The sequence below is a fragment of the Magnolia sinica genome, chromosome 5 (genome assembly GCF_029962835.1).
Source record: "Magnolia sinica isolate HGM2019 chromosome 5, MsV1, whole genome shotgun sequence".
In the NCBI taxonomy this organism is placed as follows: Eukaryota; Viridiplantae; Streptophyta; class Magnoliopsida; order Magnoliales; family Magnoliaceae; genus Magnolia; species Magnolia sinica.
Genome location: NC_080577.1, coordinates 89,272,574 through 89,344,282, shown reverse-complemented (window position 1 = coordinate 89,344,282; position 71,709 = coordinate 89,272,574). Strand labels below are relative to the sequence as shown.

At 38.2% G+C, this 71,709-nt stretch overlaps 2 protein-coding genes across 4 annotated transcripts; both read right to left on the bottom strand.

Annotated features, from left to right (window-relative positions):
* Window positions 1–17,092: 17,092 nt before the first annotated feature.
* On the bottom strand, window positions 17,093–33,389 carry LOC131246266 (lysine histidine transporter 1-like). 3 transcript variants are annotated; one of them, XM_058246202.1, is made up of 7 exons: window positions 33,062–33,389; window positions 19,471–19,854; window positions 18,605–18,998; window positions 18,086–18,191; window positions 17,871–17,962; window positions 17,569–17,637; window positions 17,093–17,466 (listed from the first exon to the last, which is right to left on the bottom strand). In XM_058246202.1, exons 1-7 carry the CDS (start codon window positions 33,241–33,243, stop codon window positions 17,368–17,370), a joined length of 1,326 nt encoding a protein of 441 aa, XP_058102185.1. In that variant the 5' UTR covers window positions 33,244–33,389; the 3' UTR covers window positions 17,093–17,367. The 3 variants fall into 3 exon arrangements, 2 of the variants coding, with proteins under 2 accessions (XP_058102185.1, XP_058102186.1); XM_058246203.1 differs by having other exon boundaries at window positions 17,871–17,923; window positions 18,087–18,191; XR_009171270.1 differs by lacking the exon at window positions 17,093–17,466 and having other exon boundaries at window positions 18,090–18,191.
* A 9,578-nt stretch (window positions 33,390–42,967) lies between these two features.
* On the bottom strand, window positions 42,968–51,179 carry LOC131246265 (uncharacterized). Its single transcript, XM_058246201.1, has 3 exons — window positions 50,891–51,179; window positions 49,652–50,690; window positions 42,968–44,982 (listed from the first exon to the last, which is right to left on the bottom strand). The coding sequence occupies exons 2-3, from the start codon at window positions 50,357–50,359 to the stop codon at window positions 43,666–43,668; spliced, it is 2,025 nt and encodes a 674-aa protein (XP_058102184.1). The 5' UTR covers window positions 50,360–50,690; window positions 50,891–51,179; the 3' UTR covers window positions 42,968–43,665.
* Between the last annotated feature and the right edge of the window lie 20,530 nt (window positions 51,180–71,709).

Below are 71,709 nucleotides of genomic sequence, written 5' to 3'. Positions count from 1 at the left end.
GATCCCTGGCATGTAAATTCTTCAGTCTTGGTTTTATGGAGTACGTCCCTTGCTTTGGTGACTTTGGAGTATCAAATCCATGCTTTTAGTGCTATTTTTCAGTCCACGCTTCTGATTACATCCTGCAATAAAAACACAATTAAAATATGACGTTAAGCATTATCATGTACGTAAAATCAGGCAATAACTGGGGTCTAATATGTAATATTTGACCCTCAACAGGTCCCACCCGAGCTAGAGAAACCCGAGGAGTTGCAATATGAAGGGGATGAACTAAGAGAAATCACATTTGATACTAATTCAGAGCCCAATCTAAGAATTATCACGATGTTTGGGGACAACGATGGAGGCCCACTTACTAATCCCTCTAGCTCTACTTCCTGAGGGGAGGGAGTACAAGGCAGTAGTAGGTTTGTAGTTCCCATGATGACAATAAAAAGCCAAGGTAAATGATGGTTAATTCCTCGAGCTGAATCAGGCAACACCTGCTTCGCAACGTTATCTTGCTCGGGATCCCTTACAATCAATAACTCCAAAATAAAATAAGATAAATCCAAAAAAACTCAAAAATACCAAATATTTCAAAAAAAAAAATCAGATATCTCGAAATTTCAAAAAATGCAAATATTTCAAGATTCCCAAAAATCTAGATATTTTCAAAATTAAAAAACCAAAAAAAAAAAATTCAAAGAAAAAAAAGTCCAAAATTGCTTTTAAAAAATCCAAACAATAAAGTGTTAAGTTTATTTGTCAAAGCACTTGAGTATGAAGTCAACTTATATAATTTCAATTTGGAGTTGGACTTTGAACTCAAGGGTTTGGATGAAGCCAATGCCATGGAAGATGATGAGCCGACTTTCGAACTAGAAGATCTTCTCAAAAAGTTTAAGGCCAAAAGCTGATGCCATCCTGAAAATTTTTAAAATTGTAAACCTGGGGGATCCCGAAACCCTCAGGGAAGTGTGCATTGAGAATCTTTATCCCCACAAAATAAGCAAAGAATGATTGGACTCTTGATGCTATGACTGCTCAATCTTGCATCCCATAAAGACTTGTCCGAATTTGATAAAAAATTGTCAACCAAGCCTGAAATTAAGCCCGTCAAGTAGAAGCTGCCAAGACCATGCCTACATTCCATGCTAAAGTGTATGGCCTACACATGAATGAATATGATGGCGGAAGTGATCTTACTGCTCAGTTATTATCAGCCAACGATGAATACAGATTACTGCCAACATATCAGAAAGTACTTCAAGTATCAGGGGCACGCACATCGGATCCATGTGTGTGCTTCAAAACTCCACCACTAGACGAGGCCTTGACCATTCTTTATGTGAGGTATCAACATCAGTGGGAAAGTTAGCCTAACGACATCTAAAGATCATGAGTACCTGCTCATGATAATTGACTACTTTGCAAAGTGGATGGAGGAAGCATCCTAGCCTCACGTGATGATGTTTATAAAGAATAATATCATCAACAGCTATAGGATCCCACACACTCCTCGTGAATCAAAAAATGGGTAAATTCTTTAAGAAAACTTAAAATAAACAAACATTCTACTGCTTTTATAAGCACAACCACAAGCAAAACTCTTTATAAGCTAATTGGTGAAATGGAAGCTGCCTAACAACTTCAAGTCAAAATTTCATCAATGCGAGTATTGATGAAGAGTGAAGCTGAGGAAAAGAAATCCAGATTGAGTTCGCAATAAGCATTGCCGCATCTATTAGACTTAAAGGGCAAATTCAAAGCCCACATGAGATGGCCCAATGATCAGAAAAGTTCTTTTGGGAGGCGCCCTTCGACTCACCAACCTGAGGGGCAAGGATTTTTTAGAGCTAATCAACGCTGATAACATGAAGATATTTCATAGACAAGCTTATCTAACCTTGTCAATATTTACAATAGCAAAGCTAAAATCAACTGACCCCGAGAATCACTCTCTCCTGTCTCCAAATAATTGATTCGTTAAGGAGGGTCAAAGAACCAAAAGAAGAAGAAGAAGAAGAAGAAGAAGAAGAAGAAATAAGGACAAATTAAGAGCACAAGTCCAAGATATTTGAAAAAAGAAAATAAAAAGGAGAAAAAGGAAAAGAAAAAATAAAAGAAAGAAAAATCGACCTCAAAAGAAGCACAATACCCATCTTAGTCTCCCTCCCCCTCAGGATGATCTTAACTTGAGTCAATAGCTTTCCTATCGTAATTCGAGACAATGTTGGAGTGTCTGCCCATCGGTTGGTAATTATAGAAACCCAACTTCCTTACTACGATATAAAAAAAAAAAATCAAAAGTAGAAAAGCGTGCCTAAGTAAAATAGGCAGAGTGAAAACTTGAAAGGGCGCTCTAAGTAAAAACAACAAACAAGCATCAGACTTGGTGAAAACCCAAAAGGGCGCCAATGGTAAAAACAACACAAATGCTAAGGGGCAGACAAGATTGAACACAAGGCACGTGGTGAAAATTCAAAATGGTGCCACGGGAAAAAGATGACGAGCAAGTCGAACACAACGAATACCTGAAAGAGTGTTGTGGGTAAAAATGGCAAGAGAAGAAAAAAGAAAAAGAAAACAGGTACATGGGAAGTCCAAACAATACGAAGATTCAATAGACGCAAAAATGGCAGCCATGAATCAAGAATTCTTTTAAGCTCTCCCTAAATCCTAAGGGAAGGACACCATTGCACTTTACCTTAAGGAGATTAGGACCGTTGGTTTAAAAAACCATTCATGACATCTGACTAAGTCAAGCATTCTGAATCCTATAGGCACAATAGGTCCAAACCAAGCTCAGATGGACCAACACTTGGCTTAAGTTTTCGTTTCCCTCAATCTCATCTAATGCATGATTTGCGAACATAAATTTTCAAAAGTTAATTTTTTTTTTCTCTCATCTATACGCATATAAAGAAAAAAAAATCATACAAGGCTTCTTCCTCTAATCCTTCAAAGCAACTTGAGGAGGCTTCCCACAAGCGCCCTTCTCCTGATCGTCCTCTCCAAGAGGTAAGTTTCTCTCATCTTGCTCCAATACTTCAATCCTCCCACTAAAAGTGATCTCAGTCTCTTTATAGGTATCAGAGCCTCTTCACATCATCCCAGCCATCCATAGTAGTGATCCATCTGTTAGCACCGTCCATTGCCAAAGGGATATGATCTCCACCATCAATCATCGAATCAAGAACAACTAGATGTATAGATCTCTCATCCAAGCCATTAAGAGGCCGATCAAGCCCATCCAAGGTGACATCTTTGCCATCACAAACATCCAACAAGAAGGCCAACCCTTCCACCTCGACCATGGCATCATCTCTACCATCAAAGACTACATCCACACCTGATGAATCCATGCCTTCATTGATGGCCCTCCTTTCAATCTCATCTTTACAATCCAAACTGACATCAATGACCATACCATCACCATTAAAAATTCTAGCAATCCCACCATTAATGGGGCATTCATTGTTGCCCTAATAACCATCTCCAAGCTGAACTAACATAAGACTGTAAGTGCACCTGAGCACAGATTTTCTCCATGTGATCGCTCTAATGTGGATTGTGACATCAAAATTTTCTTTTATAGTCTCTCATTGGTTGTGGATTTCACTCTTGAATCACTTAACCCATCAACATAATAACTTATCAAACAATCCCATCATAGAATCTGAGTAGGTTACTCTCATTGTCATCTTTATTAAGAGGAATGGTGGAAGGAAGAAGGGCATAGACTTCATCATGCTCCATGATGTATGCGAGATCCCCCATTTCTAGTCTGGCTTTGCCAACACAACATTAGGGTCATCCCCTTTATTTTATGCTGACCTTAGCTCGAGCTAGGGAGTGACTAATACTTTGTTAAAGAAGCACAAGTGGAACGGGTGAGGGAAGTCAATGGCATAGTCCCTCTAACGCTGTCATGACCCATACATTATTCTAGATGAGTTGTTGTGGAGTTTATGACATGCATAGATCGAGTTGTGTTTGCCTTTACCATGAACAGAGCAACGACCTAGGAGTGGATTCCCCACCGGCAAGGGGACAAGACATGGTTATCTCGATCCACACTCTATAGTAGTGTGGACGTTGGATCCTAGGCGAATCGTGCTCATGCGGGCGTATTGACATTTTAGGTGTGGTTTTAAAGAGGTTATCTTTGACTAGAGTTGCTACTAGCCAATTGATCTGATTTCATAGTTGACTAAACCCTATAGAAACGTTAAATAGAGGATTCGAGAATTTTGTGCCCTAAAATGACTGCTTGATCTACGGTTGCAAATTCTTGGTAAGGAACCGCGGTTACAGGGAGGGAAGGTGTTAGGCACCCACTCTGCACATAGAAAATGTATGGTCTGTACTTCACGAGATCTCATGAACTATTAACAATTAGGATTAGTTCTTACACACGAATGATGCAAGGTGTGTCCAATGCCATGGTAAATGCAACTCCTATGATAAGTTGTAGCCTAGGCTGGTTAAATCTACCCTGACATTCCCATTTGTCATGTGATAAACCAACCAATCTAAGATTTTGATGGGCAAGATCCGATTAACTTGGCAAGTCACAAAGCATACATTTGAACAGATCATGTGTTGAGTGTTATGTATGTGATTTTCTGTGTGGTGCAGTATTGAATACAATGCCTATGACAATTTACAGTTCTGGCTGAATAAATCCTCATTGACTCTTCCACTTGCCAATGCATAAACTAATCGACCAAAATTTCTAATGGGCATGATCGATTATATCGGAAAGTCGCAGATCATATGTTTTTAGTCGATTAGGTGCACAATGTTCACTCCCCAATATAGGGTTGTGATGTAGTAATAAACTCGGTGAGACCGAGGTCGAATCCCAAGGGACTGAAACCTGTACGTAATCTAAAACTAAATAAAACTAGAACTAGACTAAGATGTAATCTAAATCAAGCAAATATGAGGGAATAATTGTGAATAGATTAATTAAAAACTAATAAAAATAAAGGTGGGAACTAGGGTGCTAAGGATCCACTTGTAGCAATTGGGAAGTTACCTTGTATTGATTCAAGGACACAACTGGAATCAGAGTCCCATCCTATCCAGTTGGTAAGAAGAGATTTGTCAGATCTCTGGATGTCTCATGGATCTAATCATCAACAGATACGATTGGTGTAAATTTGGAAGTGATCCCATCACCTAACCATGCCTAGGAGACTATGGCAAACAATAGCAATTTACCAAACCCACAGCCAATCACAAGAGAATTGTGAAAGTTAGGAAGGGGTTCCGTAACCCAACCATGCCAAGGAGACAATGATGAACAACAGGGCCTCCTAAGTTGACAATCTCATAATGAAAAGAATATACTCAAAGCTATTGCAGATCTACTGTAATTTGAGTCACAATAAACCATTAAAAACTAAAAGTATTCCTTAATACTCAAACTAAAATCCATAAGAGTTCACTAACCATGAGTCAAAGCAAAGCTAACAACCCAATCACACTACAAGCTTCACCTCTTAACCCTAGCTAAGAGGTTTAGCCTAGCAACATGATTAGGCTAAGTCCCTTAAACAAAAATAAAATAAACAAAAGAAAAATTAAAAGAAAAAAAAAACAACTCTACTCTCTCTCCAACCCTTCTGTGCCTCATGTCCAAGCCGAGCTTGAATGATTTCTCTCTCTCACATCTCGTTCTCTTATAGTTGCTGGAGGTCGGCTGGAGGTGGAAGAATCAACCCTGTTTGCTGGAGTGCGAAAGCAAAGGCGGTGGAGAAGGCTTGCCCAGCACCCTCCTTTCATAGCCAAAATCGGATCCTCTAAACTACCCTGTTCCTGTGATTCTTTCCAAAAGAATACTGTCCCTTGGGACGTTTTTGAGTGGCCTACACGATGGATGGTCTGGATTACCCATCTGATCGAAGACAGTGGGCCACAACCACGCGGATTTCCCGGTCAGGTCTCGGACATGCGTAACAGGGCGAGCACTGATGGTTGGTGGGGCCCATAATCAGCATCTATTCGGAAATCTACTCCGTCCATTACCTTCGTGACGAAATTCCTGGGGGAGATAGATGGTTTGGAGTGCTTTTGACATGGCCCAACTTCTGGATCTTACGGCCGTCTAACTGCTTTTGAACGGTTGGGGACTAATCCTCGCTTGTATTTTGAAATTCTATCACCTAGATCTTGGTGATATGGGCCGTATAATTTTGATGGACGGTCCAGATCAGATCGTTGCGGCAAGGTGGTGAGCCACAAGAATCACCCGGAACCCTCTGTTCGAAGAAGCAAAACACGACAGTTGCCGTTTTTGAATAGGATCAGTCAAACGCAGTTTCACTGCGTTATTGGTTCGGTGCAATGTGAGTGGATGTGCACTGTGTGCATGCTAATCACATAATGTGGGTCCTACCTTGATGTTTTTATAAAATCCACACCGACCATCTACTTATACATCTCATTTTAAGTGTTGAAACCAAACTTGAAGCATGTCCATACAACAGGTGGGCCCCACGTCAGGATTTAAGGTGCTGATCTGTCCGTTGGGCCATTTCTAGAGGGATCCACTGATTGAAATACAAATCGTACTGTTAATTTAGAGTCCTCAGGCCCTGTTTAAAGTTTTGAGCCAATCAGATGGTGGGAACCCTGTGATCTTAAACTCTGGACGTCTTTCAGGCCTGTTTAAGGTGAGTGGCTGGAATTTCTCTAATCTCTGACGTGTAAATCCTCGATCTTGATCTCATGGAGTCCCATCCAATGCCTTGGTGATGCCTGAGCGTTAAATCCATACTTTTAGCATCCTTTCCAGTCCACGCTGCTAGATTCACCTTGCATCACAAACACGATTAAAATAAACCATTAAGTAGTGTCATGTTCATAAATCCATGTAGTAACTGGGGTCTAATATGCAATATTTGACCCTCAACACACAATGTTATGTGATGCAATGCTATGGGTTGATAAGCAGGGGATGGAGAAGGAAATAAATGTTGTAAAATGCTTATGTAAAAATGGATGAAGTTGATTGAAAGTTGTATGGTAAGATAGACGGTATTATCGCAAGGATTACATCGAGTGGTTTAGATTAAGACTTTAGTTGCCCATGTGGCTAAGATTTTAGGCTAGACTAGGCTGGTCTAGGCTGAACTCTCTCTTATAGCTCTTTCCTCTCCTTGGTAGAGGGATGGAATGACTAAGATAACTAAGGGGAGTGAGAGGCTTATGGGTTTTAGTGAGTGAAGAGGTGTGTTGAAATGGGAAGGGCAGTGGACTATTTATAACCCTTTAGCCTGATTTAGGGCAAGTGTATGGGTCAAAGTGGCTTAGAGAGTTTGGATTTGAGATAGCCACATGGCATGATCTCGATGGTTAGATTAAATGGCATAAATGGCAATTTTAGGTGCTAAGGAGGGGTATTAGAGTCAATTCGCCTTGCCACATGCTTGGACCTTAGAAAAGGAGAATCTCACCTATGTTGCACCTCCCTGCTAAGGTAGTGTAACACCTCGAACTTTTCAATACCCAAATATTCAAAGTTCTTGAGTACTGTTACCATGAAATTTAACTTAATATGTACATGTGTACGATATCAATCTAGTTATCCTAACCTTACATCTAATCTCCAACATGAATCTAACCGTTAAGAATGATCTTCATTCTTAGATCAAGCTATCTGACCATTGATTTGAAGACAAGATCATCATATGTCTAAGTGTTCTTACTTGTCCACCATAACCAACCATTCAGCTAACTATCCACCGATAGGTAAAGATATCTGACTGTCCACATTGAGTTTCGACCACTCTATCATAGTAAACTAACTACTTGATATTTGCATCCACTCGTACACATATTAAATTGAAATTCTGATCCGTTAATCTTCTTCACCACCTATGAATATGCTTAACCCACTATCAAAACTACAATCTGAGAAACTTACAAATGTGAACAAGTCACTTGAATCTAACTGTATACATATTTTGCCTTTTGATCACTCTAAAAATTCACTTGTGATCATCCGTTTACAAAACTGACCTTACTCCCATTTACATACATAATTAGAGTACTAACCATTAAGTTTTTCTATTTTTAACATGTCATCTGACCATCCATTATATTGGTTGATATATGTACATTTTCTTAATTAATTTGGTGAATAATTCTTTATTCATAATGATTTAGATATAAATTCTTTTGTAAGAATTACTTAGAAATGTGCTTATAACTATGTATAACTATTAGATTTTCCAAAACTCTCATATCAGCAATAATTATGAAAATTCTATTAACCTAGATCCTTGAATTCTAGATTACATGGTTCTCACGATTCATTTGATGTGAAATTTTATACAATGCCTTTGTATTATAAATTAACCATACATGTCAAAATTTAACCCTTAGATTATTGTAAAAGTGACCAAATTGACAAATCAACCCCTTAACTATTGATTTTGGTGTCCATCAAGTGAAGAAACCTTGTGGGCAGTTATAGTAGGATATTTCTCTTAATATGAATGACTTGGATTGCACATAATATGTACCAAGTGTGAAATATGAAGACCCCACTTCAGTAGCTTTTCGTAGGCCCGAAGTTATCCTTTCAAGGCTTACCAACTCCTTATAAATTTGGATCTTCTGATTTAACAATTTTTTTATCATCCATCGCAACTCAAATTTGGACCACACTTTGGTTTCATATGAATATGAGGTTATACAAAATTTAGACCCCAATTTATGATCCTACACCGTTGAATGTTGAAGTCAGTTCCTTCATTTTGGTGCAAAAAGTGAAATTTCAAATTTAGCCTTTTTCCATCATTGATCAACAACTAACTTTTGTTCAACCGTTTATTTATCTTGATTATACGTTTCTTTCGAAATTGGGCCCTGATCATTAAGTGTGGACCATTAATTGAGATCAAGTTCATTTTCACACCCATTAAGAGAATTTTCAAGATAGGCTAATCTAAATTTCGGATTACCAAGAAAATCATATACCCCAACATTATTCAATAACCCCGACACATTGGACAAATTAGATTTAAAGAAAGATCGCTAGAAAAAGTTAAATTGAAGAAACTCAATCCAAGTGGGATGTGAAACACATCCATCTTACATGCCCACTCCTTTATAAAAAGAGGAGTGCATACCCTTCTCTTCTCACATGCCCATGATCCCACATCCAAGAAATAGAAAGATAAAGAGAAAGAGAAATATAAAGAGAGAAAGAGAGAGAGAAAAAGAGAAAGAGAAAGCCTAGTCGCCCATCATCCTCTTCCTCTACACGTGTGGTATCTCCCTCTTATTCAAGTGATGTTATGATTTATGTAGAAACTTTTTTACATTGAGATCTGCCTAGGGTTTAGATATAAAGCTAAGGTGAGGGATTCCTTTAACCTAACATTAATTTGGGTTAATATGATTTATCTTATTTTTGCATACTTTCATATTACTATATTTTCCATACAATTGATTGATTTACCACTGTCAATTATTTATCATTTTGAGAATTATGGTTAAGGTATGATTTTAATTATGTATGATTTTTTAATTCATGTGGGGTGATAGATACAAGCCTTGCCATTTGTCAATTTTGAGAGCGACACGTGCTTCCATTATTTATTGAGTTGACATTTTGCTCCTCTCCCCTTATTTTTGTTGAGTTAACCTATTTACTACTCTTCTCTTTTATTGAGTTAGCTTATTGCCACTCTTCTCATTTATTAGGTCAGTGTTGTGCTACCTCCCTTTATGGCATGGGCATGTGTCTTGGAATTCCAAAACTTCCATGATTTAATTTATTTTTCCTTGGTGCAAGTGATATATTGAGGTCTCACATCTAGTAATTCATATATTTTATCATGGACAGAATGCGCTCTAGGTAGTGACCCTCTTAGTCGATGCGTAATTCCATGAATTTTGGGTAGTCGTGCACAAATCAATGTAAGTAATCCATAATGCGTGTTACATCACTTCCGGGATTGGATGTCGCAAATAGTCGCTTCATAAAAAAATTGTGTCACGTAATTCATCCATTCATATATTGTGCCGCCTCGAGGTATTCACGTAAATCCACAGTAGTATTAGACACGTTGGTGAATCTCCGTAGTGTGAGAATGTAGCGTGAGCGAAATTTTCTATAAATTATATTTCACATTATGATGATCACTACGTATGATGGACTCTACACACTTTGCTAGGCATGTATTCATATATATTAGTTGCGCATATTGATACCACTCGTAGTGGTGGAGTACGAGACATATCAGAACACTCACATTATTCTTATAAATCTCTTGAATTATTTTCAATCTTAAAGGATAAACATCCCTATGATTAGGGCATTAACCCTCTCTAACCATACAGATGTTACAGGTGAATTATAGGTTGACGATACAGATGATAATCATTCTGTGGAAGATACCTTTGAATAAACAAAAAAAAATGACATTGAAATTTATTTGTTTATATGTTTTCTGTTATTTACTTTAATATGATGTAATAAGCTCCCATTGAGAGGGCGTTCGAAGCTTACTCTAATAATAAATACGGTTGATTTTACTCTGGTGAATGTTTACCTTCGTGAATGTAACTAGATGTGATATAAATGGAAAAAATAAGATGCGATTTTAAAGCATCTAATTTTTACATTATTAACACCCGAAATTCTTGGGCACGAGTATATATTCAAGCTATGAAAATTCGGGATGTTACAAGTAGGAGAAGTGTCACATGGCTAGCGGCACCCACGGTGCCGCCAAAGTCATATGAAGCTCCTCACTTTGGCAGGTGAGCTCTCATGCACATGTGGAGGCTCCATGCCAAGGCAGGAGAGTTGACACATGGTTGATGGCACCCTGAGTAACATTAAAGCCACATGAAGCTCCCTACTTTAGCAGGTGAGGTCCCATGCATGTGTGGAGGCTCTACTCCCTTCTATGCTTGGTTGTTGGCGGTCCAAATTTTGAATGGGCATTGGGTATGTGGGATTGGTCCTGGGTTGGCTTTGGATTTAATTTGACTGGGCGAGTTGGTTGGGTAGGTTGACTAGGTGAGTTGATCAGGTGAATTGCCTCAGTGGGTTGACTCGATGAGTTGACTAGCTTTAGTTTAGCTAGGTTTTGGATGGGTGTCATGCCCCAATCTTGGAAACCTGAGCAATGAGGCCCAGATCCCAAGATGAGGGTGTGATCATTAAATATAAAGACACGCGTGGGAGCAACACTCTTATGCTTGAGTAGTCAATTTAGGGACTAAACTCATAAGTTGAAATTAGAGTCACATAAACCAACATAGTAATAAACAAAGGTTGAAATAAATAATTAACCAAAGAATGTTAAGGTCATTATCCAAAATGAAATCAAGTCTGAATCTCTCAGATAGGGATAATACAACTACGGCAAACAAAATATACATAACATAAATGAACACATCAAGAAAACTCTTCCACTCTCAGCTCACCTCTTGGCACTTAACTACGCTCCAAGCCTCTCTCCACTCATAAGATCCCATCATATATCAAATGGAAGGTGTCATAGGCCTACATAGTGAAGAAGTACCTTGGAGATTTACATGCGACATAATAGCCAAGAATGAATATGAATAAAGAAGAAATTTATAGTATACAATTCATATGTAACATTTATATATGGAGTACAATGCAACGACATAGCACATGAACCACACAAGGCAAATCGTATCTAGCATGTAGGGTGTAAAAACTTATCTCAGGGTTAAGGGTATGCATCTAGCTGGTATGCAACAACCTCTGACAGCTAACCTGTTAGTAGAATAGGAAAAGGCCTATCTTTACTGACTAGCCACAGGATAAATACACAACAGAAAAGGGACGCCTATAGAAAACTAGCTAGCCAGTAAAATGCACAAAAGTACATCCATATAGGTCAAATGCTTGGTAAAATCCACATGCTAAGGATGCTTATCATTAACCACCAACCACTTAAGAAATAACAAGCCATCCTACTAAATTCTAAGTTGAAGATGTGTGTTTCATCAACATATGATGCCCATAGTGGCTAATTAGCTAGTAAAATATAGAGAAAAGTTTACCTGCCCTAGTCAAACAGCCAATAAAATCTTCATGCCCGAGATGCATTTCTATAATAGATATTAGCCTATGCTACAAACACTTAGTCAACAAGCAACACATCCATAAGAAAACAAATTCAAACAGTCTATCTTGCAATGATCCAACTCACTAATCGTATCAGGTTGGAGATGAGCATCTAGCTTACTTGCGACGTCCATAGTGGCTAACCAACTGGTAAAATATAAAGAAAAGTACGTCCGCACTAATTAGGCACTCGGTAAAATCTTTACACCTTGAATGCCTATCTCTAACCGATGCTAATCCTAATTAAAAACAACCTAGTCTATAACCAATATTAATCCTAACTACAACCATAAATGATGTAAGGAATCCTTCAGACTTACAACTCTTTTAGCACTAAAAGGGGATACCCCCAAAGGTAACTCTGTCGAGGGTCAAATATTGCATATTAGACCCCAATTATTGCTTGGTTTTATATACGTGATAATGCTTAACGTTCTATTTTAATTATGTTTCTGTTGTAAGGTGAATTTAAGAGCTTGGATTGAAAATGGTACTAAAAGCATGGATTTGATGCTTAAGAATTACCAAGGCAAGGGATGGATTTTAGAAGACCGAGATTGAAGAATTCACATGCCAAATATCCGAGGAAACCAAGTGATTGAAGATAAGGAAGCCTAAAAATCGTCTTGAATGCAAGATCACAGGGTCCCCACCATCCATTTGACACGAAACCTCATATCCGGCCTGAGTATCATAAAGTAACCGTACACGTAAAATTTTAGCCCTTGGATCTTTGTGGAATTAATCCAATAGAAAGATCAGCCAAAATCACTAATTTAGGGCCCACCTAATCTCTTGATATGCCTCAATTCTAGACTCAACTCCTTAAAACATATGAAAAAGTGAATGGGCTGTGTAGATTTCTCAAAAATATCATTGTGGGGCCCACACGAGTGCTGCACGTGCACCACAGGGGTGCGCTCGCAGTGCACCATACGCAAGGTCGGGTCGAACACAATTTAACCCGACAGAATCCTAAACCAAGAGAGATTTTCTCTCTCCTCTCTCATAGCGTGCGGAAGATCGTCCGCTGTGATGATGGGTGGCCACAACCATCATCCGAATGGATGATCCGAGCCATCCAGCATGACCAGGAAGGGAAATTGACCAAAATCATGATGGTCATGTGTACCCATGTACACGCACGAGTCTATAGTGACGGGTGAAGGCAACATGCATCGATTAGTAGTGTGGCCCATTAAGAACTTAGATCCAACTCAAATCTTAAAAAATGGCATAAATCAACCCTACGAATCCAATGAGAAATTCCGATCCACTGAAAAATCTCTGTAAGTGGACCTCACCGACCCCAGCAAATGATCTAGATCGGATGCTTTCGCCGCACGTCTTTCTAGAGGCGTTGTGGCCTACTACCTTTGATTGGATGGCAAATCCAAACCATCTAGATGTAACCCAAGTCAAAATTGACCATCCCGAAGACTTCTCGAAGAGACCTACGGTGAGGACCGCTGACCGCTTCACTGCTTTCACACACAAGTCCGTTTTGGTTGCGTAATGTCTCTAGCTACGTAAACAATCTTACGTAGAGGGGTGCAAAAGACTCCAGGCGACCTACATCAGGGCTATAAAAGGAAAGGAGAAGAGAAAAAAAGAGAGAGAAGGTGGACGTAACGAAAAATGTGAGCAAGAGGAGAGGAGAAAGAGAGAGGAGCAATGCGTGATAGGCCTTTTTCAAGAGTTTTCTCTTCCTTTTCCTTCATTGTTTTCTTTATGCTTTTATTTAAGAGATTCTAGTTCAATCATGTCTATGGTTGGTTAAACCTCTTAGCTAGGGCTAAGAGGTGAAGCTTGTAGTGTGATGGGATCTTTTCTATTGCTTTATTCATGTTTAAGATGAACTAACTTTGATTCTAGTTTGATTATAAAGAATATTTGTAGTTTTTAATGGTTTGTTGTGACTTGAATTATAATGAATCAGCGATAGCTTTAAGTATGTCCTTTTCATTATCAAGGTTGTGAATTTAGGAAACCCTATTGTTCACCATTGTCCCCTGGGCATGGTTGGGTGATGGAATCATTCCTAACTCTCACAATCCTCTCAGATTGGTTGTGAATTGGTAAAATTTCGTTGTTTACTTTGTTTCATGGGCATGGTTTAGTGATGGAGTCACTTCTAGTTCTCACACCTCTCATCCATTAAGAACTAGATCAAAGGATGTTCAGAATTGATTTTTAACGAATTATCTTCTAATTGGATGAAGATGGGACTCTGATTCCGGTTGTGTTCGTGAATCAAGCATAGATCTCCCTGATCTCTACAAGTGGATCCTTAGAAACCCTAGTTTTTCACCTTTGAATTTATAAGTTTTAGTTATATAATGTACAATTATTCTCTCACTTATTCCAGATTTAGGTTTTCATCTTCTTCTAGTTCTATTTCTAGTTGCTCTCAGAAAACACACGAGATTAGTCCCTGTGGATTCGACCTCGGTCTTACCGAGATTATTACTACATCGCGACCCTACACTTGGGGTTGTGAACAAACTCAGGCCAAGAAAGTCCCATAAAAGAAAACAATGGGTCTCCTAAGAAAATCCATGAAGGGCAAAGATTAAAACAAGATCTTCCAACCGTAAATTAGGGCTACCAATCCAAGGTTTCCTTCCAACAAATCATAAAGGTAATTTTTAGAGACAATTGAATAACTTTGTAAATACAATAGTCAACCCGCATGTATGATTCATAAAAGTAGCAATCTAGTTGACATATGCATGACTCCTAGAGACAACCATAAGGCATACGATTACTTCTTAAAAGTGGCAAACAACTACACATCTACACACACAGTTTACAATGGAAACGATCAGACCATATAACAATCCATAAAATCAATAGCTAACTAATCTAAATCATTCTTAACAATCATAATTCATTGTACTTAATTAACTTATCAAAGAAGAATAATTCAGAAGACATCACCATCCAAGATCATCAATAAAACCTTCATATACTTAATAAGAAAACACTTAATCAAGTACATATGGAATGAAAATCAGCTAGAACACTGTGGAAAGATTAAAGGGTAATTTTTCACCTTCTCCTGGTCAGGGTTTCTAAGTTCAAGCAGTTCAATCCCATTTCCACTATCGAACGACGGCTCCCACAATTGAGAATTGGATGTTTGGGGGAAAACTAAACCCTAATCTCACATTCTAATGTTAAAATCAAAATTTATCTAGATTAGACCTAAATTTGGAAGCTAATAAGGGATTTCTACTTATCTATTTTCCTAGGTTAAGCTGATTTGACGGAGCGGCTCTGAAATTAGGCCCGGAAGGATGATCCAATGCCAAAGAACCGATAGAGAACTCAAACATGCGGCAGAGTGGCAGATATAGGCCGGTCCAGCTCCACAACCCCCGCATGCATGCGCCAACAAAGGGGTAGGAGCTTACATGCGCGGTGACCCACACTTCCCCCCTCTTAATATTGATCTCCCTTACTCTCTCCTTCTCCATTTCTTACTCAACCTCTCTCTCACTCTCTCAAAAAGAAAGAAAAAAAAGGGTAAAATTGTTGGCCTAAGGTTCTAGGTTCTGACCCTAAGCTTTCACTGGTTGACCTAGGGTGCTTGGGCTAGGTTTAACACGATTTCGAAGGTCATGAGGGTGGAATGAAAAATCAAGCGGTACGAGCAATCAATTCACGGGTTAGGTATTTGGCTCGAAGCATCAGGCGCGGGCTCTATCTAATCGAACATTCGAGGGAAAACGAAGGAGGGATCTAGTCGTTTAAGTCCTGCAAGGCTCAACATGGTGCGATCTAGAGAGTGAGGAATCCATCAAGTTTGGAGTTTCAAGGTCAATGCCCACTAATAGGTTTCTACGTTATTCAGGTTTGTCTATCCATTGAGTCACATCGTACGTGACAAGGGTTTCTAGAATGCAGATTTTCGCTATAAAAAAAATCAAGATTTTAAAGGGGAGGATATGTTTACAAACATATGTGATCACATGACTAATCAAAAACATTTCCTAGTAATGACCAAGGACATCTAATACTCTAAATATTGGAGAGTCGTGGCATTATAATGGGTCCTAAGGTTATGATTTGGTGGATTTGACTCATTCCAACTTAATTAGTTTGTCGGCCTAAGGTGGGGTGTCTACAAGTAGGTGATGAAATCGGTGGCCCCTCAGAAAAGGGCCCTTCTTTTAATAGTTTAAGGGACTCTTGCAATTTATATCATATGGGAAGCATTTCATTATACTTAACAATTAAGAGTTTTGTTGCCACTCCCTGTGGTGGGTGCTTATCTAAATTTGTGGTGATCCGACAATCCTAACCATCCTGGCGCCTGTTAGATGGATACCTAAAAATGAAAGGTAGCCACCCATCAGTGTCATTTTTTAGACTACTCTATCCCAAATCAAGCTAATGATTTTGTTGGTCTTGACTATGGTTGTCCACAATCAAGCTGATGATTTTGTTGGTCTTGACTATGTAATGTTGCCATGTGTATGGTGGATAAGGTTGGTTATGGACAACACCAAGGCATTCCAATAGTGATCTCATGTAAGTATTCATTAGTTTCATGTGTATCTGAGTAGACATTCCCAAGAGCAACTTGGTTTCATAGTCTCGTTATTATTTGTTCATTTGGTAGAGATGAGATGGGAAATGATCAGATGCAACTATTGTATGTGAACTTCCACATCCATTCTTTTTGGGATCAGATACAACTATTTTTCAATTCCCACTTTGATTAAGCTTTGTAATTATAAACAGGCTCATACTTCCCAATTTTCCACTAACTTGTGATAGTAACTAACTACTTTCGTGGGTGCTGGTCAGGTCTAGGACTGGATTGGGTCCTTCTTAGACCCAAACCATTCACTAATTAGGTCCAAACTTTTAAACCCATAATTGTCCTATTTTGAGTTAGGTCCAATGACCCATTGAGCCAACTCGACTACTTATGTCTTATAATCAACCCTTTTGCACAAAATAAGGGAAGATTTGAGCAAACACCACAGGCCCAAATAGTAAAATCCATAGACTTAGGAGACATGCAGAATGCCAAATATAGGAAGATTTTTATCTTTAACATCAAATAAACAAACAAAGAAATTGCAATGGAATGGCTTGTAAGAGGTTCTCCTTCTATTAGTTTCAATGCAGACAGTTTACAGACTCCCATTCTCTCTAATCCTAGCTGTCGGTATTGAGGGCATCTGTTATAATCACCACCATTGCCCATTGTCGAAAACCCCAACTTGGGTTTGGATGGATCAAGAGTAGAACTTGTAGGTCTTAGCGGAATCGATGATAGACTTTAGAGCGCCAATCGATGATACCAACATTAGCATGATCCCCAGTATGATGCATATCTGAAGTGCAAAATTGCAATTCGCATTAGCTCAACCTCTCCAAAGAATGCAAAAATGGGAGAAAAGTAGCATGAAAAATAAATGGATATGAAGCTAACATACCCAATTCGCAATCCACGATGCACTGAATTTTTTGGGCTTATAGATCACAAGCCACATGATGCAAGGGAGCTGTCACAAAAGAGATCAATAGTCAGGCATCCGTGTATAGCCATGTCGCTCATAGGATTAGGCCCCCACCATGTGTGAACCACAACCAATATTTTTACAGCTATATGGTCCACTTTAGGGCTTGATTTTTGGGCCATGTCACTACAAAAGTGAGACCACCTACTTGGTGAACGGTCCAGATTTATCAGAAAAAATGATATAGAAAAAGTTAATGTTAGTTTCCAATGTCTTACAAAGTATGACGTTGGTGCAAAGGCAAATCCTCCAAAGAATCCGAGTAGCCCACCGAAGAAAGGAAAGGTCATAGCAATGAACATTGTGAGTGCTGCACTCAAAGATGAAGTGAGTATTTAGAGAGAGAGAGAGAGAGAGAGAGAGAGAGAGATCTAAGAAAATCATATTGAATACTGAGAATTCAAAACAACTTAGCTTAAAGGAGAGAGATTACCAACATAGGTTGAGCGTGTAACGATGCGCAGTGTAAGACCAGGAGGGAAATGGAGCTTCTTCACAAGAAGAGTTTCTAACATGTCAAACACAGGCATTGCGAAAATCTGCATCCATGACAATAGAACAAAGATTAAAATTATCTGGAAAAGAAAAATACCAGAAACGAAAATTGAGGATATTTGATCAAGCTTTTATTTAAAACCCAACAAACACTAAATGTTGATTCAATCACACATATGAGGGGCACTACTTTGGGTAGGAAACACTAAGGGATACAACTACACTATGCAAAAAACATGAACTTGGGGCGCAAATGTAAGCATAGCATCGTATTATGGTATGGCCCATCACAAGATTGGCCCAAATGATCAACAACTTAGGTCATTAAAAGGTGGGTCCTGCCTATGGCATTCACTAGGTCAGATGGAATTAAAAAAAAAACTACATTACCATCGACCAAGCATAATGGTACAATGCACTTAAAAGCATAAATTAAAATTAGAAGAGTAAATATTACCTGATAACTTCCAATGACATGGATTACAACAAAGAAGTTTGCAGCTGCAATTAGCCAAGCTGGTTTCTCTAGGCTAATAAGAATGTTGTCTTCAACTGAATTCCCAAACGCCCAATAACCAATCAAAGCGACCGGGAAATAGCATAAGGCAACAACAATGTAGGCAACAATCACACCCTTCCACATTGGTTTCTTAGACGGCTTCTCAGGTGTCGATGGGATTGTTGCTTGAATCTCTAGTACCACATTGTGGCCTGCATATGCAAAAGCGATGTCTCCGAATGCACTAAAGAAGGAGAACAAAGTCCCCTTTGTACTTGAAGATGCGTAACTGTATTGCACATTGGATTGCTTTCCTTTGTGAATAGAAGCAGCCCATGCAACAGTGGAGTAGCTGGCCAAAACCAACAACAAGACCATGAAAACATATTAAAAAATGGCTTTGCAATCATACATGCACAATAGTGCCCCTTTTAGAGTTAATAACAACCATCAATGTCGCATTTAAATGTTCAATTGCATAGGATTGTAATAATTCAAGTTAATGAAGTGAAAATTACTAAAGCAGGGATATCATCGCTCTTCATTCATTATGAGGGACTAAGCCTAGATTGCAGTTGCTTTTAGTAATTGGTTTGGTTGTTATTGAGAGTTTAAATGGTGCCACACCCACTTCGGCCATTCAGTCTATCATCAACTAAATAGATTGTAATTCAGTTCAATTGAATATCCAAATGAAGCTTAATGTTATATTCTTTGCTAGGAGAATTAAATTAGATCAAGCTATGTAAAACAAATACATTGTAACACGAATTCTATTTGGAGTGCACTGGAATCCAAAGACAAATGAAATAAAGAAAGGTTACCTAAGAGACATGACTGCTGCGGCGAAAGAGACCCCCACAATGGAGTTGAAGTTGGGAAGCTGAGAAAGAACAAAGTGACAGGAACCAAATATCATAATGAAAAATGTCAGCTTGATTTCTTTGCAGTTGGGGCAGACCGTGTCATGGAATTTCTTAAGTGATTTTCCACCTGTGACCATGTAGACTATGTTCACACCTACTTCAACAATCAGCTGTTGGGGCACAACAATCCAAAGGCCGAGCTTGTCGCCAAATGCCTGCTGACCCAACTCATGATATCTATCGAATCGCTTCCCGGGAACCATCTCATGCATCTCAACCATTTGCCAAAGTGTGTAGAGAGTGATAACCCACGATAAGATAAGAATCGCAACGCCCGGTCCCCTGAATATAGTGGCACCCATTTTAAAATAATTCAAAATCCATTATGAAAAATTGAAAAATCTCTAATCTACCGACAACTAATCTTGAACGGACTTTAAAAGACTAATAAGAATTTCATTCATATCACTACACTATAATTTTGAACAAAGGCTATGTTGATCAGTGTAAATAATGAACACAAGGGAAAAACGCTGTGAAATACCTTTTAAAAGCTACAACAAAAACCAATTAAAAAGATTGAATAAAACAACTTATTTTATAGAAGTTTGAATACCCAATTGAAAATTAATTTCAAAACCAATTTTTGAAACAAGAAACGTTAATTCTCTCTCTGAAAATTAAGACTACAAACTGCCATATAAAACCATATATACAAGATTTACAAAAACACAAGTAATCTAAAGTACCACAAAAATAGAACACCATCTGTATAGTAGTTTCTTGAAATTCCAGAGTGCAAAATAATCTCAATATCATCTCTTGAAAGAAGAAAATGTGGTACGACTAGCATACTTAGAACTTGACATAATCTAGCAAAATGTAATAAATTATAAAACACAACATAATACCAAATTCATTAGTGACATACTCAATATCTTCTATACATTAGAGAAATATCACTTCTCAACCAAAATTTAAGGGGTCATTTGGATGCCTATAAAATCCTTAAGTTGTAAAGGGATTACAAGTAATTGGATTGCAAGGGCTATTTAGATACCCTTCTTTGCCTAGCTTTATATGTTGTAGACACATTGCCATAAAACTTGACAAAAGGCTGTGTTAGATTAGAGGTAAAGTCTTTATAAGTAAACAAAACATTATACATAATATCATACAATGGTTGATATACACTTGTGATGTGTAGGGCCCAACGTAAATGCGTAACATTTACAGTACATCCAATATATTCATCATGTGCTTCCCTTGATGCTCTTTATGCCTCCCAAAAAGAAAAGGGAAAAAAATAGCTTGATCAATTAATTATCAAATGGACCACACGAGACAAAAGGATGGGACCTCCACCATTAAAATTTCTAGATCGCATTTGGGACCCCATTACAATGGGTGGAGGATATCCAATTTGTCTAGTGCATGCATGCTTTGATGCTCTCCTATGGCCAAAAAAATCAAGTCCTTTTAATGTTATTTATCAATTTTGATAGGATTTATTGCCCCAAGGTCTATGAGGTATGAAGACATATTTTATAAATTTTAAACACTTTACATGTTAGTCAAATACATAAACTATTTGTTGTTTTATCGGAAATATAAGAGACGGAACTAAATTCATGATAAACTAATTACTTTAAATAGAACAATAACTAAACAGTAAAATAAATGAAAATGAACTTGGACTCTTTAAGGGTACATCTATGAGTACGTAGACTCTTTAGCCATTCTACATCCTCTCCAGCTTTTACTAGAGCAATGAACTTGGACCCTATGGTAGAGTGAGATATACAAGATTATTTTTTTGATTTTTAAGAAGCTCCAACCCGACCTAAGTTCAAAACATACACACTCATAGACTTGGACTCAGTCAAATCAAATATTCAATTAACATTATTGTATCATTCTAATTACAAATCTTCTTTAAGTACATTAATATTCTAGATATTGCATCTCAGTGATCTTGTCCTAGGTTACGAGTAAATCTACTCAATTTACCAATAGTGTACACTATATCAGGTATAATATAATTTATTAAGTACATAAGATGACTTATTACACTAGAGTATTCAAGTTAGGATATACTATCTCCCATATCCTCAATTAATTTTGAATGAGGATATAAATGAGTAATGGTAGGAGTACCATTCAAACAGTTATACTGTTTTAATATCTTCTCAACATTGTGATATTAGGATAAAGTAACACCATAAGATTTCTAGTAGTTTTGATTTCTAAGATTACATTTGCATCTCATAAGTCTTCCATGTCAAATTGAGATGACAAAAAAAAAAAGACTTGTCTACAAGAATTAATTGCAAAGATTATAATTTTTAAATTTGTACCAAAGATTAATATGTTATCCATATATACAAACATATAATAACAAAATTAGTATTGTCTACAAGTTTGCTATATAAGCAATTATTAGATTCATTAATCATAAAATCAATAGATAGTAAAACTTAATCAAAATTCTCATGCCACTATTTTGGAGACTGTTTAAGACCATACATGGATTAAATTAACTTTCACACTTTCTTCTCCTATCCAAAAATGACAAAACCTTTTAGCTAATCCATGTAATTTTTCTCTTCTAATCCACCATGTATGATTGTGATTTTAATACCTACTTTATAAATTACAAGATTATGAATAGAAGCAATTGCAATTAATTCTTGAATGGTTGTAATTTTTGTTACCGTAAAATATTAATATAAAAAAAGTCATTTCCTTCATTTTGTTATCTATATCCTTTCTCTATTAATCTAGCATTAAATTTCTCAATAGACCCATTGAGTCTAACTTTCTTTTTTAAAATTTATTTGCAACCTATAGTTTTACTATCATGAGGTAGGTCTGCCAATTTCCAAGTATGGTTGTGTATGACAGAATCCTTCTCATTATGGATAACTTCTTTCTAAAAGGAAAAATTTACGGATGTCAAAACTTCTTCAAAGGTAGAAGGATAGACTTCTACTAGGACGTGTAGAAGTCTAGTTTAAACTAGTTTCAGTTCTAGCTTATTTGTTTCCTCTAATTTTAGGTTGTTCTTTTATAGAATTTGCTACTGTTAAAGGTTTCTTAATAGGAATTTCTATATATATATAGTTAAAGTAAAAAAAAACATTTGAAATGAATACTTTTTCAAAAATTTCAGCATTTAAGGATTCAATTATAGTATTAATTTCTATACCGTTATGGGATCTTAATACCGAGAATTTATATATATATATATATATATATATATATTATTATTATTATTATTATTTTATGCATATCTAATAAATATAAAACTAATAGTTTAATTTCCTTAGATTTTTAAAGAAGTGATAAACCAACTTTGGTAAATACCTTACATTTTTAAATATTTCAAATTTAGAGGTTTATTTCTTCATAATTCATACGGAGTCTTATTATAATGCCTATGAGGTACATGGTTCAAAATATAACAGGTATGGCTTCTCCCCACATATTAAAAGGTAAATCAGTACTTATTAACATAAAATTAACTATATCCATTAAAGGTCTATTTTTTTTTTTACTTTCATTTATACCATTTTTTTTGGAGAGTAAGGAATTGTAACTTCGTGTATAATTCCTCTAGACTTACAAAAAGATATGGAAGAATTAGAAATGTATTCTCTACATCGATTTGATCAAATGACTGATCTTTCTATATAACTGGTTTTTTACTTCATATATGTAAGTCTTGAACTTTCTAATAACCTCATCTTTATTTCTAATAAGATAAAACTTAGTCTATCTAGAGAAGTCAATTATTAAAGTAGCGAAATACATTTTTCCTTCTTGAATTTTTATGTTCCTCAAATCACATATATCAGTATGTATTAATTTCAGTAACACAAAATTCATTTATACTCATTTGAAAAGTTTTCTAATGATCTTGAAAGCAGCACAAACTTCACATTTATGTTTATCTACTTTTTCTACTTTAGGAATCAAACAGATGTTCATCATACTATCAAGATAGTAATTATTAATATATCATATTTTAGCATGCCATATATCCAAAGATTCAAGGAGATACAAAAGAAGTAGATACATTATCATTCATAACACTTAGTTTAGAGAGTTCATCACTTACATAACCCTTTCCAACAAAAGCACCACTTTTAAATATTATATATTTTCTAGACTCAGAAACTAGTTTAAAATCATTTTTAAACCATTTTTATTGAGCATCGAACCTGAAACTAAGTTCTTGCAGATAGCTGGAACATATAGCACTTACAACAATGTTAAAAAATTAGATGAAAGTTTTAGGCTTACTTTCCTTTACCCATAACCTAAGTTTTTGTAAAAAATTTTATAAATATTTCTACACTATCTCCTACTTTCTTATAGATTGTCAATAAACTACGATTGGAGCAAAGATGTTTGGTAGCACTTGAAACGATCTGCCAACTATTCATATCAGTAGATATGAAATTCTGTAACAATACCTATGAATTCTTCCATGATGTGTACTTGGGGTTTCTTCTTATTATCTTCGTTCCAATTTCGACATTCCTTGGTAAAATGGCTAAACTTCTCATAGACATAACAGGTAATTTTCTTCCTTTTATTTTTTTTATCATTTTATTCTTGTGAAAGAAATTCTTTTTCTTATTAGATGCACCAAGTTTAAGATTCTCTTGATTTCTTTTCGAATATTTCAATTAAATGTCTTAGAAACATTCTCTAATTTAAAGTTATGTTTATCATAATTTTGTGCTTTCTCTTCTATCCAAATGTGAAGTATAAGATCGTCTCATTTTATTTCTCTTCTCTTATGTTTAAAATAGTTTTACATGATTGAAATATCTCATCGATCATCATATCTTCAAATAGAAGCTCATGCACAATCTTTTGTAAGTCATGCACTTGATCTAAGGTTGGTTTTTAATTAGATATTTTAAAGTCTATATAACAACCAACCATATATTTTTAAAATCTATATCTTTTATTTTATACTTCTTTTCTAAATGATTCCATAATTTCTTCACAAAAGTGTGATGACAACATACATCATAATTGTCATTAGTTATCGCACAAATAATCATTGTTTGCTTATTTGTTTCTTTCAAAAGAGACAGTAGGTTCATGTAAATCAAATTATTGAATTTCATTTTTAAACACATAAATAAGTTCAAGTGTGGTCAAATAAAATTTCATTTTCATTTGTTGTCTCTTAAAGTTTCAACTATTAAACATCTCAATTTTTTAAGATTTTGTCATAGATGTTATAATAGGTTGTTAGTAATAATGGTAGTGAGACAAGTTTGTCTTTAAATTTTTTTTCTATTAAGAATAATAAAAGATAGAACTAAATTTGTGATAAACTAATTACTTTTGAATATAATAATAACTAAACAATACAATAAATGAAAATGAACGAATCACGTAATCTAATAAATATAATACAAGTAGGAGAACTGAGGCATGTTACTCGTTGTCTTAAAAATAGATTCACCAATACCATACAATGCATTGGGTCACAACTCTATTTGGGATACAACAACCCTCCACTTAAAGAATGGATAAGATCATGAGCAGACTCAATCCAAACCCCATGAACATGACTTTGTGTTGCCCAAATAAACAAAAATAAAAATAATAAAAAGAAAATTATATGGCTATGAAAAGAGAAAGATTAAAAAGGTTACTATGCTTCTAGAGAGTATGAATACGGATGCTATAAATCCCCATGATAAAGGTAGGATCAAGGGGAATATTTAAAATTGAAATTCGATTTTGAATTTGAAATAAGACAGCCAACATTTCTAATTGTTAGAAGACTTAATCAATCCTTGCCATGTGGCGCAGGGAGAGAATGTGCATATACGAAAGATAAAATAAGCACAAGCCCACACCCTCACATTACATCCCCAACTCGGCATGGCACGAGTTGTCTTGAGGCACACACGTGCACCTATGTTAAAGAATGCAACCCATGCTCCCACCTATAGTTCCCTCTAGTAGGTTTGCTACACAAATCTAAGGAGCACGGTTCTAATACAAGGCAACTTTTAAGTTCTCATTTACAATGCGGGACTTGGGAATTTCAAAAAAGTAGCAACATGACATACTACATGATAAAAAAAACCAAAAGATATACCTTTCTTTGTATTTAAAAAAATTAAAGTTTACTAATACTATTTACTAGTAAACATATTACCACTTAAAAGTCAAATAAAAAAGCATGTAAAAGGTTACATCTAAAGCCTTTTTTAGGGATAAAGTGTTTTCAACTCAAAACTTTAAAGGCATCCAAATAACCTCGAAGACATACCAAAAATTCATTTAAACTATCTTTAAATAAAAAATTTCAACTCCAAATGTGTTTATAAAAAATGAACAAACAACCATTGAATGGCACATCAAAGCAACACACAATTGAGAGATCTTTTACAATCTCATGCGTCTATCTTTGATTGCAAACATATTATAGTATAATCTGATATGATCTAAAACTTTAAGATATCTGCATTGATCATCCTTTCTATATCAAACAATAAAACGTTAAAAGTTGTACTAGTGTAAAGAAATAAATTGTAACACCCCATACTTTTCAGTACTCAGGTGTTACCATGAAAACCAATCTAGTGTGTGTGTGTGTGTGTGTGTGTGTGTGTGTGTGTGTGTGTGTGTGATACCAATCTAGTATGTGTGTGTGTGTGTGATACCAATCTAGTATGTGTGTGTGTGAGAGAGAGAGAGAAAGAGAGAGAGAGAGAGAGAGAGAGAGAGAGAGTTACCAATCTAGTATATATATGTGTAGGTTATTTTAGCCTAGTTTGACTATACATCTACACTCTGACTTGGATTTAACTGTTGGGGGTGATCTTCATCTATAGATCAAGTCATCTATCTATTTAATTTCAAGTCGGACCACCACATCGTCATGGGACCACATTGAACCTTAGGAAACTTATTCCTAGGAACTCAATTAGGATAAAACATCAGACAACGTTTGATTTGACAAACCACCACTTGATCACACTATTAGGTTATCTGACCACTAATTTTTCCATCAACTTCCACTTAAACAAGCCTTGGGATCCCTTGGTCCGTTAATGTTCTGATTTAGAGTTTATCCGACCGAAGAATCAATAAAAAAATTGCTAAAGAAATCTAAATTTCTCAAGATGCAGCCCACCTGAGCTTCAATTCTGCCCAATTTTGGAATAGGGTCATATTAGGACCAGTAGAGGCCAATGAATAAAATGGATTTATTGCATGCATAACTATGGGCCCCACACTTGTAGTGTGTGTGCACGGAGTGTCTGCACTCCTGTAATGCACCAGAACTATGGGATGATCAAACCGGGTTTGACCCGACCAAACCCAAAGAGGAATGCTCCTCTTCTTCTTTCAATTTTTCTAACCGACCGTCGTTCGAATGAATGACATCCATTCGTGACAATGCAAATCCACCACAATCGACCATCTGAATGATCTGAACCGTCCATCATGTGCAGCCCTCAAATCCAATTAAACATATGAAAGTCTAACACATTGGTGTAATTATGTGTGCGGACAAACTCGTGCACAAGAAGAGTTGCATGGGAGTGAATTCTAGAAACAAAAATTTGTTTCCTTGCTGAGCTGGCAATCCAAACGCGAAATCTTCTTACAATCTCAGCCATCGAAGTCCGAGGAATCTCAGCCATCCGTTTTGACGTCGTTTTAGGGTTTTCTCAAGGTAAGAGGAGTTTTCAAAAAGAATCTATTTCGTTTGAGGGTTGGCACGATTTTAGCCACACCTTCACTTTTAGAAGCTTTGTAAGAGCATCTCAGGCATCTATTCTAGGGCAACCAACAACCCCACTCATGATCACCTCCAGTACTCATGAGACATCTGGGTGACTCGCGCAATATCATCCGCACCCAAGTATCTCGCGCACCACAGAGATATCAAGGATATCTTAAAAAAATATGGGCCCCACAAGCTTTGTGGGACCAATCTAGGTCGACCATAACTTGTGGATTGAAGGATTAACCTTCAAATCAACAGTTATCATGATCAGCCTCATCATCTTCTCCAACTTGCTGGAAAAAAAAAACTCATCTTCTTTGAGTGGGCCCCATTGTTTAAACAGAGATGTTCATTAGGTGGGCTAAGAACTCAAAGGTTCATCCCTGGTGTCTAATGTGGGCCATGCAAACAATTTTGGTCAGATTAGGTCTGAATTAAGGAAAAAGCTCATTTTGTTGTGCTTAGGTTTGACCTCTGTTAGGCGTAACTAATCCCATGGATTATTTGCATTCAAATCCTCTACAAGAGGACTAATATAATCTATAAAATTCTTCCTTTTAGGGTTTTCCTTTCTAGAGATAGAAAATAAAAGAAAGTGAGAGCGCGACATCAGGTCGAGACAAGGCGTGGTTCGAGTTCAAGCGAGTCTGGCTGAGTAAGACCCAGCTATACGAAGCTGAGTGCCTACTCTGGTTCAAATCCAGAGTCGCATCTGCTGACTTTAGAAGCAGAAGGATGGAGAAGTCAAGGAGCAGAGCTACCAGATCGCGCCCTCACACTATTGCTGACTTGACTCAGTTTAAAGTTGAGTTGGGTGCGGGTCTGGTTGAGAGAGAGAGAGAGAGAAAGAGAAGAAGAAGAAGAAGAAAATGAAAGGAGAAAAGAGAATAAGAAAGAAATAAGAGAATGTGTAGTGTGTGTGTGTGTGTGTGTGTGTGTGAGAGAGAGAGAGAGAGAGAGAGAGAGAGTCGAGGGCTACCACACGGGTCGACTCGGTTGAGTCGTGTGTGAGTCGTGTCTAAGTTGCAACACCATGCTGGGTCGACTAGTTTGAGCACTGAGTTGCTATTCAGTTGCCTCTTCCTATTGTTTTTTGTTGTAAGTTCATCCAAACTCTTTCTTGCTATTGTTATTAAGCATCTTTAGATAGTTTCGTGTTAAATTAAGTTAAAAAAACTCAGCTAAAATAGACTTAGCTAGCCATTTTACATTTCATGCATAACTAAATCACTGAGTTGATGACTTGGTGAGTGATCTGATTTAGGTCAGTTGTGGTTCAGTGGTTTAGGAACTTCAGACAATTCGGATGGGGTGCCGAAATCTGGCGTGAACTCGAGTTTGAGTCGAGTTGAGTCTTAGCTGAGTTAAGGAGCTCAATTGGGCTAGGTGAGTCGGTTTAGTTTTACTATGTTGATTTAACTTCAACTACGCTACCCTTGAATTCACACTCTGATGTGAAGTCTAAATCTTGTAGGTGTAGATCCTTAGTTCAAGATTGTTTAAGATCAAGTTGGATGGTTTAGATTCAAGTTGGCTCGAATTTGAGGTAAGCTCGCCCTACTCCTCAATTTGGAATGTAAATTAGAGCTTAGTGATCACTAATCTAGGGTTATTGGAATGCACATGTGACGAGGGCTTGATCTTTCCCTAAAGAGCAACATTCAAGTCTAGCTAGTGGTGTTCAATTAGATCTAGATTGGGAGCACATTTATGTTACTCAAAGTAGTAAAATTAGGTGCTTTGATTCTACAGTAATCTCAAGTTAAGCAAGAAGAAAATCCACACCTAATGTGATGTTTTACTGTTTAAGCTTTCCACTTAAGTTCATTAATTTCATTATAGATGATGTCTTAATTTTTTGTATATAAAACCTCTTGAAGTTACTTGATTTATCTACTTGTATCATTACACGAATATGCTAATCTTTTGCGCAATTGACTCTTGAATTGAATTATTGACATATCTCTTTAATTCTAGTAAGCATGAATGATTTGATTACCACATGTTATCTTATGTTGAAAATTGGTCAATCAATTGGATGTTCTCCACTTGTGATTATTTGATGATATTTTTGGAGGTCCTTGAACTAATGAACATTTCTGTTTAATGAATCAAATGAAATTTATTTTGAACTTACCATCTTGCAGATCAATTTTGTCCTATGTGGTTTTGATTAAATATTTGCCTTATATGGCTTTGATAGAATAATTGCCCTTTTACAGCTTTGATGGGAAACTCGTTGATTTTCGTGTCATTATGCGGAGTTCTACATAATTTCTGAGTGAAGCTGAAGTTCATTTATTGATTTTCTAGTCACCTTGCGGAGTTTTATATGATTTCTGAATGACGTCAAAGTTCACGTGTTGATTTTATATTTATCTTGTGAAGTTTATTTGTATTGTGATTTTCAGGTGAACTTGAAGTTCACTTGTTGATTTTCTAGTCACCTTGTGGAATTTTATATGATTTTTGGGTTAAGCTGAAGTTCATTTATTGATTTTTTTTTTAGTCACCTTGCGGAGTTCCATATGATTTTTCGAGTTAAGCTGAATTTCACTTGTTGATTTTCTAATCATTTTGCGGAGTTCACATATATAACGTGATTTTTGGGTGAAACAAAAGGTCACATGTTAGTTATCTAATTATTTTGATATGTTCATTCGTATTGTGATTTATTCTGCATTCTGTTAATGGTGAAATTATGCTGATTATTTATATTCTATGTATATGATCATGAGTTAGAATTTCATTGTTAAATATATTTTTTTCCATATCTTGCGAACTATACTTGATTATGAATGTTGGGTTTATAATCTTGGAGGGTATTCCTCACTACGATAGCCATTAAGGTTATCAAAACATATCAGTTAATGTAGGTGTAGAGCGAGCCGATGTTGTTCACCTGTTTGCTTAAAAGGATCGGGTATTTAAGGAGATAGACGAAATTCCAATGGTGGATATTGAGCTTAATTATTAGTTGATAGATTTCCATTTTATAGCACTTTTGGTATTTAGATTGTATAAGTCTTGTATGGACACTACATTTGGATTTTGTTATGAATGAAATTTTTTTATTCAATTTATGTTTCACTCCAGTAGTAAATGTTGCTAACTCTGAATATTGACAAGATTGTGTAAATTTAGACTTTAAAATTTAAGGTTAACACACAAGATTTTGAAAAAAAAATAAAAAATGAGTGGTATACTCGGGTTACGAAAACCGGGGCGTTACACAAGTATCACTATCAATCATGGACTTAGATATTGTTTTTCATAAATAGAAAATATCAATTGAGACAAAATAGATAAGCAAGATTAGGTGGTCGTCTTGCAACATGTATTTTAAGGGATTTGAAATTGTAATTCAAATAAATGGCAAAATATTGTGTTTGGCACCCTTAAATTTTAAGGGAATCCTTAATAAACTTGCTTTTCAATTCTTTTCTAGAAGCTAGCTTGGAAGGTCCAAGGTTTGGGATCATCCATCACACCTTTTTATTTTGACATATATATTGAACTAGTTTAGCAAATGCAACTGATGGAATGAAAATCACAAGAATTCCGAATCCTCAATTCTGACTCTCAAGGCATTTTTTATATCATCAAAGATTCAAAATTGCCTCATAGTAAGTTTCCAACATATTGATAACTCAAGTTGTCAAACATATATACTTTTTGAATTCAACATATTGAAATTCCAATTTGTTAAACACAATAGGTAGAATGAAAATCTTTTTTTTTTTTTTTTTTTTTTTTTTTTTTAAATATTTGATTTTGAATCTTAGTTTTTCGATTGTTCGAATCCAATGTATAGAATGAGGATTGAATGGTAACCGGACACCACCGACTCCATGGTGACCTAATGTAGCAGGATTTAATTGAGCCACGTGCCTCTCTAAGAGATGGGGCCATGCAAAGCATGTTTGGAAGGGACTTGGATTGCATGGCTTAGACCACAACAACACTAGGGTTCGTACCATGTATATGTGGCAAAACTTTATGGGGCTCACCATGATGTATGTGTTTTATCCACAGTGTTTATTCATTTTGCTAGATCATTTTAGTGCATGAGCTCAAAAATGAGGTAGATCCAAAGCTCAAGTAGACCAAACCATAGGAAACAATGGGTATTGAAAATAAGGTAGATTTAAAGCTCAAGTGAACCACACCATAGGAAATAGTGGGGATTGACTGCATACCCTCACGTCTGTTTAGATTACCAATTAGAGCCATAATATGCTATAATGTGTGGTAAATGAGTAATTATTATATTACTACAACAGTTGGACTTAATACATGGTAGGGGCAGTATATAATATCCCCGGTGCAGCTCCATTTCAGGCATGCACATGTATTCTCCATGGCTAGATACATGTGTATGTAATTTCAACTGTATATATTATATCCACATCATCAATCCCATTTTGGAATATCATTTGGGACATGTATTAAAAAATGACGAAGATCTAACACTTTTGTAGACCCAAGAAGTTTTCAATGGCAAGCATTCAATCCCCACCACTTTCTGTGGTGTGGTCTATTTCTCCATTTGACTCTAATCCGAGTGAAAATAAAGAGCAGGTGCTTGAGCTTGTTCAAGCTTAGAACAACGGCTAATTAAGAGTTTCAACGGTAGAAGTTCAATCCCTCACTGCTTTTTACAGTGTGGTCCACTTAATGTTTGGATATGTCTCATTTTTCGACTCAAGCTTTAAGACGAGCTCGCCAAATGGGCGGATGACCCACGGAACGGAAACGGATCGGCCACTCCCCTGCCACCAGCTCCGTAGCTGATGGTCGGTACTCTATGGCCCCACCATGATGTATTTGTTTCATCCATTCCGTTCATCCATTTTTAAAGATCATTTTAGATCTTGATCCCAAAAATGAGAGGGATATAAATCTCAGTTGGACCACACCACAGGAAAAAAAAAATAGTGATTGGATATCCACCATTAAATCTTGCTAAGGCCCACTGTACTATTTATTTGACATCCAATCAGTTGATTGGGTCATACAGATCCAGATGAAGGGAAAAAACAAAAATTATTTTGATCCAAAACTTTTATGGCCCCTAAAAAGTTTTTAATGGTCGACAATCATTCAACAATGTTTCCTGTAATGTGGTCCACTTGAGATTGGGATATAAATCATATTTTGTACAATACCATATTTATGATCTAGAAAACTAGATGGACGGCATGGATGAAACACATACATCATGGTGGGGCCCACACATAGTGGCTGGTGGTCGGGGGAGTACCCAATCCGTTTCCGAGTAGCATGGAATGGTCAAAAGAGGTTTTCCATGATATGACAGGTACGGACGTTTGGATATGGAAGAAACATACGGAAATCTTTTGAAGATTTCCTTCAAAGAATAGATAACCAAACCTCCCGTTGGAGGTAGAATCGATTTCTACAAAGTTCCCAGACAACAACCGGTAATATTTTGAATTTCTTTACCAAACGAGCCCTTAAAAATCTAAATACAAAGAGTAAAAGCTTCAGATGGCCAAACCACAAATAGCACTTGAAACATAGGCACATTCATGCATACATATGAATGAAAAATAAGCAACTTCTCTATTCATATTCCTACACGTTGTTCATACTCGAAGTGATCAAAACCATTGATATGATGGGCCGTCAAAACATATACAGCCCCATCACTATAGAAATCGAATATGATAGAATTTTGGGTCCCATCAAATGAATGGTCTTGATAATGTAGTACCATTTTCATATCTACCTGCTTGTATATATAATACCTACCATCCGAGTTCTGACATGGCGTAAGGAAGACTAAGAACTCCAGCACCAACCATGGCAGTCACATTGTGAAAAGCTGAATAATACCACTTGGCATTCCTTGACGACGCGATTGGAAGCCAGTCATTGATCGACTTCTCTTTCTCCAACCTCTCTATTTCCCTGGCTTGTATTGAAGAATCCATTCACGTCAAAACCAAAATCCAATCAGCCAAACAGCTAACAAAATAACAATTTCTCAAGAAACTCCCACACTAGTCTCAGATACAACCACTGTTGAGAAATCCCAACAAACAATGCAACCGACTATTTCTTTTTTTCTTTTTTCTGTTTTTTTCTTTTTCCTTTAAGTAGAAAGATAAGGGAATTCTAGTAAGGAGAGGAGATATATTAGTAGAATCATAAACTTACTAGGAATCTATTGATTAAATGGTCCACTAGTGCGTCCTTGATTCTATTGATTTTGCATGTGGGTCCCATGGTTCAATGATCCAGAATGTTGGTCTGATGGACACTGATATGGATGGGCCATGATCCTAATCTTTTTTTCAATGGGTCAATTTTGACGGTCCAAACGGTGCCTTGCAAATGGACGGTTGAAGAAAGAAGAGGAGACCAAAGTTGGAGAACAAAGTTGGACGGATATGATCTACCAATGTAGGGTAATTTTGGGGCAGGATATGGGTATAGTGGAGCTTATCAGATCAATGGTGTAGATCATTGGATGATGGCTCCACTGGTACTGAAAGAGGGTCCTGTGTTGATGCCTGAGGATCCTATGATTCGTCCCTTAATTTCGGAGAAGCGGATTGGCTGGTGTGTTGACGTCAACAAGTTCTCTGGGTCCCATCACGAGGTATGTGTTATATCCAAACCGTCCGTCCATTTAACGAGCTCCTCTTAATGCTTGAGCCGAAAAATAAGAGAGATCTAGAGATCAAGTGGACCATACTGCAAAAACAAGTGGGGATTGATATGATATTTGTTTTTCATCTTCATCCCCATATGTCTTGTGTCTTTGTGACCTCATGAATAGATTAGACGTAAAATAAATGTTATGCCGGCCCTGCGAATGTTTTAACGGTGAGAACCATTGTCCCATTGGTATTTGTGGTGTTGTCCACTTGAGATTTGGATATGATTAATTTTTTTATTAAATCTTCTAAAATTATCTCTAAAACTGGATGAACGGTGTGGATATAATAAATACATCATTGTGGGTCCCATGTAACTTTGATCTCCTTTGAACTGTTGGTACGACTCGGAGCGGGAGAAGCGTCGGCGCTCATCTTCGCACGACACGTGTGAATGGATGGAAGGAAAACGGATTAGGTGCGGCCCCACCTTATCCAACACGTTGTGGCCCTGACAGTGGGGCCCACTCTGATGTGTGTATTGTATATCCACGCCGTCCATCCGTTTTTTCAAGATCATTTTATGGAATGATGCCAAAAATGGAGAATATACAAATCAAAGGAAACAGTGGTGACTGAAACTTCTCGTGGGCCAAAAATAAAGTTTTGGATTAAGTTAGTTTTTATTTTTTTGCCTTCATCCAGGTCTGTGTAACCTTATCAACGGTTTGGATGGGAATTAAACATTACAGTAGGCTCTAGGAGGTTTTTAATGGTAGGCATTCAATCACCACTGTTTCTTGTGGTGTGGTCCACTTAATATTTGGATCTATTCCATTTTTTGGATCATAATATAAAATGAGCCAGAAAATCAGATGGACGGCGTGCATGCATAATACATATAATAAGGTGGGTCCCACGGTCAGGGACGCACTCTGTTCGGTGAGGCTAGGCCGCACCTAATCCGCTCCCCGGTAACGGACGTGAATTGCCTGCGCCCCGTCAAGACATGATGTTACTGTAAGAGGAAGCTACGTGGGGCCACTCGATTTCCGTGAGAAATCCACTCCGTCCATCATTTTTAAAAGCTCACAATAGGCTAATAACCTAAATTTGAGTTAGATCCAACACTTAAGTGGTCCACAAAACAGGAAACAGCGAGAACGGAAACTCTCACCTCGAAATCTGACCGCAGTTCGGCATGATGTCTATATCCCATCCAAACCGTTGATAAGGTTACTCCCACAGGGATGAACGGATACAAATATAATACCGATCCAAAACTTCTCTGGCCGCCACGAAGTTTCTAGTAGTGGCCGTTCAATCTCCACTGTTTCATGTTGCGTTGACCACATAAGTTTTAGATCTGGTTCATTTTCATCCACCTGTCCTATTGTGATCTTTAAAAGCTGATGGACGGATTGGATTTCTCATACACATCGTTCCGGGCCCAACATAGCTTTCGCTAATAAGAACCGGAATGGAGTAGAGCCATCATTCTACGGTACACATGGCATGCCGATGGAAAATCGGTCCGGTGTACCCTAGTTTTTATAGTTTATTTCTCCAAAACTCACCCCTATTAAGCAATTTTATCCACTGATCTATGGCCATTAAAGCGAGGGTGGAAAAACGAAAATTTTTAACGGTGAACTTATCTGTAGGATAAAATCTGGAAAAAAAAAAAAAAAAGAAGTGATGGATAGAATTATCTCATGGGTTTTATTTTTTAAAAGTAAACCATCCCATATGTTGCGAGTTGATGACCCGACCAGAGCCATGCTCACCTGTGCACCTATGCACGCACCTTTTTTTTTTTTTTTTTTTAACACACGCACACGCACCCCCACACACTCACGCTAGTGGAATTTCACCACCTATGGGTTTTCGAACCCTTGACCGGGAGTTGAAACTCCTGAGAGTCTACCACCCGGGCAAGAGTAAGGACCCATGCACGCGCACCTTTGATCATGGTCGTCTAATCCGAACGGTCCATGTGTTGTGGAATCCTATCAAATTCCAAGGGTAAATTTTCACCATGATCCAATATTCTGATAGGATATGGCAAAAGGAAATATAAATCAAAGGAAATAACTGTTTTCATTTTTTATGACCTACCAAAGTTTTTTATTAAAGTAAAAATTAGACAAGGGAGTTTCATGAGGTGCTGTTTCACCTAGACCATTTAGATTTTGGATTCACATCATGTATAATAATACATTTTAAAAAATATCTGTACCAATTCTTAAAAAACCAAAAAAAAAATGTTGGCAGGAGTTCCGTGCAAACTGGTGTGCAGCCTCTCAATCTTTCAATCCTCATATTATCTCTCTCTCTTTCATTGGCCTTTCTTGTTTAAGCATTGGGTTTTCCTACTCTAGTCGTCCATCCTAGTTTGAGTACTCAATCTGTTTTCCACTTGCTCGTTCATATCCAAGCACTCCATCAAGCCTTCATGATTTTCCATCTACACCGATCCAAGCACACGAGCTGGTAACTCTCTATCTCTTTATTTAGGCGCTCAACCTTGGCTAGCTCAAGCTAGCCCAAGCTGCTAACCAAATCGAGTTACACCAGCTGAACTCAAGATGAGGTAGCTTGTTGGCTGAATCAAGCCAACTTGTGCCAAGCTTGACTCAATTGGACTTGGTGTTCAGATCTACTCAAAGCGAATTGAGTGGTGACTCCAACACCATCAGTATCCTTGGTGACCAAACTTTGTGGGCCAACCGTTACATATGTGTTCCATCCAATTTAGGGCTCAAGCCCAATTGGGTCATAATGCCCTGGTGGTAAATTTCTAAAGTTTCAACACAAGGTCATGAGTTCAAGCACCATTATAGTAAAATCCCACTATATTGTGAGTGTACATGGGGTGTGAGTGAGTGTGTAATAATAAAATATATATATAATTTCTTTTTAAAGGCCCATAATTTAATTATATATAAAGTTCACGTGGAGCACGTCATAAGAAATAGTGATGATTTAATGCTTACCATCAAAAACTTGTGAGGGCCATGAATGTCTTGGGTCAGATATTTGGTTGGATGGCAAATAAACATCATGGTGAGACCCAAGAAGGTTTCAACGGTGGATACCATTGTCCCCTCTGTTTTCTATAGTGTGGTCCACTTGAAATTTGGACATGCTTGAATTTTGAGCTCATGCCTTAAAATGAGGTGGAAAAATGATTGTACCACCACATGAAGGTAGGTGGGGTCCACCAGGATGTTTGTGAGAAATCCAAACCGTTCATCTATTTTGGTAGAACATGTTATGCACAGGCCCAATGGTAAGGTAGATCCAAACTCAAGTACGCTGATAGAAGTTTTAGACCGGACTAATATTTTTATGTTTTAAGTTAATCCCAATAGGAATGACCTTGTGAACAGTACAGATGGCCTATAAACATCCTGGCAGACCTAGGGAAGTTTCAACTATAGTAATTTTACAACCCGCCGCTTGTGTCGTGGGACCTCTTGAGTTTTGGACAGGCTGCTTTTTGAGAATTTTAAATAAAAAGGTGCCGTGCTTTTGCGCCATGTCAAAAATGGAAAGAAGAAAATTGTGGTTTATATATAAGGTGATGGTTGTATAATATTCTTACTCAGAGATCTGGAGGTTATGATACAAGATTGAATTGTGCAAACACATGTACACATCCACTTCCACAACGTGAAGCATGATTTCACACCCTGGATGAATTTTTTTATTATTATTTAAATTATAAGATTTTAACCGTCCATGAAATTTTCTACATCTTGAAATGTCATCTTTTGAAAGGTTGCTCGTCTCCTTTGAATGGTCGGGATTGACGAGCACATGCAAAGACAGTGATGCAGATATGGGACGCATTACATGCATGTACTTCATGGTATTATTCTTGATCTAAGGTAAAATAGATATCAAATCTGGACCGTCCAATGCAGATGTGGGACGTATATACACGCATTGCATTCATGGTATTATTCTTAATCAAAGGTTAAATAAATATCAATCAGAAGTTTAAGGATTCCTACTTTATTTGAATTTTGGATTAGCTCTTATCCAAGAGCCAAACTTTTGGACCGTCCGGATTAAAGGGAACGCTACTAAGTGGATAGCTTTTGGACCGTACGGATGAATGCGAGCGCTAATATGTGGATAGCTTTTGGACGGTCCGGATGGATAGGAACAATAATCTAGTTCACCCATGCGGTAGTTCAATAATTTCATACTCAGCAGGATCTCAGAAATTGTACACGTGGCAAACATAAATCAAATCAAACCGTCCAAATCGTGGGGCCTCGTGCGTTTAAGTCATCGTACTAAAATAGAATTCGTTCGAACTGACTTGTTTTAAAAAAATAAATAATTTCCCTAATTTAGACCGTTTGATGTTTTTTCAATGTAACCGTCCACTGCGTATCAACAAATCAGTTACTCTGGCCATAAAACTAGTCTAATTTTATTTTATAGTTCATATAAGTTCGTTCAGGTGATGTGGACGGTTTAATTTCAGTTGATTGCATTCTAAATATTATAATTTCTTAGTGCTGAGTATCAAAAGTGATAGTCTGCCAGAGTACAAAAGATTTTTACGAGGGATATTTATCTTATCTTAGAAATCCCTATATTTCCGAAATGGACTGAAAATATCCCGCTTCATTCGTCGTAAAAAAACAGCGCTAGTAAATGACTGAAACCACACGTGTGTCAAAGCCTTGTCAATCTACATGCAGGAACACGTGTGGTAGATCTGAGCACCTGTTTATGTCCTCTGGGAAAAAAATATTAGGTAATTTCACTACACAAGTAGGCCGTAATATGAAAAGTAAATAACTGTTAAATAAACATATACTGGCCGTCCATTCATATGATGCAGTAAACTTGAAAATATGAGTTCATTTTTAGATCAGAATATCCAAAATCTGTAGCTCACATGATGTAAAGTTCAGATCTTCCACAAGTGCTACCTATTAGCACGTGTACTGCGTGGGGATAGGGTCTGTTTAACAGGCGCGTGGAATTAGCAAACCGCACGTCAATCTAAATATTCGGATATTCGATGGCTAGTGACGCTGACACGAGCCAGGTGGCTAGTGGTCGGTGCTATGTGGACCTCACAACGATGTATGTGTCCGTCCATCCATTTAGGCTGCATCCCAAAAATGAGATAGATCTAAATCTCAGGTTGACCACACCATGGGAAAACAGTAGTGATTGAATGTCCACCGTTAAAAACCTCTTAGATCCCACTGTAATGATTATTTGACATCTAACCTGTTGATCAGGTCATACAAACTTGGATGAAGGGAATATATATATATATATATATAGCTTGATTCAAAACTTTTGTGGCCCCAAGAAGTTTTTAATGGTGGGAGTTCAATCGACACTGTGCGGTCCACTTGAGATTTGGATCAAACTAATTTTTGTGATTAAACCATAAAATGATCTAGAAGAATGGGTGGACGGAATGGATGAAACATATACATCATGGTGGGGCCCACGGAGCACCGATCACTGGCCATTGGGTAGTGGTGGCAGGGTCAGTAGCCAATCCGTTTCCCACCTAACCGCCTCCTATTTTCTGATGTTCCGTTACTGAATGAAAGAGCATAATTTTGCCAACTTTGCAGACGTGTAAGAGAGAAATAGGCTCATTAAGTGGGACACGTGGATGAAAGAAAATGGACAGTTAGATATGCGATATATGGTCTAAATTCAATGTATGCATGTGGCACACATGATGAGTGGATAGGAGTGGCTGGTGGACCGCAGCAGGCCAGGTTTTGGTAGGTGGGCTTGGCTAACGGCTGGGGCTCGATCACCATATTGTTTTTTGTGGTATGGTCCACTTGAGATTTGGATTACTTCATTTTTGGGTTCATGCCGTAAAATGTCTCCACCACATGAAATAATGGACAACCCTATAAAAACATTCAAATTTTAAGTAGCAGAAGACAGGATAGATTAGCCTTATTTTTTGGGTGTAGAGGAACCTTGATGTATATCCCCTGGACAAACAATGGAGTATTGGAGATAAGGATCCAAAATGGAATGTGGGATACGTGTAGATGTAAGGAGATTTTGGGGAGCTGAGTGTTGGAATGTCCCTGAATTTCGGCCCTCCCTCCATCATGATGGGGCACTTCAGACGAATAGATTGGACGGCATATATACATCACGGTGAAAACTTTTGGACCCTGGTCCAAACACAGGGTGGCCCACCTCATCATTGACAACGTGAATCTCATCCATACCAAGTTGTTGAGATAGTAGGAGATTTAGACATTAAAGACTAATTGAAAAGGTACTTTGGGCATTGGAAAGTTTTAAATTACTAAGTTACATTTATTTTAATACTATTTAGAGGATTTTAAAAGACATTTAGATAAGGGGACATGGTACTATGAGGCCCTACCGTGATGTGTGATATGCCAAAAACCAGCCATACCTAAAACTTAGGTGGGCCATCCATCTAAAATAAAGAACTTGATGTGGCTCATCAAAGTTAGTAATTTTAGCATTTTTTAAAAAAAATTAAAAATTAAAAATTAAAACACTTACTAAATGGGCACTCAAATCCGTGACTTCAGTATTAAAACACACTGGACTACCATTGAGCCATGGTTGAATCTCATTTTTTTATTTTACCTCAGGACCTGATATAGAGTATAGAATTTGATTAGCGGTATGAATTTTACACTTAGAACATGGTACTCTCTCTCTCTCTCTCTCTCTCTCTCTCTCTCCTGAATTTCTTACATTATAAGGTATAGTGTTCTTAGTAGGACCGGTCTAATTGAACAATTCAAATGATTATTCGGAACGGTTCATTTAGTCCCAAAAAAAAAAAAACATTTCATGAACTAGTATGCAAATATTTTACTAATCAAGTGATATAATCCACGGCTGATTTGACTTTATTTTCTATAGTCATTCTTTTTTCCAAGCTATAGAGGGAATGACTATATCACCTTTTTAAAAAAAATTTAAAAAGAAAAAAAAATAAAAAAATAAAAAAATAAAAAATAAATAAAAAGAGAGAAAAAGGAATTCTTAGTAATTATAAGCAATCCATGATGGCCCTAACAAATTGACGGATCACATTGTTGATTGGACCTATTTTGTCGTAAACAACCTTGACCAAATGTCATTGATGGATGGTTAATATTTGTTCGATTGGATTAGACTGTCCAACTGAACCAATGAAACTAGGACTATAAGTTATAATGCTCTGAGAGCACTGGAGCATTTCTCCTAATAAAATGGTCACAGTCATGGTAATTAATTTATCAGTTTTGCTAAGACAACAAGCATTTGGGCAATAAAGCTCATGTACAAGCCACACATCTGCCACCATGGCACAACAGGTCCAACATCAAATCCATCCATCAGAACAGCAACCCTGCATTGATTGATGCCCGAGCCCAAGAAGGTGGGGGCCTTGGTAATCCAAACCATTGGCTTATTGTGCCCTACAGTAGATGGACAAGATGCCAATGTAAGAAACATCTCCAGATTGGAAGATCCCATCTACCAATCAAGGGAGTCCTAGGGGTGCACACGGTTCGGTCCTGCTCTGGGCTGAAATTGGAACCGAACCATTCCTAACAGTTCTAGAAAAATTGAAACCGAAACCAGACCGTTTGCACCCTAGAACCCAATCAGAACCGGTTCAGTTCTACGGTTTTCTAGGCTTTTTTATAATCCAGTCTAATTGCATGTTTTTTTAATAATCAGACCCATGTCCATTCATGTTGTGATCCATTTGATGAATGGTCTAAATATCGTGTTATAATCCAGCCCATGAGAGATGAGAATGGGGGCAGGGCCGCGTGAGGTGCTTGAGAGATTAGGTTTTTTTTTTTTCTTTCTTTTTATATTTAATTTTTTCCAAATATTTATTGACTGGATGGTCCAGTTCCAGGTTCAGCTCCAATTTCGGTTCTACAAAACCCCAAACTAAGAACTAAACCGAACTAATCGGTTCTTTGATTTTCGGAACTGGAACTGGTGCACTTCAGAACGGGACCAAACCGTACAGTTTGGTCAAGTCCGGTCCGGTTTACCGGTTCCATGTGCACCCCTACAAGGGACTTGGACTTCTTTTCTAATGAATGGGTACAGTTGTTGTGGTATTTACTCTTCATATCTTCTTCCTACTACAATGCCAAAAACAAGATTATACCATTTTGAGGCCTGGGTTCTGCAATCAAGGATATTTTGAGGCATTCCCTGTACATTGTTGATTGGACACAGCACACCAATGGTCTGGATTACATAGAGCCATGGGCCACCATTTCACATACCAGAGAAATTCAATCATAATACACAAAGCTCTCAATTAATGGAGGAAATGTCCCTGCTCTACACCCAATCATCCTTTTAAGCTCTTGCACAATCCTCAACATTCCCTCTCTCTCACTGTGAAACATCAAAACATCCAAACACCATTTTCAGATTTGTAAAATCCTCACCAGAAGAAGCACCATGACGCAAGATGTCTACCCACCCTACAAAAAACCACTCTTAAGAGCAACTTTGCTTTCTTTCAGCCAACACAACCGAGAGGAATCGTCACAAAAGATCTCCAAACCACTTGGGAGATTCTGATCTTGTATCTCAGCTTTCATTAGACTATTGGGAGGTGAGGCGCCCACTTCATCAAACACCTATTAGAATCTTGTGTTTGTTTGTCTAAGGAAATGATTCAATGCAAATGGATATATATATATATATATATATATATCATAACAGAGGCTTGCTACATCACATGTGCAGATCCCAACCCCTCCACATGAGGTCACATGTACCACACAAAGCTTGCACCTGTGCAGAACATCTGAGCCATTGGACCCACCATGTGGACACCCAGTACCAGCAATTAAGCCAGCCCGCTTATCGCAAGGGATGAAAAAATAGCTCAGCCAAGTGTCTTGTTAGCTGACCATTTGTTTGTACATTGTGACCACATGATGAGTGGGCCAGGGCACATCCCCACATGATAGATGGTCTACATCTTGTAGCATTGTGTACAAATGCAACAATGGTATAAAGAGATTAGGCCTTGTAAACAAACACCGTAGATACATATTATAATCACCCCAAAGTAGTCAAACTAAAGCTCTTCTCAGGATAAGAAAATAATACAAACATCCATAAATACTAAATCCCTAACTATTTCAGAAGTTCACTCAAACGCGATTCAAATAGACAGCTAATAACCCTTAGAAAGTCTACTCAAATTATACAAGCAAGAGCTAGGCTAATATCTGCATATCCAGCATTTTTAGACAGTGGTGGTGACTCATCCACCACACAGGCACACACCATCAAAATCATGAGGGGCTGTTATGGGTGGAGCATAAACCAAAATCACACTGATCAAACAATCCCAACCATCCAACTGGTGAGAAATGGTCAGGGTTTCAGATTCAGTGGCCAATATCAAATGGTTAAGATACTTCTACCATTGCAACTTAGTGGGCCCCATGATAAGAGTGACGTAAATGTGTGCCACGTGTCGGATGAATGAGTCATCACATTCAAGAAATGATGGAAGATCCCATATTAGTCAAGTCCCACAAGCAAACATGTAATTCAACAAAAGGATCTAACCTTGCCGATCTTTGTACAGTACTACTAAGAGGACACTTAGCTTGAGAAGATGCCACTGCTAAAATTCCCTGCCACGAGAGTCCTTGTTCGGGTAGAGGAGATATATCACAAACACTCATGTTTCACCTCCTTTAATCAGTTCTTCGATCAAGCCATTGATAGCACCGATCGCTTGTAGGTACGGTTCGATTGTGGCCCTGTGATCGAGTCCTCAACTGACAGGGCTTGTGCGCCAAAGCAAAAGTACTGATTCATCAACCTATTATTAGCCGAGCTCGATTTCGGTGACACGTCATGGGTCCCATCATCAACAGATGGCTTAGAGCAAGATGGCTCGCCAGCCTCATTATCCGATAGGACGCCTTTCTGTTTATCCAATGTTGTCGGTGAAGACATCGGCGACCTTGAGAAAGAAGTCGAAGGTGAGTGGGATGGAAACGCCAAATGGGGCATGGCTTGAATGACCCCTTGCATCAGACCGGCTGCGAATTTCTTCTTGGTTGATGGGCTTGGCAGAGAAGTTCTAACGGAGAGAGTCCGCTTACTGTTTGGAAGAGCTGTTGGCCTGGAGAATCGCTGCCGTAGCGGGGTAGGTGTGTCATCCAAGTCCCTCGTTTTCTTATACGATTCTGATGAATTGTCGTCTGCTAAAATTTTGCGGGGCCACCCAAGGAGAATTTTCAGACGCCTAGCCGCATAGTTCACTGAATTGGGTTTCTTCTTTTCCAAAGAACCTTGATTCCCATTGATGGTTTCTAGATGACTGAGTTCGCTCTTGCTGGTGCTCGAGCATGAACTGGGCCTCGCACTGCCCCTATCACCACTGACGTCAGATGCGTTTTCAATTCCTGTATATAAGAGTATCTCTGCATCGGAGATCTTGAAAGATGTCCCCGGGCTGCTACCAATACCTTGCATCTTGAGGTGCGAAGCGATGGCGCTTCTAGCCATGTAATCCTGTGAATTCGAGATCCCACCAGCCGAAATCAGCTGCTTGATCAATATTTCAGACGATGCGGATCGTGGGCGTTGGCTGAGGAGATCCAAGGGTGTCATGCCATCGACGTCACGAATATTCAGATTGATTGATTGAATTGACATCAGGAGCTCGACAAGATTGGAATGGATGTTCCCAATGACAGCCATGTGGAGTGCAGTTCTACCATCGTTGTTCCTGACGTTTATGATCTCTTTCAGGCCTACAACTTGCCCGCACACCAACTGTTTCATGAGCTCAATTTGGCGGTCCACCCTTCGGAAACCGGGTGTTCTAAAACCGGCCACAGCCATGTGGAGGAAAGTATCTCCGGCATTGTTTGTCATATCTGCGGATGAGGGAGATGCTTGAATAAGAGACTGCACCACAGATAAATAGCCTCGGTAAGCTGCAACATGCAATGCTGTGTTGCCTTGATTGTCTCTGGAAGTGATAATATCAAAAGATCTGATCAAATCCTTGACAACCTGCGTCAATGTAGATAAAGAAACCGTATTATATTCTGATGATATTGATATTAGGAATGCATGTTTTATATTACCCATGACCCCAAAGTAACACACTCAAGCCCATCACTGCTAGGGCATGTGCATGTTGATGCAACCTGGTTATCGAATCAATGAGATTTTGAAACCCAAATAGCAACAATGGAAGAAGAACACACCCACAAGAATGCCTGAATAGAGAGGAATGAGCAACTTCATAGATATTCAAACTTCTTACAAATAATTAGGTAGAAATTCATAAAACTCAGAAAATCCAGAATTCCTTCCCTATACCCATCCCCCTTTCTTCTATAGACCTAGTGGAAAATCCCTATGAATCTTTAAATGCCTAGTTTACTCCTGCATGGAAATGTGATGACGAAATATTGTATCAAACTGCACATGGCACAAGATCAATTTTTTTAAGGAATAGATTCTAGATACAAATTCGTGTTTCTAGATTATTTATTTTTTTCATTTTCACACGATCAAGCCAAGTACCAATCTCAGTGTCCCATTACACATCTGAGAATAGCCTAAATGAGGTTACCCATAGTATAACAAATTCCTTCAACTTGATGAATGGTGACAAAATACCACTAAAATCAAAGGTGAGCTAGGCGTACACCCAAGGTGTTTGGAGCACCTGGCTAGGTGCCATACTTGGCATGCGCCTACTATGCCTACATTTTGGACATTTTTGTACCCACTTAAGGTGGAAAGACTTAAGAAGGGTCCTATAACAATAATAAACCTACAGACACTTTTTTTTGTTTAGATCAAAGCTTTTGATTTATGAAAAGTGCATCTCCAAAACTCTTAGATTTTCATGAACTCATGAGATCTTCTTGCCTATTTGCCTTAGGTTTTGAGGTTTCATTGAATTTGATTGGTTCAATTGGAGTAGTGAATTCATTGGAATGTTTGGGGTGGAAATGAGTTTTCAGAAGTGACATTTCCCTATCTTATAAGATGTGAAATAATTTTACAGATTTTCTTTGATCAATAACAACGCTTTTTTTTAAAAAAAATAAAGGCTGGAGACCACTATGGCAATGGATCCGAATCCCAGATACAAAAGCATACTTGAGAACTACTTCATTCAAAAGACAATCAGATAACGAGTTTGCCTCCAAAGGAACTTGACAATTAGTTTCATTTCATTGTGTTAGAATTAGTTTTAGAGCTAAAACTATTAAAAAATCAATGTGTCTGTATGCATCGTGTATGATACAAATACACTGAATAAAACGTGTGCACCTAGCTTTTCTAGGCATGCACCATTGCCTAACACCTCATGCGTTCCAGGAGCACTTGTTCCCACCATGCGACTGGTGCCTTTAAATGCACTACAAAATAGTGAAATCTTATGAGCAACATTTAGATTTAGGGCCCGTTTCTGTGCAAGAAATTTTGGCAATGGGACCCATCACCTATCTTTTAATTCACTCACAAAATGTGAAATTCTCTTTAAAAGTTATGGATGTGCTTTGATATCATCCAAGAGTTCTTAAAAATACTGGCAGGCGGACTTCGATTTTCTACCCAGATTTGCACTTTCACTGGCTCATTGAGGCATATCTGACAAAGCCTATGAACAAGATGATTCTGGGAAATAGATGACTGCAGCAGGTTCACTTCAGAGCTGGTTATGGTGCTAAGGTAGCTGCATTTTGGTCACACAAAAAGGTGACATCAAGGATAATAAAATTGGTGGAGATTGGTATTGCAGCATGTACAAGAATGTCAGCATTTCTTGTGATTTTTTGGGCTGAGGCTATCCCTAGTGAATATTATCAATCGAATTGCAATTCATATTCTAATGAAGTGAAAGTCAACAAATTGTGGTTTCCATCCTTGCTTCATTTGAGGGTATGCGCTCCATCAGTTATATTACTCTCAAGTTGGAATCCGAAGCATGGTTTGAAAAATCATCTGATACAACTCCGTATTGTCCAAGTCATATCAGTTATGATCCAGGGAAATAAAAGGAAAAAAAGAAGAAGTTACCACACCTATACGTGACCGAAATGGGACTGAATCAGAATGAATAGGACCAAGTCAGGGCAAGTCATATTGGTTTCAGTCCCCAGGTGAGTTGCACTCTGAAACTGCAACTTACAACTTAAAACCATTCGGGGATGGAATGCAACTGCAAAATGGGGGCTACTTCATCATATGAATGCTAGGAAACATCATTCCCTTTTATTTTTCTTTGTTCTTTTGCTCTTGATTAAACAGATGTTTTCAGTTGAATTTGCTTTCTCAAATAATGTCGCAATTGGCATAAGTTAAGGTTCCAAAAGCGCAAGGAGGAGGCCCAAAAGGACCTAGAGGGAGGTAGTAAGAAAATACTTGATGACCTATGGTCTAACTGAAGGTCTGGCCCTTGATAGACTGGAATGGCACAATAGGATTCATGTAGCCGACCCCAATTATTTGGGATAAGGCTTAGATGATGATGATGATGATGATGATGATGATGATGACGACGATGAAATGATGGCTCAATTGATCATTATGTCTACTACACTTGGGGCTGTAAAGGAGTCGGATACAGGTTGGGTATTGCAATATAAGTATCTTATATTTGAATTCAACAACAGATACGGATATGGATTTGGATACCATCCAGACGCTGGTTATAAATCAGATACGGATGTCATTCAATAAAGTCGGATAGTAGGGTAATTGGATATCCGATTAATATCAAATTTGCTTATAAATATAAAAGTTACTTGTTGCTTATAAACATAAAAGTTACTTGTTGGGAAAACTGATTTAGAACAGTTGCAGTTTGATGGTGGGAAGATGTCGAGCCTCGTGATGTTTTCTTTCGAAGCCTAGGATGGATACGGGAAAAGTACACATAAAGCTGTGGAAATACATAGCAAGATATTGACTGACAAATATCTAGAAAGATAATACCCAAAAAAAAAAAAGCCACTTGAGAAAACAGTGACATCAGCAATCTCTAAATTTCCACAACGGAGGCCGATTGAGATGGTTTGATCATGTGGAAATAAAACCAGAGATGGCTATAATTAGGAGGAGAGCATTGATTGGAGTGGAACTGTGGAATGACCTAAAAAGAGGATGAGGGGGTGACCTAAAAGAACTTGGATCGAGGTAGTCAGAAATAGAGAATCAAGAAGGGCTATGATGGTTTGTTCACTTACCATGCATAGGGCGACTTAGATAAGACTGGCCCAAATTAGTTGAGACAAGGTGATGGAACTCATCCACTTCTTATTATGCAATTGCCCACCATGAGTAATTGAGCATCACAACATAAAGAAAGAAAGAAAGAAAATCAAGAAGGGCTATGATGGTTTGTTCACTTACCATGCATAGGGCAACTTAGATAAGACTTGCCCAAATTAGTTGAGACAAGGTGATGGAACTCATCCACTTCTTATTATGCAATTGCTCACCATGAGTAATTGAGCATCACAACATAAAGAAAGAAAGAAAGAAAGAAAGGGGAAAAAAGAAGAAGATAAATCGTGAACTATGCTCTGTACCATCATTTACTTGATCTGGATTTCATTGCCTGGATGATGGCCTGATGCAAGACAATTAACCACTTGCTCTAAAAGCCTGAACTGTTAGAGCATAGTGAATCAATCCTTTCATCTCATAGCTGAGGCCCCACACCGCATGAGTTAGGACCTCGGCCGAACCCCCCTTGTGGGCCCCACATCACATGGGATCCGCCTCACACAACCCACCCGGGTCGCACAGGCCGCCCACCCCAAGTGTGCCTCGGCATCCCGCAGGCAATCCCACTCGAGCCCGATGTGAAAATGACCCTGCATTATGGCCTTTTGGAGAGAGATGACAACAGAACAAAACAACATTTGAGGAGGAATAGACACAAACTGAAGATAGACTTTTACACAACAGGTGCATTCCTTAAATAAGGGAATCCGACTCCACAACTAACAGTTTATATGCTATATCATAACTGAGAATACTATTTATACCTTTATACTAGGCATAACACTAAGCAAGTTCTCAGATTTCCTGGTATTGCAAGTCTCATGCCTGTACAAAGATAAGCAGATTGCTACTTGCAAGGACCTGCAAACACCAGACAGACAATCTCCTTATTAGCCAACTTGACACATGTGCGAGATCCAACCGCCATAAAGCGGGCACATGGTGAATGTGCCAAAACCCCAATAAACATCTAGGTCTACTGTTCAGGTGGACCACACATACATTAAAAAAAAAAAAGGATAATGGAAAAGGAATAAACAACATCCACATTCAATCTGCATGTATTGCCAGCCTGCCAGTGATCATAATTGATTTTTCAGGTAGGCACATTCACCATGGGAAATTGGGGACTGCAGAGAGCAGACTGCCTGATGAACAGAAAGGATCTCGAACAAGTATGCCACGTTGGCATGTGTGGGAACTCGTGTTTGTCCATTGTAGATCAATTAAATGAGCCGATACATAGATTAATTACCCGAAATGAGTAGTAAATATAATCCAAAGGAAGAGCTATCTATGACTGTCTAGTCCTAATAAAAAATTTAGGAAGCTTGAAGAAGCAAGATTACAAAATTGGAAATTCAACTCAAACAAATGACTCTAAATTTTCCAAAAAAAATAATAATAAAATGTAGAGTAGAAGCCTCACCTCAACCTGTCCTCTACCAGAGGCAGCATGTAAGACAGTAGAACCCTGAAAATCTCTATAAGCCAAAATATCAGAGCAATCTCCAAGAAGCTCCTTCAATATTTCCAAATTCCCTCCCCTCGCAGCCGCATGAACAGCCCGATTCAGCATCTCCCACTTAAATACCGAAGGAATGCCGCTTGTCTGCTCCTCCAATTCTCCTCCGCTGCCCAAAGAGCATCGTGGAGAGACTGCATAGTCAAACATGAGCCTGAAAACCTCTGAATTCTTGCTCCTGGCAGCAGCATAGAATATATCGGTTACACCATATTCCCCTTCTCCGAAAACGAGAAGGGGGTCCCGCTCGAGCAATTCCTGAAGGAAGCCAACATCACCTGCCGATGCGGCAGTGTACAGAAGCCACCCGCCATAGCCGGCACGGATGAGAGTATTCTTCCCTTTCTTGGTTTCACATTCATGGAGGAGGCTGCCGGCGACAAGGGAACGGCACTTAGCCACATCGACGAACTGGGCATCGTCATCCCAGACAGTTTCAAGGCGTCGGATTCGACGGAGAGAGGTGAGCTTTATTAGGAGGTTGGAATCGAGGCGGAGGAGCTCACGAACAAGATCATAGTGGCCATTTGCAGCGGCCCAGTCGATGGGCGATGCATACCACCACTGGTCCCCGGTGCTCTCCCATCGAAGAGGAAAGTAGGAAGGCGGCATTGGAGCCAAAAGAGAGTCCAAAAACACAGAGAGGAGATATTACAGAGGATTTTAACCAAGACCCAATTCAGCTAAAATCAAGAAAACATAGAAAAACAAGGAATCAAGAGAGAATACAAGGAAGAAGAGTATAAAAAGGCCAAGATCTAGCAAACCAAATAAGAAGGAACTGCTTCTTTTGCCCTTAGAAAGAAGAAGAAGAAGAGCAAAAGAAGCAAGACCCAACAGGGCTCAAAGCCAGAAACTCTAGAAAAAGCAAAACCCATGTGAATAATTCAAGAGAAGAGATGGAAACATGGCAAGATCTGCTGCTTGTATTGGATAGAAAGAGCTGCAAGGATAAACAGAAAAACACCCATTAAAGCTCATTAGATGGAAACATGCATTCAAACATAAACCCATGAAAATCTACAAACTACATATGAAAGAGAAAAGAAAAAGACAAGGAAAGCAAAAGAAAAACACAATTACATGGAAAAGTAAAGCAGACCCAATACATCACAGTCCACAAACATAGAGAAAAAAGCATACCCATGTGGAGAAAATGTTCCAAAATCCATCAGAGCTCAAGGTAAGAACTGCAGAATAGTACAACAAGACCCTTTAATGAGAAAGAGAGCAAAGAGGCCAGAGAGAAATGGGTGACTTTAACTGTATTTGGAAGTTATTTATGGAGGGAGAAATGGAAGTGGGTCTGGCTTGTCCTTTTTTGGGGGTTATTTTTAAGGGAAGAGAGATCAGATAATTGAGAGAGATAGAGAGAGAGGGAAAATATGGGAAAAAAAGGTGAGAGATTCCTTTGGTCTGGAAAATGAAGTGGGAATTTTTTAGGATAATGATGAACTGGGATATCTGTGGAGGAACTGTTTGGGTGAGAAATTTGAATTTGAGTGGATGGAGTTATCAAGAAAGAGGGTGTCAACATCAGCATCAGTACTAGCATTTCTCGCCTTCTTTGTGTTGGGCTGCTGGCGCGAGTTATTTGATACTCTGGCTGTTTATGAAGCTTGATACACTGCCACTCGTAATTGATACACGTGTCATACATCAATTTTTTAGGACAATGATGAAATGGGATTTATGTGGAGGAACTGTTTGGGTGAGAAATTTGAATTTGAGTGGATGGAGTTATCAAGAAAGAGGGTGTCAACATCAGCATCAGTACTAGCATTTCTCGCCTTCTTTGTGTTGGGCTGCTGGCGCGAGTTATTTGATACTCTGGCTGTTTATGAAGCTTTATACACTGCCACTCGTAATTGATACACGTGTCATACATCAACTCAAATTAACTGTCTAAATTGTGAAAATCACTGTCAGAAATTTAAATTCGAAAAATCATATTAGTTTAACCATCCTAACGTCTGATTTATCGACACTTGTTTGATGAAATTAGACCATTGGATTTTTTACATTTTTAACCATCCAATCAATGTCTACAAATCTGACAGTAAGATCATCAAATAAGAGTAATTTTTTGTCATGTTACATCTAAGCTTCTTAACATAAATTGGACAGTTTAATTTGAGTTCTGTCTGTGCCACGTATGCAATTTCAAAGTAATTTAAGTGCATGCGTATCATCTATCCCACTCTGCCAGAGTATCAAGGTTTCTCTCTGTGCTGAATGGGAGGTGAGGAATTTCCGCATGCCTTGGATTCTTTGGTGGTCAGTCAGACTGCGGAGTCTACAAAAAGCGGTCAGATTTTTCACAGGAGTCTACATCTGCTGATGGTCCACGGACTACTGAAAGTGAAATCTTAATCCACACATCCACTAGCTATGTAATGTGGATTATTGTACCACGCACTTCAGGATAACATTGATAGATCACTGATGGTTTGCCAATCGTATTGAAATCATGATGGGAGTTACCCATTGAACGGTTCTGATCTTCCATTTGGGTGGCCCAAGTACCAGACTGAGAAATTATTTCGATAGTCCGCGAACAACAGACAGGTGGCCCGACCCATGAAGAGATAGCGACTGACCTGTGGGATCTTGGAGTGGATGCAGGGGACCGGAATCGTCTCCAACAACTGTTTCACGAGGCTGATTGAAATACCCAATATATGTGAAGCCCACCATGTTGTATATATAATCCACACCGTTAAAAAGGTGAAAACCCTTATTTTAACCGTACATCCAAAGGATCATCCCGATAAAAGATCTGATGGGACATAAATATGGAAACAATGTAAAATTTCTCCTAAAACCTCTAAGTTCACTCTGTGTGGCCCACCTGAGTTTTCGATGAGGTCTATTTTTGTGTCTTCACTTCATACTGGTCAGTTACACCTGATTAACGGATTTGATTGTGACATTATACATAAACCTATCTAGAATTGAGGATGGAACCTGATGGATGGAGTGGATTTTACACCTGCAACTGGTGGGGCCCACAGAAATGGGGTGTTTTAGGCGTTGCGTAAAACAGGTCACGTAGAGGATTCGGGACCGATACTGGGGGGGACAACACCGAAAGTTAGTTACGATATCCTCGTGTGATAGTTCAACACCACATTCAAAATGGTGGTGACTCAACCTCCTCTTATCCGGCACCCATAATGCCTATCCAGACCATCCAAAATTGTAAATGGAGTGTATCTCTAAAACCACACTGGTCAAAAAAATCCTACCCATCCAATTGATGGATATTAAATGGATAGTTAAAAGTAAAATAGAGAGTCGTCCAAATTGAAATAGAGAAAATCTGATGGTGTAACTTTTTGTTATGCACCATCCACAAATGGGTCAGAAATTTGAACGGAATGGATTTCTGTAGACGGTATAAGTATGCCGTGTGTACGGCTTCAAAGTCACCACCGTTTATTAAATGGTGTTAAACTATCATGTTAGTGAGTACAGGTAACTTTACTTTCTGGCCTTTGGGTTTATGGGTTTGGTAACTTTCACTCCAAGCTGAGGTGATTTGAAGAATAATCTTCACCTAAGGTAAAAGCCTTGCACATTGTACACACGTTTTCTAATATGACATATGGGGTCCATTTTTAAGTAATCCAGACCGTTGGTATTCTGTTTTAGCCTCTGGATGATTCAAGAAATAAAAATATTGCATAATCCTAGAAACAAATATTGGGAATTTTTTCAGTTGATTGTGGATCGTTTCTGTATATGTAAGACAAAAATCGAGTGGTTAAGGTTATCCTACCTAAAAGATTTCCAGGGAATAGTGCATCTGTGGTGGGTTGAAACATATGAATGGTTTAGATTACCGAACCATAGGCCCCTCTTATCAAAAATTAAAAACTCGAGTGTACGGTGCAAAGCGACAAGTTAGTCTATAGGACAAGCGTACAATGGTGGATCACCGTTTCTTTAGTTGGGTGTCTCATCCACGGTACACGTGGCATTCCTGTATTGAAAGATAGGACCGCTCAAATCACGGGATACGCTGTAGATGGGATGTGGCTCGTAAATGACAATCATCAGATGACTGTAACCATTCAACGGTGGTTATTAAAATGGACGGTTCAAATCCACGGTTCTAATTAATTGAACTCAATAAGAGGTTTTATTAGGTTGCATCATCACCCCCAAACTGAAATGAATAATTAAAATAGAAACGCTCCACTTGCTATCAAATAAAAATGGTGGGCCATCCAACTAAATCAGAAGGTTAAGAACATCTGATTGGTATGGATGTTAAAGTTTGCTCCATCCACACCGCACACGGTTGCGATGGTCTATGAATGCATGTGTGCCAGTTGTACGGTGAATAATACACCACAACTAAAACAAAAAATCAGTAGCAAAAGATCAGCTATAGATTCTGCCTATCTGATCTAAACACACAGGCCACTGTTGCACACCTGTAAAGAGTCACGAGGATTATAGAAAAAATTAGTACCGTAGACTCCTAGCTTGTATTTTTATTTTTTAAAATCACTCCGAGAACTTTTGTTACAAAAGTAAATTTTTAGGCACGAAAGGAAGTTTCTGATAAAAATATTCTTACTTTTTACGATAAAGTAGTTGGAAAAGGTACGAATATTTTCATCTTTATTAGCTCGTCTATACTACTAGAACCCTAATATGATAAGGTAAGTTCTATTCGAGTCCAATACAAAAAGGTACGTATTACCTCTGGTCTATAATTAAAAAAAATATTATATTAGGTGGGCTACACTACTTATATCATCTTGCTAAAAATTAGACCGTTCAATAATTGTTTTCTAGCCGTCCATTTTCTTTGTGCATTGTGACCCAGCTGAGGAGTGAAGGGCCTGATTTTATGGCTAGAGGATCTAATTTAGTGTTGGCCAGTATAAGGAAATCTTGGATCTTTCACACGTTTGCCATATTGGCACATGTGCTTGCATATGGATCTCTTGTACGCAATTTTTTAGAATATAAATTAGGGAGATTTGCTAGCGCACACGCGTGTGCAATAAAGCTCATGTACACGCCATACATGTGCCAACATTGTACATTTGTGCGAGATCTAACCCATCCATCAGATTTTCTCAGCCAAAAACATGTTTTCCCCGGAATAAAATCTGGTGGCCTACTTTACCGGTGTGCTCAACTGATTCTAGGGTCGCGGCTTAGCTAGGGACTCAACACCATACGGCTAGTTGGTGTCAAAGCTCCATGGCCCCACAATGATGTATGTGTTTTACTCATGCCGTCCATCCATTTTTTCATCTTATTTTAAGGCATGAGCTTAAAAATGAAGTAGATCTAAATCATATATGGACCACACCGCAAGAAAATAATGTCGATTGAACGTCCACTCTTAAAAACTTCTTTAAGGCCCACTATAATGTTTATTTGCCATCCAACCTGTTGATCGCGTAGACCTGATAAAGGGAAAACACAAATACCAACTTATGTGCCCCTAAAAAGTTTTCAATTATAGGCGTCCAATCCTCAATGTTTCCTATGATGTGGTCTACTTGAGAGTTGGATCTGATTTGGAAAAATGAATTGACGGTGTGGATAAAGCATATACATCATGGTGGGCCCACAGAGATCTGACACTAGGTAGCTGACTGGTGTTGGGGTCACTAGCTAAACCGCATCCTGATTCTTGGTGGAGGGCATAATATAAATAGTGGTTCTATTCTGATGGATGGATTAGATTTTAGATTTGTGAGTCCCACCGGACGGATCTCGTTCTTGGTTCTCCAAGAGATGGATAGAATCTGGATGGTGGTAATCTTATGATGGATGGTTTGGATATTGCATCCGTCTGCCACCATGGCATATATGGTGGCCTAATATTTTACTGACTCTTACATGCATGTGAACTTAGCAAAACCTCTCATTTGCATTGATGATAATATCTCCCATATTTTGAAAGTTTATGTATGTATAAGAGTTAGATGGTACACTTTTTTTTTTCTTTTTTTTTTCTTTTTGTTTTTTTGGGTAAATAAGAACATTATTATGAAGCCCATTTGGATAGTTGGCTTGTCATGGACACTGTTTTTTCTTTTTCTTTTATTAGAATTGGTCTACATCATTATACTGTTGTTACTTTCCAACATTAAATATATAATGTGATAATGCGGCGGATCACATTATAGCAAGTAAATTTATGTCTGTTCATAATAAGCAGAGGATATATTTTCACATAAAACTAGCTTCTTCTTCTTCTTCTTTTTGTAGGTTAGCTTGTCAGTACACACCCATGTGGAGGTCGGTACACACACACACACACTCTGTGTTAGCCACCTCCACTAGGGATCGATACCAAGACCTCAAGTGTTGAAAAGAGGTATCTCAACTCAGTCTGCTTGAGACATGAAACTAGCCTTATGTACTAATCTAAGGCCCTTCATTTAACGAGTCTTGTAATGGATGGCATATCTTTTAAAAATCACACCTGAAGGTTTATACTTAACTAACTACTTTTGCTTCTCACCGTTGCTTTGAATTTCATTCATCAAATGGGTAGGATGATACAATCGAAGTGTGATTTGAAATGTCTACCATCAAAAGTAATAGCAACAAGATTTTCAGTCGCGGTAGGTAAGCTAACCTGACACAATGTATAAAGATGGGGCTACTTATTTGGGTCCCACCGTATCAACTGTCCAAGTCCCCGGTCTGCCACCTGCAAAACGGATGAGTGGGGGTATTTTGAAATTTTCGTTTAATACGAAATTTGTTGGATCGACTACTGTGCTAGTTTTTAACCAATTAAATTAAAAAGATGATAGTGACTTATCCTCATCACCATATGTTTCTTATGTAAGGCAATTTGGACCATTCACATTGTGAGTCCAATTATAGGTAGAACATATATCTAAAATCAAGATGGTCAACTGTTAGAACATATATCTATTAGGTTTTATAACTTTTTTTTTTATTATTATTCATTAATTTATGATTTTATGTTTTCATTGAATCATGCATGTGTGTTTCGGCCACACATCAACCCTTTCATGAACAAACAACAACTGATTAGTGGGTGTTAGATGGATAGTGAAAAGTAAACTAATAACTGGTCTAATTTCAACTGGAAGGTGAGATGGTTTATATATATGAGATGGAGGCATGTTTGGATTAATAGAAATGATGGAAAGAAAATATTATTTCACATGGTATTTATTTTCCATTGTTTGTCAAGCATTTTTATGTTAGAAATCTTTCTTAAAAGCAAATAAATTTATTTTTTCACCTCCACTAATAAAAATGATAATTTTTTACCATCGATGGACAATGGATTTCTCAAAAATTAGGCTTAAATAAAAATTAGGCTTAAATATGTCACTATTAATTTTAAATTGCCTCACATGTGCCACATGTGTCAAATGAGATATTATTATCCATGTTCAGTTATATTCCACATGTGCCAGCTCGTTACATGTGTTACCATCCATCTTCTCCTCAGCCTCACCTGTGCAAAGTTTCTCACATGTGTGGCACCAGTCATTTTCTCTTGCACCCCACATGTGCTAACAAGCCAATGTATCACCATTTTTCTTCTCTAGTACCCTTATGTGCAAAGCACTCCAATTGCTTCTACAGTGTGCCACGTATACCATCGTTCATTTTCAATGGCTGCAAATTGCCGCATCTGTCAATGGTGCCAATGTAAATAAGTGCTACTATTTATCTTCAAGCCCTCACATGTCAAATGTATCAATGTATGTCTTATACCACATGTGCTACCATACCGCATCAAGCAACTGGTAAAACAACATATGCTACAATTCGGCTTCAAGCACTCACATATCTCATATATGCCACATATGCCACTATCTATTTAATTTCATGCATCACATGTGCTAATTCAGTACATAATAATGGAATGCAGATTCTACCCTACCACTATAAGAATGAGCTCGCCCTATAAGGGGGCAGTGGAGCCCACCATTTAGCATGTGTTTTATTCCTTCCATCCATAAGTATCAAAGGATCATTTTAAGGCATGAGCCCAAAGCCAAGTAAATCCAAGGCTCAAGTGGGCTATATCATATGCTATTATCGAAATCTTCTTAGAGATTATAAAAGTTTTTCCTCTTCTACGTTTTCCCTTCATTTAAGTCTATGCAACCTCATGCACACGTTAGACCCTGTGCAGATTTTAACAATGATATCATTATCACTACTGCCTCCTATGATGTGACCCACTTGAGCCTTGGATCTGCCAATCTTGGAGCTCATGTCTTGAAATGATATGATAAAAGCCCTTCTTGGAAATGAGTCTATTCTAGTGACGGGGAGTTCACATCAATGCTAGTGGTTACTAGGAATTTTTTTTCAAAAAATTAAAATAAATTATTTCACCAAATTATATATTTGAAAATATATCCTAAATTTTTAGAAAAAATATCTTATTAATAAAAAATAATGTTTACACTTTCCACGAAAATCAAACAGGCTACTGGTTGTAGGAAAGGTGGGGCCATTGTCGAGAATGGCCAAATACTAAAAACATCTGATCCACTCATCAGTTTGGCCACATTGTCAAAATCAATCACCAGCCATCCACTGGTGTGGCCCTTCTGATCACCTTTTTAATAAATTACTCATCCTACACATGACATGTTCGTGGGTAAGCATTTGGCCGTATGTGACCGTTCCGAGTACAGAAAATAAAGCCTTGGAAAATCCGAATGTATTTTGGTTGTTTATGTTTTGTCATTTTCTACCTTTAAATATCTGAGAACGGCTACATACTTCTGTCTTAGAAAACAAAACAAAAAAAAAAAAAAAAGAAGGATAAGTACATTAATTATTTCATATGCTTGCCATTGTAGTGGATTTTCTTCTTGATGTCTTCTACCATCTAATCCGTTAACCTGCTCAAAGATCTGGACCAGTCAATCAGTGGGCCATGCTACAAAAATAAATAAATAAATAAATAAATAATCTTAGCTATCTGTAACTTGAACCGACAATAACCCATGTCCTCAATTTTAAGAATATGCCTCGTCAATAGATGGCTGCGATCAAATGCATTTGATGGTTTATACTGTTTACGTACGTACCATAGGGCTCGAATTATCTCTCACGGCACGTGTGGCATGTGTGCAAGATCTGGGCCATCTAACAGATATAACATGCAATGGCCTAAAAACAGGTCAGCCCCCTCATCAAAGGACCACACATATATGGGTGTAAATGGGCCAGGTCGACCCGCTGGATTAGTGGACCCGACCAAAATTAGAAGGACGTGGGTATAAAATTCAGACTCATGGAGCTATCTGAAATGTTTGACCCATAACTAAATGGGTTGGGTTTAAGACCTTCCAAAATCAATGCCAGCTTGACCCGTTTTCGAAAGGGTTCTTATTTGGGCTACATCCTAAAATGGGCCCCACCTGAAATTAGGAAAAGTAATCGGATAGTCTAGGGAAAAGTAGTACTTAGTAAACTATGGAAATTAGTTTAGTGGATGAATGTGAGAAGTTGGATAGAAGTAAATGGATGGATGTGAAGTTTCACATACAACCATTTTACATTACCATTTCCCATTTATCTATTGAATGAGAAAAGAGAGAGAAGACCATCCTCAGGAATAATGTTGGAACGGGGAATTCATGACACGGAGTAGATTAGATGCACCGGATCCCTCAACCAACAAGACGCGGTCCGGACTGTGGGGCCCACCTTGATGTATATTTTGTATATCCACACCATCCATCCATTTTTCCAGCTCATTTTAGGGCATGCAACCAAAAATGAAGGAGACCCAAATCTCAGGTGGACCACATCATAGGAAATATTTGTGATTGAACACCTGCCGTTAAAATCTTCTTAGAGCCCACCATAATGTTTACTTTCCATCCAACTTGTTGATAAGGTCACGTAGATCTGGATGAAGGGAAAACATAAATATCAGCTTGATCCAAAACTTTTGTAGCCCAAAAAAAGCTTTTAATGGTCACTCAACGCCGTTTCATGTGGTATGGTCCACCGGAGATTTGGATCTATTTCATTTTTAAGACCGTGTGCTAAAATGAGCTGGCAAAACAGTTGGACAGCACATATGTATAGAATATACGTTAAGGTGGGCCCCATGGTTAGGGTCACACCATGCAGGTGAGGCCAAGCCAACCTAACCCACTACCTAAACACAAGCCACCAACACATGCTTTTACAAATTAAAGTTATTCTTCCTTACGTGTAGAAATTGTTGTGGGAAAGCCTCAACTCAATTTACATTTGGCCATGAATCCAACCATATACTTAATGGGTACCACCACGTCCACAGTCACGATCCGACTCAGCGCACGTGCATTCGTAGTTCATGCAAATCAAATAGACATCTTAGGATGAAGAATCTTCATATCCTCTTTCCTAACATTTCTATAGGGTCTAGCCAATTAAAGAAATGAAATAACTGGCTAGTGGCAACTCTAGTCAAACATAACACCCTTTCAAGCAGATAAGCGTAAAAGCCTTCGAAAGTGGTACTCGTGGAAGCCATGAGTTGATTCCATTCAAGATCCAACATCTATGAAATGGTGAACAGGCATTGAGAATATCTACTAGGGAGCAATAAATATGGCGTTATCTTAGTTTATAGAAATTAGTGAGTACCATTCGCCAGCCTTGCAGTACTATAGATTTGATTTGATATGTGTTGGGTTGGTGAGGGCCCAAAGCTCTTCAATATTTCTCATATTTATAGAACCTTTTGGATGGTTGTAAGAAAAGATCTTCATAGCCACTTCTCTTGTCTGTTGAAGTGGAGGTAACCGTCTGGACCCAATGACAGTAGCGGCCTATTAAATGACGTCACGTATACTGGTCGTTTGTCTTGAGTTGACCATTGGTTATGCACACATCCTTCCCTCGTTACATGGACAAGAGTTTCTCTTGAACCACCACGTGTGATGATAACTATCTACTTTTCCATACAAACGTGAATAATGCTTTATGATATCAATCCAACTTAGTGTAGTTGTTACTTAACTCAAGTATTTTGACCATAAAGACCATATAAGACATTGTGGACCATATAAGACATTGTGGTACCTATTATAAACTTACCGCTCTGTGCAATTGTATTTTAATCAATACCCAACTTTAAAAACGAGGCCATCATGGTGATCAGTTGGCTCTGCCACATGCATGGGATACGCAACACATGTGTCCTTATTGTAACTAGCTGAGCTTACGCCTTTTGGCTACTCTTGACTTTATTGATCCTGATCTCATTCGGCCATTAAAACAACTAAAGAAAAATTTATTCTATCTCTTGTTGAGATCTTATTGCCACGTGACATCATTTAAGTTATTGGATCTAACGAGGTTAAATCATGCGTAAAACCTACAAAAGTAAACCACTGATTTTATATTTGAAACTAAATCTTATATTACCCCGTTTGGCAGGTATATTTCAAATCAAAATAACTACCTCTTGCATTTAGCAACCTTGGAATTGGAGGTAAATAGAGTCAAAGATATTTCAAATCTATCTTTTTGGTGTGTTTTGAAATCTTAACAAAATGTTGAGATACTAGTGTAATCTAAAGAAAATATCTTTATTGCCTTCATTTTAAGGACAAGAGAATCGCACATATAACAAAGATGTCTCTAGTTTACTAATTCATTAGACACATAGCATGCTAATAATATTCCAAAATAATTCAATTATCGACTGCAACACTAAAATCACATTGATAAAATGCTCTGAATGATCCAAACATTTGAACATCTAAATAAATTATTAGAAAATGTCGGTTAGTCACTTGTTTGCGATTCTTGCATTTGTAGTGAACCCGAGGTTCAAAATTTCCTCTTTTTTTGTCAAAGTATATTTTAATGAGCTTATTATAATTATTCTATCAATATATTACACACACACACACAGAGACATACATATATATATATATATATATATATATATATATATATATATATATATATATATATATATATATATATATATATATATATGAAGGCTAATTTAGTAATCAAATGTAAGTCTTGTGATTATATTGAAGAATACAAATGCCTTCTAAATACAAGTTTTCAAATGTAAGATTTGGATTCCAGTGTATTTCAACTAAACACATTTCTTTTCAAGTGCTTGTCAATTTTTTATAGTATTCTTCGTATAATAATTTCATAAACCTGATTATATAACATCTCATTGCCATAGTGTGAATATAAATGAAAATATTTAACTATGTAAATGAATATAAATACTTTAAGAAAAGAGGAGATAATAATTATCGTAGTTAGAAATGAACCAAAATCTTATATTTTGTAAGCTAGGGATCATAACTGGAATTGAAAAATGGTAAAAATCCTAAATATTGACTGACCTAAAATTGAAATCGAAAAGTTTTAGAAGTGCCAAAGGACCCTACTTTTAGGAACTCTAGATTTCAATTCCCACAACTGGAGGTGCTAAGCATCGGCCAAGTATCACACCTGGTAGATAATCATAACCATTATAATGGAAAGACTTTCGGAGTTGGAAAATGATAGGTTATAAAAGAAAAAGAAATTATACAAAGTTTCATTGACTGTCCACTTAAAAAAATCTTCAACCCATGGGTTTGAATTGTCCACTGCTTCAATCTCTATACGTGGCCCAATCCAAAGGTAGAGCTTACCTAATTATCTATTTGACTACTGTACGCGTTTGTCACGTGTGCACGTGCACGCAATTGAACAGCACCACCGATACCAATGAAAGAGAAAACATCTGACGGCTAACAAATAAAAATAATCATGGCCCATTTATAAATTAAGGAATTATACATTTTTATTCTCTATACTTGAGTCTTGCTTACTTAAATTAGTAGCCATTTAAAAATAAAAAATAAAAAAAATACACCATGGAAGTAAACTTTTGTTTTTTGTGAAAACTTTGATACTCTGGCTGATTGTGATGGATGATACACAGGCAATGAGAAATTGCACACGTGGCATGTGATTAATTCAAATTGAATAGGACCAAAGATGTATCACGGAACAAAAATTATACTTATCTGATTTTCAAACTATGGGACTGGTAGACATTAATTGGATTGTTGAAATGAGAATCCGACGGTCCAATTTCAGTAAATAGGTTTGTCTACAAATCCAATAATGAGACTGTGGTTGTAGTGGGTTCCACATAAAGGAAAGAGTAAGCAGGGAAAGGAGAAAACATTAGTGAGTCCCTCACTTAGACCAATCTAGTCCATTGGTTATGGGTGGATCTCTGACTGTGGGACTCACCTTGATGTATTTTCCTTACATCCAATCCATCCATCTGTTTTGAAAGATCATTTTAGGACATTATCTCAAAAATGAAGCAAATCCAAGTCTCAAGTGGACTACACAACAGGAAACAGTGGTGATTGACCATTAAAAACTTATTGTGGGCCCCAAAATTTTTGGATCAAGCTGATATTTGTTTGGTCCATTCATCCAGGTGTTGTTGAACTTTTCAACAGGTTGGATGGAAAATAAACATTAGAGTGGGTCCCAGTTCTTAATGGTGGGTATTCAGTCAACATGGTTTCCTTGTGGCGTGGTCCACCTAAGATTTGGATTTGCTTCATTTTCGGGACCGTGAGCTCTCAAAACAGATGGACGACCTGGATGTAAGGTACATACATCATGGTGGGCCCCACAGTCATGAATCCACCTACGCCGCGTCCTTGGTTATGCGGGGTCTACACGACAGCCAATGTAAGCCATGGGATTTAGGGGTATGAACAAGCGTTCTTAAGTGTTAATTCCTTAAGCATTGTTTAATAGTTCGATCATGACTGTGGCCCTCAATTTCATCATTAAAATCGTACCATTCATCATGTTTTTGCCTCAAATTGTCAACCTTTCCCTCTATTTTATATATATATACAGAGAGAGAGAGACAGAGAGAGAGAGCAACTTCGCTGCGCCTGGCATTTTAGAATTTGAATTTTCAAATGTGTGCTAAGATTCCCGCTCATAGTTGTTGGGCGATGGGAGATGTCCACACTCTATCGGTACACTATTTTTCCTAAATTCGTGCACATAGGCATAGCTAAAGTCCACCTGCACACATTTTCTTTTCTCTTTTTTTTACACACGCACACGCTCGACTCGAAAAAACTCGATTCGATTCAGTTCGAAGCTGAGTTCAAGCCGAGTCGAGCTGTTTTTTAAGCTTGAAAATGAGTCGAGCACACCCCAGCTCGACTCGACTCGGATCGAATCCAGCTCGAATCAAACTTGGATCGAACCAATTCGGTGACTCGGTTACTTGGCCATTGATGTTGCTCGCCAACTGTTTGATAAAATGACTCAACGAAAGGTGGTCGGTGGCAAGGAAGGTATGTACATATTGACAAGTTAGCATTCTAGCTAAGAAACAAAAGGCTGAACCCCAACGGCCAAAACACTTCTTAAATACTGATGGTTGTTGAGCCTTCTTTTCCAATGATTATGCCGCTATACACAATAAATGAGGAAGGTGGATATTTAGTCTCTCCAGGAACTTTGGGTCCTAGAAAATTGCTGGCCTGTCCTTACAATTGCGATGACAGATTTCTCAAGATCACACTTAGAAAGCCCAAATCTGCATAATTGTAGACTTTGAAGAAGATTCAAACACCAACTATGTGGGAGGGACGATTGAAGATGACACTAGCAAATAGAACAGATTCTGGACTTAAAGTCTGGAGTTCCTTAGTTTACAAGGATTCTTAAGTTAGCAAATACCATTTTTCTCTTTGTTTTTCTTTGTTTTGATGTTGCTTAGAAGGTGTTTGATAAAACACCTGTAAAACCGTTGCCTCTGTTTGTAAAATAGTGAGATTTTGAAGTTGCAGCTCCAGTGTTTATGGAAATGCCTCAATTGTGAACTCGGCTCAATTTTGGCTCGAACTCAACCTGAGCTGGCCCGAGTTGACCGAACCGAGCCTAGCTGATGAGGCAGGCTTGAGGACTGAGCCGAGCCGTGTCAAGCTGAGGCCAGCTCGACTCGGTTTGACTCAATGTACACCCCTTTTTCTTTTTTTTTTTCCTACACACGCACACACACCCCACACACTCACACTAGTGGAATTTCACCACCTATGGATACTCGAACACTTGACTAGGTGTTGAAACTCAGTTTGACTCTATGTACACCCCTACTCACGCCTCAGTGGAATTTCACCCCTTATGGGCACTCGAACCCTTGACCAGGTGTTGAAACTCCTAAGAGTCTACCACTGAAGCAAGAGTAAGGACCCTCACATGCACACATTTAACTCAATCCAAACCGTCCATGTTGTCGGTTCCTTTGGATGGAGCGTAACTAAAAAACCAAACTAAATGAAAGATTAGGATTATTCAAATGATGTTATTTTGTGGTTATTCCCCATCTAAAATTTTGGTCCTTGATCTTGACGGTGTGGATCGAGTTCCGTGGAAGCTATGTGTACAGTGGCTGTGTGCATGTGTATGCAATGTGGCGGTGTACCACAGTATCAACATTTTTCTCCCTAAACAAAGTAAAAGGGGATCGGATTAGGTTGTGACCCCTCCAGCACCCAGGTCAGTATCGTTCTGAGCTAGAAATTACTCTGGGCCGACCATGTTGTATGCATTTTATCAACGCCATTCATCCATTTTTCCATATCATTTTAGGTCATGAGCCCAAAAATAAACCAATTCTAAATCTCAGTTTGACCACACTATAAGAAAGAGTGCTGATTGAACCCCCACGGTTAAAAACTTCTTGAGGGCCACGGAAGTTTTTGATCCACCATGGTTTTTTTGTTTTTTTTTGTATATATAAATCTCATGTCTTAAAATAAATTTGGAAAATAAATGTACTAGAGGGATTTCTCACAAATATCACAATGGCCCCACCTAGGGTTGTACACTAGGGAGGCTAGCTCGAAGAGCTCACTCAACTTAGCTCGATTTAGCTCGACTAGATTCCAACGATGAATCAAGGTGAGACAAGCTTCATATGACCCAACTCGTCTTGAAAACAAGTCAAATTCGAATATAGTGGAGATTAACTCGACTTGAACCCAGCTCAGCTCAAATATATATTATATTAAATTATATATATTATTATATTTAAAAATTAAAACTTAAATCATACCATATTCGTCCGTCCCTTCCTTACCTAACTCATCATGCTTGAGCTCATCTCTCTTTCTCTCTCGACCACTCACTCGAGCTTGACTTAGCATCCACCCAACTTATCTCGGCCATATGGCCTACACTCGCCCGAGCTCTCTCTCTCTCTCTCTCTCTCAACACCAACAACAAGGTACCATCTATGACTACACACACATTATTATTTGAATATTTGATTTAGGAGTTGGGTTGCTGGGTTAAGTTAGGTTCGAGTTGGGTGCTTGGTTGGGTTGAATTTAGAGCAAACTCAAGTCGAAAGATTTGACAAATAAGTCAAGCTTCAATGTTAAGCTCGAGCTTGAACTCGAGGGGAGCATGGACAAGCCAAGCCAAGTTGGACCCACAAGGACTCCACTTGGCTTGATGCCCAGGCATAGCCCCACCTAGGTCAATCACCCCTTTTTCCTACCGTTTCATGTGGTTCACTTCAGATTTGGATACGGTGGTCTGGCACTCACGGATCCACCCACCTCGGAGGATTTGGGATCCACTTGGATTGTGCCGTGCCCTTTGGACGTACGGTCTAGTCATGGCTACTTAGGGCCCACTGTGATGTATGGGTTTTATCCACGCTTTTCATCCATTTTTTCAGCTCATTTTATGATATGAATCCGAAATTTAGATAGAGCCTGAGCTTAAGTGGACCACACAGTGGGGATTGAATGCTTACCATTAAAAACTTTTTAGAAGCCGCATAAGTTTTGATTAAGCTGATATTTGTTTTTTCTATTCATCCACGTCTATGTGACCTTATGGACGGTTTGGATGGAAATTAAACATTATAGTGTGCCATAGGAAGGTTTCAACGGTGGGCATCATTATCACCGCTGCTTCCTGCGGTATGGTCCACTCGATCTCATTTTTGGGCTCATACCCTAAATGATCTGGAAAAAACGGATGAACAGTGTCGATAAAATATATACATTATGGTGGGCCCCACAGAGCCCCTGCGTATACCGAGTCCGTCCAGGCGGAGGCAGGACGCAATTCGCTTGGAATCCGTTTCCATGAACTTCCTGGAGGGGACGCGGATTTACTGCGGAAGCCTTTCGCAGGAAGACTTCCTGCACTGGGATGCTAGGTATTAAATCCACACCGTACATCCATTTTGAGAGATCATTTTAGGATATGTGACGAAAAATGAAGTGGATCCAAAACTCAAGTGGGCCAAAAGATAGGAAACAGTGTAGATTCAGTGACCACCGTTTGAAACATTCGTATTGCCACGATGTTTCATATCATGTGAATTTTATGGTGTTTTAACTTCATCTGAGTGGGAATGACCTTCTAAACGGTTTGGATGGCATATAAACATCAAGGTAGATCCCATGAAGGTTTCAACAGTAGGAAACTCTTTCCCCGGTTTTCCCTCTCATCCGGCCCACTTGAGTTTTGGATCCACCTTATTTTTGGTCGCCATTACTAAAATAAGCTCCCAAAATGGATGGACGGTGTTGATTTCTCACAAACATCACGATAAACCCCACCTAGCATCCCACTGCAGTAAGTAACTTGATGCGAAAGATAAGAAGGTCGGAGCCTTTTGACTGGTCAAGATTAAAAGAAAAAAAGCAATGATTCAGATTCAATCGAAAAGGTTCCTAATATTGAAGGCTAGGATCATCAGTTCTGAAGATTTCAGAAGCAATCAACCATCCACAGCCATCGGATTAACAGTTCGGATCACCAAGCAGTGGGCCCCACATGTATTAAATCAGACGCATGTGCAAACTAAAAATTGTACTGGTGAACCTACCCTGTGATTCTTGGGTGTTTTCAGATCACATGATAATGAGTATGCATTTCGGTAGGAGACAATGCACCATGACATGGGCCCACCATCTGGTCGGCTCACCTTCTTCTTCTCTCTCTCTCTCTCTCTCTCTCTCTCTCTCTCTCCCCCTTTTCTTCTTTTTTACTTTATTGCTCTCCACTAAAATGCACCAGGAGAGTTCACAAGCTTAAACGGTTCCATTTGGATTTCTATACTACTTTCTCTTGTTAACCACCAAAAAGAGTACAGTGAAGGTTTGCCACCACTTTTTTAAATGGTGGCAATTCATTAACCATCCACTGAAATGATCCTAGCCATCCAATATTCAGCTGTTACTTAAACAATTCGAAATAAATGGTTAGTGATCATAATTCAATAGGCTTAGATGATCCGGGGCCGAAGATTTAAATGGTCCAGATTTCAACATATGTATGCCCGTCCATATTGTATGAGTCGCCACCATCATCCGCGGACGCGGATTGCGTCCTACCCCCGCCGTTTCCAGCTGGGAACCGGCAGCAGCTTTGAGCTTCCAGCGTGATGTATGGGTCTTATCCACACCGTCCATCCATTTTTTAGTATCATTTTAAGGTATAAACTCAAAAATGATGCAGATCCAAAGGTCAAGTGGACCACACCACAGGAAGCAGCGGTGATAATGATTCTCACCGTTGAAACTTTTCTAGGGCCCACTGTGATGTTTATTTGCCATCCAACCTATTCATAAAGTTACATAGACCTGGATGAAGATAAAAAAAAAATATCATCTCCATCCAAAACTTCTGTGGACCCTAAGATTTTTGCAACGGTAAGATTTTAATACCCATTGTGTGGTGCACTTGAGCATTGGATATACCTCATTTTTAGGTTTACATCCTAAAATGATACGAAAAATTGGATGAACGGTGTGGATAAGACTCATACATCACAGTGGCCACTAAAAGCTGCTGCCCGTTCACAGCTGGTGAGGGGCGGGGGTAGGACGCACGCAATCCGCGTCCTCATCCACTGTACCAAACCTTTCCCAGCTGTCAGCTGTCTTTCCTTGCTGATGGTCCTTTGATTGTATATAAACCATCCATCACAGCCACAATTTATTTAATAGGCTACTGATATGGATTGTGATTATGGGCCATGGCTGATGGATTAGAATGTGGGACCCACCTAACTATACACTGGGTCTTGGTGTATAGTATTGAAACAACCCATAAACGTTCTCACATGGGTAGTTAATTAAAATTAGGAAACTCAAGTACTTGAATATTCAACAGCTTCCATTTTAAAACCATATATTTACGATTTCAAAGTAGAAGATTCTGATTTCCAAGCGATCAGCTATATGTGGCGTAGAAAGATACTGTAGCCTCGTGGGCCAGTGATGAAGGTGCATGGATTGTCGATATCGGATCACGTGCATGGTCTGATCAAGCTCACTGCTCTAAAACTGAAAAAGACAAGAGAGTCCCAATGCATTATGGAGACGTGTGTTTGTGGTCTAGCAGGCTACACAACCGGTCCTAAAAGTGGGGCCCACCATTCATTGATCCAGACCGTTTATCAGTGACAACTGATGGATGGAGGATGCCCCAAAAATCTTTTCAAGTGAAAGATCCTGGCCATCGAATATTTGATCATTTTTGCAAGCCGTATTCCAGTGAGGTTTAGAAATCACACCTCATATCCTCAGTGCTCCATTGGATCAACCGCCTTGATCAACTTTCAACCATGGATAGCACTTGAGCAAGGAGTGGCAATGGCCAGGTGGGTCAGTGATGTAAAGTGGGTCGTGGATACTTTCATGTCCAAAATGAACCGAAAAAGGACCCGTCAATACCCTAAAACAGTCATATCTAGCAAATTGGAATGATTTATTTGTTTTGGGTAAGAGAAGTTACTTTAGCGGTTTAACTGACCAACCCCGCTACGCCAGGTTGCCCACATCGAATTTACGAGATTCAATTATGTCTACAGTCAAAAATTCATTTTATTTCCGTTTTTACTATTTATATTAAGTTTTAATTCAATCATTACTTTTGATCCCTTGTATTTTACAAGCCGTGCCCAACATGAAAAGGGGAAAAATTAGGGAAATAATGTGGTTAGGCCAAATTGTACACTTACTATTTTTGGCCGAAAAAACATGAAGTCTAGTGGAAATTATGACCCTATGTAAATGATAAGTTTACTATTTATACTAAGTCACGATTTTAGAGAGTTTGAGTTGGAGTTTGCTTATGAAACATTTGGTATCACTATCTAAAGAGTTATAAATTCATTTTTATCATCAATGTTGAATTTATTAGAATTATATCTATTTTCCTACTCTTCCTCATGGATTTAAGGAGTCCGTGGATTTAGAGTAGTTATCTCTATGAAGATGGTTATCGACCTCATCACATCCATCCCTACATCAGTTAGCCCTAGTTCCCTAAGCTCTGGCCCTATCTAGGTTGAAAAACTCTGGCCCTAGCAAAGCCTGCCCTAAAGCTAAATGTTCAAAGGCTTGAAATAGTGTAATCTAAGAGACTTTTAAAAAATAAATAAATAAAATTCCAATGGGTGCCATCCTTCTATAGTAAGTCCCATTGTATAGTTTAGATAGTTGAAACATGGACAAATCCAATGTATCTGACCAAATCCAACTATTACTTTTGTATAATGGTGAGCCACTCGATGATTGGACTGGGCCATTGATCATTAGCCTAGTCCTGGCCTAACCTAGACACCTGTCTCGCTGAATAGGCCGGCCTGCCGGGCCCAATGTAACTCCAGCTGCATGGATCATCAGGACATTATAATTCATAAATAGATTAGTATTATAGATATTTAGGTGGCCTAGAACAGGGCCCATTATAAGAGATATAAAAGGGAAGGCATGTGAGTGTCAGTTTGGTAGAGATATGGATGGGTGCACTCAAAGATTATATGGCTGCTGGGGCGCACCAACTGCTATAATGCACGAAGCGTCCATATCTCTCTTTCCCAGCTTTTTCCACTTTTCTTTCTCTTTTCTTCTTCCCCTTTTTCCTCTCTCTCTCTCTCTCTCTCTCTCACTTTTCATTGTCCTTGTTTGACTGTTTCTTCACATGGGATAGGGAACATAAGCATGCCTGCATATCCTAACTAGCACCCCTCCACTGATTGTACCTCTGCCAACACCATTGATTAAACTATACACTAAAACTCAATGTATGCTATTGATGATGATGCCTCAGAGTGGCAATGGGTTGGCTAGCCCAAGCCCCACCTATTTACTAAACATGCCAATATTTCTTTTCTAAACCTGACCCATGACTCTATGTTGGAGTTGTGCGCTAGAAAACCAACATGAACCTTAGCCATTGTATGTGATATTCATGATCTTAGCTGTAGAGCATGACAACTATAGGTCGAAGGTTTTGGTAAGAAATGAAAATGTACAAGTATCATGAATGTATGTGAACATGGGTTAAAAGAAGAGGGACTCCTCCAATTATCCTTAATAATTTGAGATGAGACATAACGATCACTGACTAATTAAAAGTTGTAGTCCATGGACCTCAATACCCTATTATCCTATCACCGTTATATGATGGAATTAATGGTGAGCCAGAATAGAAGGTATCCACCATCAGGCATACCAAGAATCGATGTGCATTTTCCCTATCCCATATAGGGGCATGAGTGTGTCATGAATAAAGGCTGCTTGCACAAGTGGATCGTGGTTAAGTCTCTAGACTAATCCTTAGACCTAAAGATTAATTTGAGGATGCACTGAAATTGAGTAGTCCTTAGACCTAAAGATATGAGGATTTAAGGTCTTAATTACATCAGCTTTGGCTCACTTTACAACGTCATCATGTGGCTAATAAAAGTAGGTGTAGCTAAACTAATTCATAAAAGTCTATTGAAACTCACATGGGCCAATAAGAGATTCACTTATTTCTAAAGACTCTCTTATGCTTAGATTTTGAAAATTAGATATTTATTAATAAATTTTCCGCTAAACCAAGTAAAAAAAAAAGTTTGAAAATATTCTACGCGTATTTTCAACCAA

Coding starts and splice junctions, on each gene's coding strand:
- LOC131246266 (XM_058246202.1), bottom strand. CDS start 33,243: ATGGATTCTTCAATACAAGCCAGGGAAATAGAGAGGTTGGAGAAAGAG. Junction 19,855..33,061: donor GCCATGTCAGAACTCGGATG/GTAGGTATTATA, acceptor CACTATATTCAG/GGGACCGGGCGTTGCGATTC. Junction 17,467..17,568: donor CATCGTGGATTGCGAATTGG/GTATGTTAGCTT, acceptor TTTGCACTTCAG/ATATGCATCATACTGGGGAT.
- LOC131246265 (XM_058246201.1), bottom strand. CDS start 50,359: ATGCCGCCTTCCTACTTTCCTCTTCGATGGGAGAGCACCGGGGACCAG. Junction 44,983..49,651: donor CTGGTAGAGGACAGGTTGAG/GTGAGGCTTCTA, acceptor ACATTGACGCAG/GTTGTCAAGGATTTGATCAG.